The sequence below is a fragment of the Nyctibius grandis genome, chromosome 9 (genome assembly GCF_013368605.1).
Source record: "Nyctibius grandis isolate bNycGra1 chromosome 9, bNycGra1.pri, whole genome shotgun sequence".
NCBI lineage: Eukaryota > Metazoa > Chordata > Aves > Nyctibiiformes > Nyctibiidae > Nyctibius > Nyctibius grandis.
The window spans coordinates 3968-73586 of record NC_090666.1 but is presented as its reverse complement, the minus strand read 5'-3'; the positions used below and the strand labels follow the sequence as shown (position 1 = coordinate 73586).

The 69619-nt window shown below is 53.7% G+C and overlaps 1 protein-coding gene and 1 pseudogene across 1 annotated transcript; one reads left to right on the top strand and one right to left on the bottom strand.

The window, feature by feature from the left end:
- Positions 1-10742: 10742 nt before the first annotated feature.
- On the bottom strand, positions 10743-21013 carry LOC137667308 (ubiquitin carboxyl-terminal hydrolase 36-like; annotated as a pseudogene).
- Positions 21014-31316: 10303 nt separating this feature from the next.
- LOC137667306 (adenylate cyclase type 10-like) lies at positions 31317-52261 on the top strand. The gene is given in 25 exon segments (XM_068408007.1): positions 31317-31464; positions 31768-31836; positions 31839-31871; positions 33019-33057; positions 33705-33848; positions 34570-34775; positions 35226-35319; positions 35636-35724; positions 36292-36483; positions 36598-36719; positions 37361-37437; positions 37743-37932; positions 38867-38919; positions 40238-40391; positions 44368-44560; positions 45110-45196; positions 45600-45883; positions 46508-46644; positions 47504-47629; positions 48620-48874; positions 49561-49909; positions 50402-50573; positions 50968-51069; positions 51228-51406; positions 52084-52261. Coding segments are annotated over 25 exon segments (3672 nt in total).
- Positions 52262-69619: the final 17358 nt, after the last annotated feature.

The following is a 69619-nucleotide window of genomic DNA, read 5'->3' as shown; positions in this document are numbered from 1 at the left end:
TGTCTTCAAACCCAGCTGGGAGAGGCAGAGTGTGAACTGAAAGCCATGAGAGAAATGGCAGAAAGGAGTCAACAGCTGGAGAAGGAACATGAGGAGACAAAGTTGGTGCTCCAGAGGAAAGAAGAGGAAGGTGAGTGTTTGCAGAGGGCTCAGACAGAAGTACTCAGGGAACACAAAGAAACCCTGCAGCTGTTTCAAGCCCAGCAGATTGAATTCAATGATAGGTATCAGAAGCTCAATGAAAAATGCCAGCAGCTCCGTTAGGAACTTGAATGGCTGGAAAGAGAAAGATCCAACCGTACCATTTCCAGGCTGTGCCAGGCTAACCTGGCAGCAGACATGGAGTCCATTCTCCTGGAGGCTATGAGAAAACAACCAGCAGAACTTCGAGCATTCATAGCTCGGTACAGCTATGATCCTTTCGATGGTCCCAATGAACAGCCTGAACTAGAGCTTCCTCTAGTTGCTGGACAATATGTTTACATCTTTGGGGACGTGGATGAAGACGGTTGGTATGTGGGAGAGCTGACCGATGGCACAAGAGGATTCGTCCCCTCTAATCTTGTGGAAGAAGTTTCAGATGACGGACTACCTGATGACACCACAGTCTCTCCAGAGACAAGTGACTGGTAGCAGGACACAGATGGTGTCTGTCCTGTCTTCTTCTGTCTTCTTATTAAATCTTTTCTTAACAATCTCTCTGTGTCATCTCACTCTCCATCCTGTGTGTGTTGTGTGAACTGAAAGGACTATGAGCCAGCTACTGGGGGGCTGGCGTGGGTGGACTGGGTGCCAGGTCCTGGAGCCAACCAGGGGGCATGGGCACCCCTGGCTTGTGGTGCCAGCGACTGCAGTGGGTCCCAGTGCAGCTACTGGCATGAGTGGGTGGTCTCAGTGCATTTACTGGAGCGAATGGGGGTCTCAGTGCATCTACTGGAGTGAGTGGGGGGTCTCAGTGCATCTACTGGAGCGAGTGGGGGTCTCAGCCACCAGGCCCTGCGTGTGTGCGTTCTTGAAGGCCATCTCTCCGCAGGCCCAGTGTCCCGGCTGGCTGAGGAGCAGCTGCAGCCAGGGGTGAGGAGTGAGATGATGCGTCCGACGGGCTGGGCTGGGTGAGCGCAGCAGGACGAGGCCTGTACCCCGACAGGGCCCTTTCCAGGACGGCCTGTCTCCTCAGGAGAGGGCCTGGACAGAAGCCTCTGCCCTTTGGCTTTATTCCTCTGTAGATGCCTCAATAAAAACCCCAAAAGCTACAAGACAATAACAGGCAGCTCCTCCTGCCCAGGGCCGCGGCTGCCAGAAATCACCCCCATGGCCCAGCCCCAGCGCCGGGGTCTGCGGTGGTGCGGGGGGGGCAGCGGGCACAGGAGGTCTGTGAGGAGAGGCCCAGCTGCCGGTGCCTGCCCGGCAACAGCCGCGCCATTGGCCACGGCTGAGCCAATCAGCAGAGCCGGAGGTGGCGTGTCAGTCACAGTCTGGCTGGGGCAGGGCCGGAGGGGGCAGAGGGGCCTGAGGAGAAATGGGGGAGAGACGGGGAGGGCAGCCGGGGTGAGGGGGGAGCAGGGCCAGGGGGAGCAGGGCCAGGGGGGAGCAGGGCCGAGGGGACCAGGGCCAGGGGGGAGCAGGGCCAGGGCCAGGGGGGAGCAGGGCCGGGGGGGAGCAGGACCAGGGGGACCAGGGTCAGGGCCAGGGAGTTTTTACCTCCCTCTCTGTCTTTAGCCCATCACTATTTTCTTCTTTCTCTTTCTTTCTCTGTCCAGCTCCCTGATCTTGTTTTTTAAACCCCACTTCTTTAAATACAGCTCTGCTTGTCTTAATATTTCTTCTTGTTAGATTGTGTTGGCGGACACACTCTAAGCTCGTGATGAAACTGTTAAAAAATCAAGTTAACTAAGGATTATTTACTGTATTAAATGCTCTTACAAGCAGTGCTGCTTCTGCTGCTGCTTCTGCTTCTTGTGCTGCTTCTGCTTCTTCTTCTCCATCTTCTGCTGCTGCTTCTTCTGCTGCCACTTCTGCTGCTGCCACTTCTGCTGCTGCCGCTTCTTCTGCTGCTTCTTCTCTTTTTTCTTCTGCTGCTTCTTCTCTTTTTTCTTCTGCTGCTCCTTCTCTTTTTTCTTCTGCTGCTTCTTCTGCTTCTTCTGTTTCTGCTTCTCCTTCTGATGCTCCTTCTTCTGTTTCTTCTACTCCATCTTCTGCTGCTGCTTCTTCTGCTGCTTCTTCTGCTTCTGCTTCTTCTTCCTCTTCTTCTGCTTCTGCTGCTTCTACTTCTGCTTCTTCTGCTCCTTCTGCTTCTACTGCTGCTGGTTCTACTGCTGCTTCTTCTGCTTCTTCTTATTCTCCATCTTCTTCCTCTGCTGCTTCCTCTGCTGCTTCTTATGCTGCTGCTTCTCTTTTTTTCCTTTTGCTTTTTCTTCTGCTTTTTCTTCTGCTTTTTCTTCTGCTTTTTCACAGAATCACAGAATGTTAGGGATTGGAAGGGACCTCGAAAGATCGTCTAGTCCAATCCCCCTGCCGGAGCAGGATTACCTAGACCATATCACACAGGAATGCCTCCAGGCGGGTTTTGAATGTCTCCAGAGAAGGAGACTCCACAACCTCTCTGGGCAGCCTGTGCCAGTGTTCAGTTACCCTCACCGTAAAGAAGTTTTTCCTCATACTTATGTGGAACCTCCTGTGTTCCAGCTTGCACCCATTGCCCCTTGTCCTGTCAATGGATGTCACTGAGAAGAGCCTGGCTCCATCCTCATGACACTTGCCCTTTACATATTTATAAACATTAATGAGGTCACCCCTCAGTCTCCTCTTCTCCAAGCTAAAGAGACCCAGCTCCCTCAGCCTCTCCTCATAAGGGAGATGTTCCACTCCCTTAATCATCTTCGTGGCTCTGCGCTGAACTTTCTCTAGCAGTTCCTTGTCCTTCTTGAATTGAGGGGCCCAGAACTGGACACAATATTCCAGATGCGGCCTCACCAGGGCAGCGTAGAGGGGGAGGAGAACCTCTCTTGACCTGCTAACCACACCCCTTCTAATACACCCCAGGATGCCATTGGCCTTCTTGGCCACAAGGGCACACTGCTGGCTCATGGTCATCCTGCTGTCCACTAGGACCCCCAGGTCCCTTTCCCCTACGCTGCTCTCCAACAGGTCTGTCCCCAACTTGTACTCATACATGGGGTTGTTCTTGCCCAGGTGCAGGACTCTACACTTGCCCTTGTTATATTTCATTAAATTTCTCCCCGCCCAACTCTCCAGCCTGTCTAGGTCTCTCTGAATGGCTGTGCAGCCTTCCGGTGTGTCAGCCACTCCTCCCAGTTTGGTGGCATCAGCAAACTTGCTGACAGTGCACCCTATTCCCTCATCCAAGTCATTAATGAATATATTGAATAGTACTGGTCCCAGTACCGACCCTTGAGGGACTCCGCTAGACACTGGCCTCCAACTGGACTCTGTCCCATTGACCACCACTCTCTGGCTTCTTTCCTTCAGCCTGTTCACAATCCACCTCAGTACCCGATCATCCAGACCACACTTCCTCAGTTTAGCTGCGAGGATGCTGTGGGAGACTCTGTCAAATGCTTTACTGAAATCGAGATAGACCACATCCACAGCTTTACCATCATCTATCCACCGGGTTATGTCCTCATAAAAGGCTATCAAGTTGGTTAAGCATGACTTCCCCTTGGTGAAGCCATGTTGACTGCCCCTAATGATCCCCCTATCCTTGATGTGCCTAGAGACAGCACCGAGGACAAGTTGTTCCATTACTTTCCGGGGATGGAGGTGAGGCTGACTGGTCTATAGTTACCCGGGTCCTCCTTCTTGCCCTTTTTGAAGACTGGAGTGACATTCGCTTTCCTCCAGTCCTCAGGCACCTCTCCCGTTGCCCACGACTTAGCAAAGTCTGAATAAAGAGTCTGAATAAAGCCAGTTGAGGGATTTGTTGGCTGTTGTTAGAGTCATGGTGGGCCAGAAATTAGCCCATGCTTACTAATGAGTTACTGTATTTCAATTGTCCTACAGTATCTGAGAAGCAGGTAAGTGTCAGAGCACTTTCCCAGGGAATAAAGCTGCACAGCTGCAATTCCTTCAGAGGGTCCCCTATGCCAAATGCATCCTCCAGAACAATCTGCGTGCTTGGTATTCTCCAAGGGACCCAAATGGATGCAGTTCAGTCCTGCTGACTGCGTGGCAGCAGGAATGATGTCTCCAGCTGTGCTTCTGTGCTCTAAGAAGTTCTGTCAAGTGCGCAAGTTTCTGTTAGGTGTCACTAACCGTTTTTTATAGTACTTAATAAAAATGCTGCTTTTTTTTTTTTATACCATTCTTTGAAATACTAGGAATAAGTTTCTACACCTGAAGTTACATCTGAACCTAGAAGTTGAATAAAATATTCCACTACTCCAAAGCTACTCTGTGAAGTTAGAAATTAACTGTTACAGACCATTGTTGACTCCACTTCAAATAGTGTGTTTGCATCTCAGGAATAAATATATATCTTTTCTATCAGCCAATCTTATCATTCAGTTATTCACATATGTATGTTACACATCGTTTAGATTATTGAAAGTTGTTTGTGTCACTCCTTTCTGTGGAACAAAGAGGATGCTGTATGTCATCTCTTGTAGCTTGCACACAACTGTCTTTTTCTAGCTGAGAGCAGTCTGGGTGCCAATCCACAGGTAAAATTTGTGGGTTGTGAGTTTTGTTTTGTTTATTTCCTCAAGTTACAGCGTGCTCTGCAAATCCACAGCTTTCATTTTACCACTTTTATGCCAGAAATTCTTACCTAACTTCCGTTTCTCAAAATAGCCAGATTAAATTTTGTGTTATGTGAGCTTCTGTTATGGATCTGTGATGCATTTGCTATTCTATGGAACCAGAGTTTTCCAGCGAATCAAACTTTGAACGTGGTTTTGGAAGTTGTAGGTCTTGCATTTGAAAACTTTCATCTAGCCGGAAGGTGTGCATTGGTGCTTTTTTTTACTTGTTTCAATATTCACATTGTTTTGTCCAAGGTAGTTTGCAGTTGTCCTGTATAGTCAGTGATCTTGGACATTGGTGGTAAAATGTGGTAAAATGAAAGCTGTGGATTTGCAGAGCACACTGTAACTTGAGGAAATAAACAAAACAAAACTCACAACCCACAAATTTTACCTGTGGATTGGCACCCAGACTGCTCTCAGCTAGAAAAAGACAGTTGTGTGCAAGCTACAAGAGATGACATACAGCATCCTCTTTGTTCCACAGAAAGGAGTGACACAAACAACTTTCAATAATCTAAACGATGTGTAACATACATATGTGAATAACTGAATGATAAGATTGGCTGATAGAAAAGATATATATTTATTCCTGAGATGCAAACACACTATTTGAAGTGGAGTCAACAATGGTCTGTAACAGTTAATTTCTAACTTCACAGAGTAGCTTTGGAGTAGTGGAATATTTTATTCAACTTCTAGGTTCAGATGTAACTTCAGGTGTAGAAACTTATTCCTAGTATTTCAAAGAATGGTATAAAAAAAAAAAAGCAGCATTTTTATTAAGTACTATAAAAAACGGTTAGTGACACCTAACAGAAACTTGCGCACTTGACAGAACTTCTTAGAGCACAGAAGCACAGCTGGAGACATCATTCCTGCTGCCACGCAGTCAGCAGGACTGAACTGCATCCATTTGGGTCCCTTGGAGAATACCAAGCACGCAGATTGTTCTGGAGGATGCATTTGGCATAGGGGACCCTCTGAAGGAATTGCAGCTGTGCAGCTTTATTCCCTGGGAAAGTGCTCTGACACTTACCTGCTTCTCAGATACTGTAGGACAATTGAAATACAGTAACTCATTAGTAAGCATGGGCTAATTTCTGGCCCACCATGACTCTAACAACAGCCAACAAATCCCTCAACTGGCTTTATTCAGACTCTTTATTCAGACTTTGCTAAGTCGTGGGCAACGGGAGAGGTGCCTGAGGACTGGAGGAAAGCGAATGTCACTCCAGTCTTCAAAAAGGGCAAGAAGGAGGACCCGGGTAACTATAGACCAGTCAGCCTCACCTCCATCCCCGGAAAGTAATGGAACAACTTGTCCTCGGTGCTGTCTCTAGGCACATCAAGGATAGGGGGATCATTAGGGGCAGTCAACATGGCTTCACCAAGGGGAAGTCATGCTTAACCAACTTGATAGCCTTTTATGAGGACATAACCCGGTGGATAGATGATGGTAAAGCTGTGGATGTGGTCTATCTCGATTTCAGTAAAGCATTTGACAGAGTCTCCCACAGCATCCTCGCAGCTAAACTGAGGAAGTGTGGTCTGGATGATCGGGTACTGAGGTGGATTGTGAACAGGCTGAAGGAAAGAAGCCAGAGAGTGGTGGTCAATGGGACAGAGTCCAGTTGGAGGCCAGTGTCTAGCGGAGTCCCTCAAGGGTCGGTACTGGGACCAGTACTATTCAATATATTCATTAATGACTTGGATGAGGGAATAGGGTGCACTGTCAGCAAGTTTGCTGATGCCACCAAACTGGGAGGAGTGGCTGACACACCGGAAGGCTGCACAGCCATTCAGAGAGACCTAGACAGGCTGGAGAGTTGGGCGGGGAGAAATTTAATGAAATATAACAAGGGCAAGTGTAGAGTCCTGCACCTGGGCAAGAACAACCCCATGTATGAGTACAAGTTGGGGACAGACCTGTTGGAGAGCAGCGTAGGGGAAAGGGACCTGGGGGTCCTAGTGGACAGCAGGATGACCATGAGCCAGCAGTGTGCCCTTGTGGCCAAGAAGGCCAATGGCATCCTGGGGTGTATTAGAAGGGGTGTGGTTAGCAGGTCAAGAGAGGTTCTCCTCCCCCTCTACGCTGCCCTGGTGAGGCCGCATCTGGAATATTGTGTCCAGTTCTGGGCCCCTCAATTCAAGAAGGACAAGGAACTGCTAGAGAAAGTTCAGCGCAGAGCCACGAAGATGATTAAGGGAGTGGAACATCTCCCTTATGAGGAGAGGCTGAGGGAGCTGGGTCTCTTTAGCTTGGAGAAGAGGAGACTGAGGGGTGACCTCATTAATGTTTATAAATATGTAAAGGGCAAGTGTCATGAGGATGGAGCCAGGCTCTTCTCAGTGACATCCATTGACAGGACAAGGGGCAATGGGTGCAAGCTGGAACACAGGAGGTTCCACATAAGTATGAGGAAAAACTTCTTTACGGTGAGGGTAACTGAACACTGGCACAGGCTGCCCAGAGAGGTTGTGGAGTCTCCTTCTCTGGAGACATTCAAAACCCGCCTGGAGGCATTCCTGTGTGATATGGTCTAGGTAATCCTGCTCCGGCAGGGGGATTGGACTAGACGATCTTTCGAGGTCCCTTCCAATCCCTAACATTCTGTGATTCTGTGAAAAAGCAGAAGAAAAAGCAGAAGAAAAAGCAGAAGAAAAAGCAAAAGGAAAAAAAGAGAAGCAGCAGCATAAGAAGCAGCAGAGGAAGCAGCAGAGGAAGAAGATGGAGAATAAGAAGAAGCAGAAGAAGCAGCAGTAGAACCAGCAGCAGTAGAAGCAGAAGGAGCAGAAGAAGCAGAAGTAGAAGCAGCAGAAGCAGAAGAAGAGGAAGAAGAAGCAGAAGCAGAAGAAGCAGCAGAAGAAGCAGCAGCAGAAGATGGAGTAGAAGAAACAGAAGAAGGAGCATCAGAAGGAGAAGCAGAAACAGAAGAAGCAGAAGAAGCAGCAGAAGAAAAAAGAGAAGAAGCAGCAGAAGAAGCGGCAGCAGAAGAAGTGGCAGCAGCAGAAGTGGCAGCAGAAGAAAAAAAGAGAAGAAGCAGCAGAAGAAAAAAGAGAAGAAGCAGCAGAAGAAGCGGCAGCAGAAGTGGCAGCAGCAGAAGTGGCAGCAGAAGAAAAAAGAGAAGGAGCAGCAGAAGAAAAAAGAGAAGAAGCAGCAGAAGAAGCGGCAGCAGCAGAAGTGGCAGCAGCAGAAGTGGCAGCAGAAGAAGCAGCAGCAGAAGATGGAGAAGAAGAAGCAGAAGCAGCACAAGAAGCAGAAGCAGCAGCAGAAGCAGCACTGCTTGTAAGAGCATTTAATACAGTAAATAATCCTTAGTTAACTTGATTTTTTAACAGTTTCATCACGAGCTTAGAGTGTGTCCGCCAACACAATCTAACAAGAAGAAATATTAAGACAAGCAGAGCTGTATTTAAAGAAGTGGGGTTTAAAAAACAAGATCAGGGAGCTGGACAGAGAAAGAAAGAGAAAGAAGAAAATAGTGATGGGCTAAAGACAGAGAGGGAGGTAAAAACTCCCTGGCCCTGACCCTGGTCCCCCTGGTCCTGCTCCCCCCCGGCCCTGCTCCCCCCTGGCCCTGGCCCTGCTCCCCCCTGGCCCTGGTCCCCTCGGCCCTGCTCCCCCCTGGCCCTGCTCCCCCTGGCCCTGCTCCCCCCTCACCCCGGCTGCCCTCCCCGTCTCTCCCCCATTTCTCCTCAGGCCCCTCTGCCCCCTCCGGCCCTGCCCCAGCCAGACTGTGACTGACACGCCACCTCCGGCTCTGCTGATTGGCTCAGCCGTGGCCAATGGCGCGGCTGTTGCCGGGCAGGCACCGGCAGCTGGGCCTCTCCTCACAGACCTCCTGTGCCCGCTGCCCCCCCCGCACCACCGCAGACCCCGGCGCTGGGGCTGGGCCATGGGGGTGATTTCTGGCAGCCGTGGCCCTGGGCAGGAGGAGCTGCCTGCTATTGTCTTGTAGCTTTTGGGGTTTTTATTGAGGCATCTACAGAGGAATAAAGCCAAAGGGCAGAGGCTTCTGTCCAGGCCCTCTCCTGAGGAGACAGGCCGTCCTGGAAAGGGCCCTGTCGGGGTACAGGCCTCGTCCTGCTGCGCTCACCCAGCCCAGCCCGTCGGACGCATCATCTCACTCCTCACCCCTGGCTGCAGCTGCTCCTCAGCCAGCCGGGACACTGGGCCTGCGGAGAGATGGCCTTCAAGAACGCACACACGCAGGGCCTGGTGGCTGAGACCCCCACTCGCTCCAGTAGATGCACTGAGACCCCCCACTCACTCCAGTAGATGCACTGAGACCCCCATTCGCTCCAGTAAATGCACTGAGACCACCCACTCATGCCAGTAGCTGCACTGGGACCCACTGCAGTCGCTGGCACCACAAGCCAGGGGTGCCCATGCCCCCTGGTTGGCTCCAGGACCTGGCACCCAGTCCACCCACGCCAGCCCCCCAGTAGCTGGCTCATAGTCCTTTCAGTTCACACAACACACACAGGATGGAGAGTGAGATGACACAGAGAGATTGTTAAGAAAAGATTTAATAAGAAGACAGAAGAAGACAGGACAGACACCATCTGTGTCCTGCTACCAGTCACTTGTCTCTGGAGAGACTGTGGTGTCATCAGGTAGTCCGTCATCTGAAACTTCTTCCACAAGATTAGAGGGGACGAATCCTCTTGTGCCATCGGTCAGCTCTCCCACATACCAACCGTCTTCATCCATGTCCCCAAAGATGTAAACATATTGTCCAGCAACTAGAGGAAGCTCTAGTTCAGGCTGTTCATTGGGACCATCGAAAGGATCATAGCTGTACCGAGCTATGAATGCTCGAAGTTCTGCTGGTTGTTTTCTCATAGCCTCCAGGAGAATGGACTCCATGTCTGCTGCCAGGTTAGCCTGGCACAGCCTGGAAATGGTACGGTTGGATCTTTCTCTTTCCAGCCATTCAAGTTCCTAACGGAGCTGCTGGCATTTTTCATTGAGCTTCTGATACCTATCATTGAATTCAATCTGCTGGGCTTGAAACAGCTGCAGGGTTTCTTTGTGTTCCCTGAGTACTTCTGTCTGAGCCCTCTGCAAACACTCACCTTCCTCTTCTTTCCTCTGGAGCACCAACTTTGTCTCCTCATGTTCCTTCTCCAGCTGTTGACTCCTTTCTGCCATTTCTCTCATGGCTTTCAGTTCACACTCTGCCTCTCCCAGCTGGGTTTGAAGACAGACGTTCGTGTGGAGTGCCGAATCTTGCTCCTCTGCCACTCGCACTAGTTGCTGTTTCAGGTCAGCGTTGTCAGCTTGAACCTGTTCTGTCAAACCCATCTGCCCACGGAGGAGAGCATTTTCTTCAGCCAGGCGAGTGTTTTCATTTGTCATGTCCGTGAGCTGCAGCTGTAACTCTTCACAAGTTCAGCTGTAGTGCTCACATAATAGGAGCGCTCTTCATCTGCAGCCACTTGGGCCTGAAGCTCCTCAGCTGCCTTCTGTGAGAAGCCATCCTGCTCTTCCTGTGCCAGCCAAGCTCTAGCAGGCTCTCCCATTTCTCCATCCCCCTGCTGAGGAAACGGTGCCATGCACAGTTCCTCAGTGGAGATTTGGGTGGGCAGTGGCACTCAAGTATTGATCAGGCGATGGATGGTCGCCTGCAGTTGCCTGCGTCTTTCTTCCAGCTGCGAGGCGAGGGCAGCCAGTTGAACATTGTTCTGCTGCAGCCTCTGTGCGTCCTTGCATGCCCCTGGAGAGCCTTCCTTTTTCAGGAGGTGGCTCTCTGTCTCAAGGGTGCTCTGTTGCCTCTCCAGGTCTTCTGGAAGACACTTCAGGTGGGTTTTCTGCTCCAGGAGCCAGCTGCATGTGCTGCCAAGCAGCACCAAGCCTTCCCCCTCTGACACCTGAAGCTGAGCATCTGCCACAGCCTTGCCTGTTGTTTGCTGCCCAGCGCTGTGGCTTTCTGGCGGTCTTTCCTGTAGTGCCGCCAGGGCCTGGGGGCCCTTTCAGTGAGAGGAGCAGGAGCTCTGCATCTCCTGATGGCCCTGGTGCCCAGGAGGGCCTTTGGGCTGGGCTGTGCAGGGGAAGGCAAGAAGCTCGCCCTCGAACCGCTGCAGGATGTATTTGATGAAGAGTCTCCTCTCCAGCTGCAGCTGGTTCTGGAGGTGGCGGATGCAGGCGGGCTGGCAGCCATCAGTCTCCCAGCGTAGCTTGCCGAGGACAGCCTGGAGCTTGCTTTGGGCCTCCCTGCCGCTCCTGCTGGGCCTCACCATCTCCTGGGCCAGCTGCTGCTGCAGGTCCTGTGTCTGTTGAACGGCGGCGGCACACTCCCACCGCAGCAGCTCCTGTCCATCGCGGAGCTCAGCCTCTTTCAAGCGCAGCAGCCAGCGGGTCTCTGCCACCCCCTGCCACTGGGTCAGCTCCGGCAGCTGCTGCATCTCCTGAGCCAGCCGCTGGTCCCACTGGGACTGGAGCCGGTCTGCCAGGAGCTGCCGCTCCCTGCCCAAAGCCGCCTTCAGCCCCCGGAGTCTGGCAGCAAAGCAGCAGCGCAGCTCTTGGGTTTGGAGCTGCTCTGCCTCCAGCTCAGCCCGTAGCGCTTCCAGCTCCCGCCTCTGCTCCTCCTTCTGCCCGAGGCTGCCGAGGGCTTGTGCCGGGCCCCGGCAGAGCAAGGGGCAGCTGCGCGCCATGGGCCCCTGGCCCATAACACGCCATGCCGTGGCGTTGGCCACAAAACACTGCAGCCCAAGGTCACCAATGGCTGCGTTCCCTGGGTCTGCGAGGGGCAGGTGGTGGCTGCACTGGTGGTTGTTGGCTCCAACGGACCAATGTTCCCACCCCAACAGAACCTGGGGGCGCAGCTGGGAGCAGTGCCGGCATGGGGGTTCTCTCCAGTATGGCCATATCTATCTTGCACTGCGGAGCCCAGAGCTGGACACAGAAGAGGGGAAGGATCGCCTCCTTCCACCTGCTGCCAATGCTTTGCCTGCTGCAGCCCAGCATGCAGTCAGCCTTCTTTGCCCCAAGGGCACTTTGCTGGCTCCGCACTGGTCAGCCTGGGCTCCACCATGACCCCAGGTGCCTGCACACCTGCTTTCCATCTGGCGGTCCTCCAGCATATACTGGTGCAAGGGCTTGTTCCTGCCCAGGTGCAGGACTTTGCTCTTCCCCTTGTTGAACTGCATGTGGTTCCTGTCAGCCCCTTTCTCCAGCCTGTCAGCAGCTTGGCTGATGCAGGTGGCTGCTTGCTGTCCCAGGAGCTCTGCCGGGGCAGCTCGGCTTTGGCCCTGCTTGCATTGCCGGTGCCGCAGAAGCCCTGAACTGCTTTGGGCATGGGAGGCAGCTGCAGGAAGGTGAGCAGCTTCTTGGGATACCAGGCTGCATCACCAGGCAGTGCTGTGGCCGTGTGGGCGGCTTTGAGGGGCAGTTTGGGTGATGGGGACCCAGCAGGCAGCTTTGGTGGAGCAGTTCTGTTCGGCAGCTTTGGCCCCTTCCCAGAAGTGCTGCGGGCCACAGGGACTCCAACCTCCTCCATCCCTGGCAGCTTCTTCCCCGGCTGCGTGTCTGGTCTCTACATAAAGAGAAAGAGAGAAGTTCAGTGAGGAGAGAATTCAAGGAGCCAAGGACAGAGAGCGATACTGCCCTCCCCGTCCCTCCCCAGGAACACATAGAACCCTTGGCTCAGCAGGATCCCTCCTGCAAACCGCCCTCCCTCACGCCTGCCCATTCGGAGCAGTGCGCCTGCCTCCCGGCGAAGCTGCAGCCCCCCTGCCCTCGCAGAGCACACGGAGGGGCAGCAGCTCCAGGCTCGTGGAGCACCGGCCGAGAGCAGCCATCAGGACTCACACGGCCCATCAGTGGCAAAGACAGGAGCCTGTTGGTCACCATTCTCTTGACCTGATCGGAGAGGCCGCCCGTGCGGCCAGGCAGGCTGGAGACAGCTTTGGCAATGGGCCCCTCCGAGCTCTCCCTGGGGCTGGGGGTTCTGGTGAAGGCAGAGAAGCACATGCGTTAACTGAGAGGGTTTGAGCGACCGGAATGCTCTCATCAGAGATGCACACAAGGAACAGGAGCCAGAGGCTCCGAGGAGGTGAGGTGCTCTTGATCTACAGCAAAACCATGACAAGGGGCTGCACCTCTCCCTGCCACCCTCCTCCGAGCCAGCGCCTGCACATGGGCATTGGGAGCTACTTGGGCCAAGCTCCTTCCCACACCCAGGCACGTGCTCCCAGCCCTGTCCCAGATGCTGAGAGCGGGGGCAGAGGGGCCGGAGGCACAGGGCGCTCTCACCTCAGGTAGAACAGCACGTAGGCCTGCTGCTCGAGGACCACTTTGATGTTGCTAGAGCGCACCCGGTCATCGCTCATTTGGTACCACTGCCCATTGCTGGCCTGCGGAAGGAGAAGAGAGAATGGGGTCGGGCTGTGTCCAGGGACCCTCCTGGCCTGAAGAGCAGCAGGAACAGTGTCCGTTGGCAGAGTTCCTCTCCCCAAAACCCACAGGAGGCCCAGGGCAGGCCAGGGGATCTGCGAGAGTAGACCTTCATGATTCCTATGTGCAGAGCACAGCCTGTACCCCCCATCCAGTGCTCCACACCACGCACAGCTGCTGAGCATGTTCCTTTCTGCAGGCTACAGGGACCCACGAGCACCCACCAGCCCCCTGCCCAGAGGGGGTGCCAAGAGAGCGCCCTGGGCTAACCTTCACGTAGCAGTAGTAGCGCCCTGCATGGCAGCTGTACCCAGAGTGCACCAGCACTGCATAGAGTCCGTACATGACAGGATCCCTGTTCTTCTGAGACATGTACGGGCGGATGTTCAGCAGCTCAGGGTACCCCACGTCCTGCACAGAGAGGATGTCTCAGGAGCCTGCACAGCAGATGGCTTTCTTGCTAGAGCAAGAGCAGCTCAGCTGTCCTACGAGTCCCATGTCTCGAGAGAGAGTGACGTGCTCTCCACAGGCACAGGTCATGGTGAGGAAGACGCCAGGATGAGCCAAACTCCCACCGCACCGCGCAGCTGGGGAAGGGCTGTAGGACTGCGGCAGAGCTCGCGCTGTGCACAGGACCACCTCCCACCCTGCTCTGGGCAGCAGGGCCTCGGGCCAGAAGACAGCCCCAGCTCTGCATCGACGAGCACTCACCTTTGTGATTTTGCCTTCCCCAAAGATGGCAAAGCGCTTCAGCGAGAGGGTAAGAACACTGGGGGCTCGGTGGACGGTGAAGTGCTTGCTGGCCGTCGCTTTCTGCTTGCATCTGCACAGGAAAAGCTCCAGCTACTCAAGCTGGTCCACCACCCAGACGATTGCCAGCCCTGGCCAAATGGCAAACCCAACAGAAATGACCCTGCTGACACAGGCACCGCTCCAGGGCACCTGCTCACGGCCATGGCTGCTGGCCCAGGTTCTCCACACGAGAGGAGAGAGCTCAGGAGTGTCAGCCTTCCTCACAGGCTTCCATGGCCACATCCCTCATGGTTTAGCCGTGGAGCAGGCAGATAGAGAAGCCCTCCCATATGGCGGCAGGCTTTCTACCTTCTTCCCACCAGCACACCAGCGGCCCTTCCCACCCGCAGCCCCACACACTCACTGGGCACACATGTAGCCGTTCTCCCCGCCCAGCACGTCTGGCTTCACAAACAGCTCCAGCGCCTGCACTATGTTTGCGGCTTGCTGCAAGGACAGAGGAGAGGTCAGGGCTCGAGTGGCCTGTCCACGTGACAGCCCGGCTCCCTGCCCAGGCGCTGGCCCCAAGAGATAACACAGAGCATGAGCACAGGGCCACAGAGTACACCAAACCCGTGAGCCTGCCACCGGCTGGGCACTGGCCCCCAACACCATGGAGCCTCAACGGAGGAGTCGTGACTCATGCTCAGGCAATGGGCACTGCTTTGCCAGACAGAGAAGGCAGCGCAACAACGGAACCTGCTTCCCTCCTGCCTGCACCGTGCCTTGACACTGGCAGGTTAAGGAGCCTTGAGAGCAGTCATGGTGCAGTTGCAGGAACATTCCCCGCGAGAGCAGAGCTCCTCCCCATCCCTGACCCTGCTACAGTACCTCGATCTCCAGTGCCAGGTCCAGGTAAGGGTCATAGGTGTCCGAGATGCTCTTGCACACCGAGCACTTCACTGCAAAAGAAAGAGCAATGAGCACACCCTGGCACAACACCTGCACCCGCCACAACCCCAGCACAGCGCAGGCAGCTGCAGTATTGCCCCTCTCTGAGTTTGGGCTCTGGGATGTCAGCACCGGGATTCACAGCCTGGCAAGGAGGAAGGCTGGCAATTCCACTATGTGCTGGGACAACAAATATTGCTAGAGAGCTGCCAACACGGGTTCGTTTGCTGGTGGCCATGAGCTGGGACCCACAGCCAACAGCTTTTTCCATCGCCACAACAGTGGTCACGGCCCACAGGTACCGCAAGACTGACCAGCTGCAGCTCTGGATAATTTACACATGCTTAGCAATTTTCCCAAAATATTTTTACTGCAAGGCTCTCGGGGAAACAGCAGCCCTGAGAGTCACAGGCCCAGGACCTGGCAGCCAGCAGTCACCACGGGACCGCAGGTAACTGCCAAAGATCTGGTGAACCTTGACCTGTTGTTTGTGAACAGAGAAGGACTAGTGGGAGATGTGAGGGTCGGTGGCCCTCTTGGGAATAGTGACCATGAAATGTTAGAGTTTTCGATAGTGGGGGAAGTAAGGAGGGGCAAGAGCAGAACTTCTGCCTTAGATTTCCGGTGGGCAGACTTTAGCCTGTTTAAGAGGTTGTTGGACAGAGTCCCTTGGGAGTTGGTCCGGAAGGGCAAAGGAATCCAGGAAGGCTGGACGTGCTTTAAAAAGGAATTGCTAAACATTCAGGAACAGGCTGTCCCAGTCTGTAGGAAGACAAGCCGTCAGGGAAAAAGGCCGGCCTGGTTAAACAGAGAACTTAGGCTAGAACTTAAGGAAAAAAAGAGAGCCTATTTGCTCTGGAAGAAGGGTCGGGTAACTTGGGAGGTCTATAGGGATGTTACCAGGTCAGCTAGGGAGAAGATTAGAAGGGCCAAAGCTCAATTAGAGCTTGATTTGGCTGCTACGGTCAAAGATAACAAAAAAAGTTTCTACAAATACATTAACAGCAAAAGGAGGGACAAGGAGAGCCTCCATCACTTGCTGAACGAGGAGGGTAGTGTAGTGTCAGGGGATGAGGAAAAGGCAGAGGTGCTCAATGCCTTCTTTGCCTAGGTCTTTAATGTCAAGACCAGTTGTCCTCAGGAGACTCGGCCCCCAGAGCCTGAAGTTAGGGACGGGTGGCTGTGTGAACCCCCCGTAATCCAGGAGGAGACGGTTAGTGACCTGCTGTGCCAATTGGACACCCACAAGGCTATGGGCCCGGATGGGATTCTCCCCAGAGTAATGAAGGAACTGGCAAACAAACTTGCCAAACCACTCTCTATTATCTACCAGCAGTCCTGGTTAACTGGAGAAGTTCCAGCTGACTGGAAATTAGCAAATGTAACGCCCATCTACAAGAAGGGTCGGAAGGACGATCCAGGGAACTATAGGCCTGTCAGCCTGACCTCGGTGCCAGGCAAGGTGATGGAACCGATCATCCTGAGTGCCGTTACACGGCACATGCAGGACAATCGGGGCATCGGGGCCAGCCAACATGGATTCATGAAAGGCAGGTCCTGCTCAACCAACCTGGTCTCCTTCTATGACCAAGTGACCCGCTTAGTAGTTGAGGGCAGGGCTGTGGATGTAGTCTATGTAGACTTCAGTAAGGCATTCGACACTGTCTCCCACAGCATCCTCCTAGACAAACTGGCTGCCCGGGGCTTGGATGGGTGGACTCTTCAATGGGTTAAAAACTGGCGGGATGGCCGAGCCCAGAGAGTGGTGGTGAATGGGGCAAAGTCCAACTGGCGGCCGGTCACTAGCAGTGTTCCCCAGGGCTCAGTTCTGGGGCCGGTGCTGTTCAATATCTTTATAGATGATCTAGACGTAGGGATTGAGTGCACCCTCAGCAAATTTGCAGATGACACCAAGCTGGGTGGCAGCGTCGATCTGCTGGAGGGTAGGAAGGCCCTACAGAGGGATCTGGACAGGTTAGATAGATGGGCCGAGACCAACGGCATGAGGTTCAACAAGAACAAGTGCCGGGTCTTACACTTGGGCCACAACAACCCCATGCAGCTCTACAGGCTGGGGGAAGAGTGGTTAGAAAGCGGCCCAGCGGAAAGAGACCTGGGGCTGCTGCTCGACAGCCGGCTAAACATGAGCCAGCAGTGTGCCCAGGTGGCCAAGAAGGCCAGTGGCATCCTGGCCTCTATTAGGAGTAGTGTAGCCAGCCGGTCTGGGGAAGTGATCGTCCCTCTGTACTCGGCACTGGTGAGGCCGCACCTTGAGTACTGTGTCCAGTTCTGGGCCCTGCACTTCAAGAAAGATGTTGAGGTGTTGGAGCGAGTCCAGAGGAGGGCGACCAAGCTGGTGAAGGCTCTGGAGGGTCTGACCTACGAGGAAGTGCTGAGGGAGCTGGGGTTGTTTAGCCTGGAGAAGAGGAGGCTCAGAGGTGACCTTAGTGCAGTCTACAACTACCTGTAGGGAGGTTGTAGTGAAGTGGGTGTCGGCCTCTTCTCCCAGGCAACTAGCGATGGGACAAGAGGACACAGCCTCAAGCTTGGCCAGGGGAGGTTCAGGTTGGACATTAGGAAGAATTTCTTTTCAGAAAGGGTCATTTGTCACGGTTTAAAGCTGGGCCGGCTATTAAACCTGTGGCAGACGCTCTCTGTTAACCCTCCCCCCACCCGAAGGGAAAGGGAAAGGGAAAAGGGAGAGAGACTTATGGGTTGGAAAGTTAAAACAGTTTTAATACACTATAATAATCAAAAGGAGTATAATAGTAATAATAGAAATAATAAAATATATACAAATATATACAAACCCAAGATTGAGCTCCCCCGATGTCGGCCACGTCACCATTGGCACTGCAGGGCAGGCTCCGGGAAGGCCCAGGCTGGGCCCAGCGAGGGTCGAGAGCTGGATTCAGGGATGCACAGCTCAGGATCAGGGGCAGCAGGAAAACAGAGTCCTCCTCGGACACTGGCCAAAGGCTCAAGCTGCAGAAGCAGCCCGAAGCAGCAGAAACACCCAAACACAGCAGAAGCAGCAAGGGAAAGCGGAAGGGGCAAGAAGAAGGCAAGGGGCGAAGGGGCGAGACCCTCGTGATCCCCCCCGCTTTATACTGAGAATGACGTGTATGGGATGGAATACCTTCGTTGGTCAGTTTTGGGTCACCTGCCCTGTCCGCTCCTCCCTGCAGGTGCGACCCCCCCTTCGGCTCTTCACTCGTAAGCAGTGAGGAGTTTAGCAGTGACCTTGGTTTCTCTAAGACTAAGTACAGCAAGAGCCTTTCTACATAACATCCTTACCGCTGCCTCAGTGATAACTACAAACTTCGAGCGTTATCAGTCCTGGAAGCAGACACTGTCTGCAAAACATGCAGTTACTCTCAGAAAGTGCAGTTACTTAGAAGAGACTTAGCTGAAAGTAAAAATCACTGAAAGGAAAATTGGCCTGGTTTAGGCCAAACCAGGACCGTCATTAGACATTGGAAGGGGCTGCCCAGGGAGGTGGTGGAGTCACCATCTCTGGATGTGTTTAAGAAAAGACTGGACATGGCACTTAGTGCCATGGTCTAGTTGACATGGTGGTGTCAGGGCAACGGTTGGACTCGATGATCCCAGAGGTCTCTTCCAACCTGAGTGATTCTGTGAACCAGCATCGTGGCCTGGGTCTGGTGATCCAACCTAGAGACAGCAGCACCAGATCTCACACCGCCCCTCTGCAACAGCCACCCCTGCAGGCCACCGCTGTGTCCTCAGGACAGCTCCCCTACACGCTCTGGCCAGCAGACAGGCTGCAGAGCTCTGGGGGCAGAGGGAAGTCACAGCCTCTGCCAGTCTGCTCTCTCAGTGCCAGAGCTCAAGGGGTGGCACCAGGCTCCGATGCACACCTTCCTCTAGAAGGAGCAGAAACTCCTGGCCGGAGCTCAGAGCTGGGCACCGCAGATAGAGGCAACACAGGCTTCCCGGGATGGAGGGCCCAGGGGAAAGCTGCTCAGCCACAGGGCTGGGGCCGGACTAGCAAGCATGCCTGGAATCCTTGGCAATTGGGACAGGATCCAAACCCACCACAGCCTCAGGATTTGGGGACAGGACCACAGCTATGCTGGGGCGGAGGTGTCAGGAGAAGGGAGAAGGCAGACAATGGCCCAGAGCTGTGTCACAGAGGGATGGAGAGTTGGGCCATCCACCCCAGGCCCCTGGAGTCAGAACCTCCCTCTATGAGTCCGAGCCGGGGGACATGTTCACCCCATACTCCCCTCTCACAGCTACAGGGGACCAGTGAGGGAGCAGTGGAGAAGAGCAGTGACAGGCCATCAGAGGCCCCACATACTTGGTACAGCTCTTCAGGCAGGCCTTCTGCATGGCGTCAACAGTGTAATGCAGGAACTCGTGCGCATCCTCCTGCCTGCTGAAGCGGATGGGCTGGGCAATCTCTGCAGGAGAGGGAGGAATCAGCCTCAGCATGTGCTGCAACAGATGCAGCCCCTACCTCCCTGTCTTGGGGCAGGGACTCCGGGGCTTGAGCCCCCTCAACCCAAACCAGATGTCAGACTCCTGTTGGCCACGGGGGAAGCCCCACGCAGCCCATGAAGTCACCAGCCCCCAGCAGGCTCAGTGAGCCATCTCAGAAGAGCCGTCTGCCAAGACCTGCCCCGATCTCAAAGGTTCTGCTTCTGCATTAGTCACCGCTCTCCTGCACGACTATGGGAAGGGAGGGCAGCCAATCTTACTCTTGAGGTCTTGGATAAAGGACTCTGGCTTTATCGCTTTGCCGCTCTTGGCAAAAGCCTCGATTGTGTGCTTCTGCATAACGCACATCACGCAAAAGCCTTCTTGGTCATCTGAAGCAGGAGAGGAAAAGACAGAACGTTGGGGACAAACCCAGGAGACATGGAGGCAGTACAGGGGAAAGGGGATCTCCAGTGCAACACAGCTCAGCCACGCTCAGTTTGCCCTGTGAGCTCTGTGCTACGAGCTCTGGGGCATCCTAGGTACAGAGGGACCAGCACGCGCCACCTCGGCTGGCGCAGCCCCAGTCACAGCACCAGCCACTGCAACCTCCCCAGATGAGACAGCATCCACGTGGATGGAAAACAGGTCACAGTACTTGCTAGAGGAGCCCACAGGTCGGCCCTGAGGGGCAGACCCCGCAGGAGCCCTACGGACGGGGCTGCGAGCCCCACATGCTCCCCTTGGTCACAGCTCGAGCAGTGCCCACCGGACTCCCTTTCAAAGCCACCCGTAAACAGCTCCCGCTGCCTGTATGCAGCCTTCTGCCCTGTCCTCACGCAGTCCCCACAGGCAGGGGGGACTGCTCAGACCCCCAGGAAGCCAGCAGACCCATCTTAGTCCTGGCTGTGCCCAGCAGAGACAAAGCCTCCCCGCATGCAAGGATGCAGAGCTCGGGAACACTGCCACGTCCAGGAAACACGAGCCATATGCAGGAACGACCTCTCGATGGAGAAAGGGGCAGGAGGGAGCAGAGCAGGCGCATCCCGACACCCGCACACCCCTCAACAGAGCCACGTCCAGAGGTATTGAGCGCAGCACTGGGAGCAGGACAGGCGGGCGCTCCTCCCCAGCAGCGAGGCCGCCCCGGCCCTGCCACCTGCCCAGCCGGGCCTCCCCACTCACAGGTGCGGCTGTGCGCCTTGGAGAGCAGGTAGTTGGTGAGCGGCGGCGTGTAGGCCAGGCACTGCAGCGTGGAGTTGAGGAAGCAGGTCTTCCCCAGGTTGTGCAGCCCGGTGCCGATCTGGGAGATCCACTCTCACTTCATGGAGAGGCGCTCCATGGGGAAGAGCACCTTCTGGGGTGCGGGGATCCCGTCCCCCAGGCCCCTCGGGGCATGGTCGCCGCCTGCGGGGAGAGGGGCGGTGATCTGCGGGCCTGTGGGGCGTGGGGAGGGCCCCCCTCACCCTCTCTACCTACCCTGCTTGCCGGGCAGCCCCTCCTCAGCGCTGCGGTGGAGGCCGGTGCCCTCGGCCCGGGGGTTGAGCAGGAGGTACTTCCCCCGCAGCAGCTCCCGCTGGCCGGAGAAGCCGCGGCTGGCGGGCTGGAACTCGATCTTCTGCCGCAGTACCTTTTTGGCTGAGGCGGCCAGCAGCCAGCCCAGCTCCCCATCCTCACCCGCCTCCTGCCGGCCCCGCTTCCGCGCCTCCTTCACCATTGGCATGGTGGAGCCTGGTGGCCCCAGCTGCGGGGAGGGGGCGGCCGGTTGAGCAGGGGAGCCGGGCTCTTCCTTTCCGCTCCCAGCACAGGGCCGCGCGCTGCCAGGGCGACAGGCCGTGGCCTAGGCCCGCCGCAGGCCCAGACCTGTCACCGCGCACCCCAGAGGCCTCAGCAGGTCCCTGCCCACCGCCGCTACAGGCACCGCACCCTCCCGTCCGCCACCACCTGCAACCCTGAGTGCCTGGGCCTGCCTGTGAGGCGAGTGAGGCCCTTGGGAGGGCACAGGGGTGTCTCCTGGCTGATGGCCGCCTGGGGGTGGCGGGGGGAGCTCCAAAGCGCCCGGTGTGATGGGCAGGCCCAGGCTGGGGCTGGGCCCAGCCAGGGCAGCCCCGGCAGTGAGGCTTTGCAGAGGAGAAAATCCATTAATACAGCACCTCACTTGAATTGCTCTGGTTGGAAACCGATTAAAAGCTTATTGCTGCCTCGTCTCGCAAATGCATTCTGCTTCTCATTTGGTGGGCAGCCTGTTGGCTGGTCAAATGACTCCGCAGAACCTTTCAATTGCTCAAAGCAGTGATGCTGATACAAAGAGCTTACGTACTCCATTGGTAGCGATGTTGTGCTGTTCACTCTGCAGGCTGGAAACATGATTCCTGAGTGGGCTGTGGCTTTAACAGGGGAAGGCAAAGCTGCTTCTCTGTGTCCGCCTCTTCCCTTATCCCCTCCCCTTCCTTTCCCCCTGTGAGGCTGTTTTTGTGGTACCTTCACTGGGGAAATGAGCTCCCGCACCAAACTGAGGCAAAGAGGGGCAAGGTGAGAGGTGTCGCAGTCCTTACTTTGCCAATTTAATACATATGCCCTATTCAGAAAGCACAGCGTGTGCGGGGGCCAGCGGTCTCTGCAGATTTTTATTTTTCCAAGCCATTCCTATAAATACAGGACTTCAGACAGCGGGTTCACAGGGTGCTGTGCTGCTTGTAATCGGAATCGTTTTTATCCTTGCTGCAGTCTGGAGGTAGCAAGTGCCAACTGATAGATCAAGATGGAAATGACAGCAAGCAATACACGTGCGCTGGTGATCCTGCCGCAAGGGATGCTGTGTATTGACCTGGGAAAACACTGCAGTGGCCCTGTCTGAGGACAGGGTTTTCAGTGCTATTTCTGCATTTGATACCCAAGGGATTTTTTCCCTCTGCCTGTGTTTCTGTGCAGGCGTGTGCACGAAACAGAGGTGTTTCTCTGTGCTGTAACTATGGCTGATGACAGCTGGGTGGGTGGGAACACGTGCAGTCACAGAAGAAACTTCCTGCAGCTGCCCTGCCTTGTCCTACAGGATAAAACAGCTCTTCTTGTCGTTTGCTGCCATCCAGAGCTACCGAGTGCATAGGAACGTGTTGGGTTCCTCCTCCGCGCAGTCGGCACTGGTCCTTACTGGGCAGCCTCCCACAGCAGCCGGTGCTGTAGGCCCCTGTCGGTTGTTAGGCAAACATCTGCATCTGGAACGTGCGGCATGTTCCTCTGATTCATCCGTTCTCTACCTTGCATAGCAACACATTTAAAATATTGAAATGTGCTCTTTTTATTGCTGTTAATGTTCCAAACTCTTGTTTTGGTCTGGTCAGCAAGGTATTTGGAAAATGTCACTGTTGCATTTTGAGCATAAAACTGGTTCCCATCCTTTTCCTTACCCCCCAAACTGTGTAGGATCCAGAGCTTTTCCCCCTAACCCCCTGTGTGTAGCCTGGGGACTTCATTCATTTTGCTGCCTCTTACCAAGAACATAGCAAAAAACTGTGATGTGTGCTGTGTGCTCCAGGCCAAAGAAAGTTTTAAATGGTCCCAGTTTATTTTATGCAGCATGGTACACTTTGGAAGGAACTCTGGGATGAGGTATCAGCAGTTACTGAAAATGAGGGGATACTGGTAGTGGTTTATTTTCAGTGCCTTGTTTGGAAAAGAATATCCTCAAATATTCTAAACTACTGAACTATTAGAGAAAAATGAGTGCAAGGTAAGGAGCACGATGCTGCATTTATTGCTAAATGTATGTTTTCATTTCATTCAAAGTAGAAAGTAAGCAAAGATTGTACCTGCAAATAATTCAAATAGCTGTCTGTGTTTCCCAGAGTGAGCATACAAGCACGGGGGAGCAGTTTGCAGGATCAAAAATTCAGCCAGCTCTGGGTGACAAACGCTCAGGAGGGGAAAGAGAAACCCCACTTCTTTAAATACAGCTCTGCTTGTCTTAATACTTCTTCTTGTTAGATTGTGTTGGCGGTCAGACTCTCAGCACGTGATTAAACTGTTAACTGATCGATTTCAAGAGTCGAGTGTGTGGCGTATGTGGCAGATATGTGGCCTAACATAACCCATACCCCATTTGGGGTCGAGATTTGATTAATTTTTAATTCAGGCTTATCTGCTGTGAGAGATTTTAATTTTCTAGTCAAAAACAAAAATGCTGTTTGCATGCATTCTTGTTCTCTTTCATAGACTGTGGTACTATGTTTAGTAATTTGCTGTTTACAAAAATAACTTATAGGTGTCTATGAAACTGGAGGTGTTAACATTCTTGTGGATGAACGTGCCAGTGGGGCTAACTTTTTGTATTTAAATCAAGAGAAGCGTAATTAATTTCATTTAAAATGTACTCTTTTGCCCATTATACCTTGGAGGGGCGGATTCTGACCTTTTAAACCTTTAGAAATTCAAATAAATCAAATCCGTGAATAAGAGTAGGTGGAGCGCCTGAGCTGGTGAAAGGCGGATAATCTCTCCCTGGTATCCACAAATAGCAGAACTGGTGCACTCATGACCTTGGCATACAGAGACATTAATGTTAAAAACGGGCAGCTTAAGAACCTAAGAGTCAAGGTAGAAAATAGTTTTTACTCCAGCACCCTTTTTTCTTTATTTTCCTTTTTTTTTGTGTTTTAAAGTTTCTAATTTTATAAGTACTGATGTGTTTGAAACTTTGTCGTATCCTGCCTGGTTTATGACAAGCGTGCGGCAGATAGGACTTTCCGCTTAGAGCGATCGTGAGCTCGAGAGTGGAAAACGGTTTTATGGAACACGTATAAAGGATAAAAAGGCTTGTATACCTTTTTGTCAGTTTAGTGGTATGAAAATTCCTGCAATGAAATTTCTTCTCACTATGAAGGAACTGTGAAATGTGATCAAAAATACAGTTTTTCGTGCTCCATAGTTACGATATATGGGACACCAGTTCCAAAAATCTCAAGCCCCTTCATCCCATTCTGGTTTTGCTATGAGAGGTGTAACCTTTATGCTCCTTAAGGTTTATTGACTTAACAGAAAGAACAAGTAGTAGGTCTTGGTCTATCTGGCTGCTGTCCCCCACTGCTCCTGCTGGGATATCCAACTGTAGAGCTTCTGAGTACAGAGAGAGCTTGACTCAATGCCTGTCAAAGCAAAGGACAGAGAACTTAAGAAATAATGAGAAACTAATGTAATCCATTGTTTTATCTATAGAGCCATTCATTTCTGAAGGAGGCGCTCTTTTGTGCAATATGTGATTTTTAAAAAATTATTATTTCTTTGTTTATTGATTTTCTGCAGACTGAGTCAGTGAGCACAGTAATTCACAGGGGTCTCACTCCAGTCCTCATGCCAACGAAGGCTGGCTGTTTCATGAGTATAATAACAGCCCATAAAATAACAACAGCTTCTTACAGAGGTGTTAGCAGCATCTAAATCATGGCAAGTCTGCCATGCCAAATGGATTACTGTTCTGTCAACTATATACCAGTTTGTAGTAAATGTGTTTTGTTGTGTTCTTCTCCCCTCGACTTCACGTGGTAGTTCAGTTCAACTCTGACTCTCCTATCCAGTACAAGCTCTTTCAAAACCCAGGCTGCATGCTGACTGCTGAACTAAAATGTAGCTGAGCAACCGTAGAAAGGCCACTGACTGTCTTGCATCTTCAAGGCAGATAGCTTCCTTAGGACAGGGATTATATGATTCCAGAATAATTCCAGGAAATCTGTTTTACTTGATGGCAGTTGTTAGTCCTGTCTTGAATGCTTTTTACAGATTACATTTCATTTTGGAAAATGTAATCTAGAGAGAGTAAAATCTTCCTTTCTTTTTTTTAAGTCCCACACAAGCCATATCTCTTCTTTATTTTTGGCATTCCAACGGTAAACCACCCCACTTTCAAGTTTCTCATGTTGACCTGTCATTGTGTCAAGAACCTGAGGTGTGGCACCAGCATTGGGCTTCTGACCTACGGACCCACTAGTGGTGTCCTTGCTCATCCAGCTGGGAAATTGTAATTGAGCACGTTTTCCTCATGACATGGCTTCCCTGTGATATGTTAGGGCATGAGGCAAAGACAACTGCTGTTTGCAGGTGAATGCGAACATTGCAGCATCTACCCTTAGCTACAGGGTTAAGTGGGCAACAGCTTTCCTATATAGCTGTGCAAGCTTCCCAATACTTTCACATTTCTGCATCAGGAGAAAACCATCTGGGCCTAAAAGCTTTTTAGTGAAGGAAAGGGTGGAAAAAAGACACTTCCTAGAATAGCCAGTATCCTGATAAAGATGCAATTTTTGTTTTCAGATAGAAGCTTCATTCTGCACCCAGGTGAAAGTTGAAACTGATACCTGCTGGCCTTCTCTCTGCTTAGTTCTTCCTTAGTGCTTTCTTTCCTCTGATTGAAAAATTGCAGTGATGAACAAGCCAGCCTGATGAGTTTCCAAACAGACCAATACTAACAAAGAATGTCACTCCTAAAAAAGTGAGATGGTTGTAAGCTTCATCAATAGCAAAAGCTGTTGAGAAAGGCACGAATCATCTCCCATTCTGCAGGTCCAATTCTGGACTATTTTTCTCACTATTGTTGATTTAACTGTAAATGGCTTTAAATAGCACATAAAATTTGTAATTTTTCATACCAGTAAGTTCTTGGTGCCATAAGAGAAACGCTGTGCTGAGAAGGCACTATAAACATATGGCGATTTTTGTATATATACATTTTTTCTTCCCTCGGATGAGTTATTTTGTAATTTGAACTCTAGATTTTTGGCTTGATCGTCTAAGTGCCAGCCCTCTGCTACAGCCGAAGCATAAGTATTCAAGGTGTTTAAGCACCAAATTAAACTTTAACTTTCCACTTAGCTGTCATTTTTTCCTTCCTCTTAATTTTTATATTGAAATAAACAGGTTATAAGTATATACTTACTTGGGGAAAAACCAGTGCTATCCTTGTCCTGTTATGATAAGCTACTTACTTGAAGGGCAGAAAGCTGAGACACCAAGAAGATATTTAGGAGAGGGGGCAGAATTTAGAGCCATAAGCTGGATGTTCTTCAGCTGCCAAACTGAGGAGGGGGAAGAAGACCTACAGGTAGCTAAAGGGAAGCACAAGAGAGCAGCTGGGAGCCAACAGTGTGATGTGGGCATAAGAAAGTGCTACAACTGCAGTGTGTCAGGCAAAGTATTTTCAGGAAGTGTCGAGAAGAGTTGATGCCATCGAACAGAGCACAGATCATCTGACGTGGTTGCCTCTGCTGGTCCTTCATGTACAGAAAGATGAACTCCCCGGAATAACTGGAGAGAAGAGCTGCAGGGATTGCTGGGGCATGGGAGATGGAGATGTGTGATGACATCAGGAGTTCTTGATTGCTTAGGCTGGAAAAACAAGTGGAAGAAGAGCGGGGTGACTCTGTGAATGCAGAAGAGGGAAATACCATTTAGGGAGAACAGTTACTAAGCTTGAAGGTGTGGGTCCTGAGTAAATTTAAGGTGAAAACTGGAAGAAAACTCTTAATGCTTGGAAGATTTGGGTTCTGCAACAGCCTTCCAATGGAAATAAGGAAAAGAGAAAGCAACCAGCCAACCCCTTAGTGCTTAATATGGAGTTCGGTGAGTTTATGATGGGCCTGGAGATCTCTTCCAATCTCTCCTTCCTCCCAATGCCTCTTCAGGCATTGTCTTTCAAGATATGTGTTCCCTTTTCACTTCTGAATTGCTCTGATGTCCTCTTGTTGAAAGAGTGAACTGTTTGCTGAACAAGTATTTTGATGGCAGAAAGTGCCGTGCTCACAGGATCGCTTCACTCATGAATTGTGCTTAGGTACTTGCTGACCCTTCCCATTTTCTGTCTCCATTTCTTCAGTCACTTCTTGTTACTAGATTCTACACTTCTGATAGTGCCTTGTCCTCTTTGTAGGTGCTTGATAACCTTGTGTTCCCTTTTCATTTAAAAGTAAGAAGTTTAAAAACAAAAAACAAACAAAAAACCTCCCACACCTTCTACCTGTTCATCACAGTAAGGGAAAAAATTAATTCCAGTTGAACACTGGGTTTGAAGCCCGATGCACTTTGGGCTTTATCCTTAAGATAATGAGCCACTCTTCTATCCTTGAGATAGTGGACGAGCTTGGTGTATTCACATTGCTTTCCTCTGCTTCTGTTTACTGCTGTTCTAAGAGAGTATTGAAAAGCCTGCCCTGTGTATGTTGGCATGAGATGCTGTCTGAGGGAGAACTTTTCGCAGCATCTGTGGTATTGAATTAGACAGCACCAGTGAGCGTTCCCCTGAGCTGGACCTTGATCATCCGTAGTGCTAAATCTTTTGGAGGTTTACAGGTGCAGGTTTGGCCCATGTCAGCTGAAAAGCTCAACAAATTCCTCAGCACCGCTCACGAGTGGGAATGGGCCGGGAGATTTCCCAGTGGGCATTTTGGGTGCAGCCATTCTGCATCCAAATTTTACATAACAAAATGCAACCAAGTGGCCAAGGGTAATTGTGCCAGTTGGCCTCCATTCCAGGGAATAGTCCCGGCATGTGTAATCTATTGTTGTAGAGAGAGGGTTTGTGTAGTTTAGTGAAAGGGAACTGGAAAAGGTGAGTGCATGCTTAGTGAGAGCTGGGGAAAGTTACTTATCTTTGGTGTTTCATCATTACCGAAGTTGGTGTCTCAAAAATACAGCAAGGATAACGCTTGCCTTTCTCTCACAGTGTGGCTGTTGTGTGAGATATTTCGGCCACAGACTGTCTCCCTCTGTCTAGATGAAAATCTATTAAATTGGGCCCCTGCGTTGCTTCCAAGGCACTCCCCCAAAACCAGACAATTAGTCTTCGTGATGATGAAGAGCAACCACTGCTCTGAGGAGAAGAGCCACTCCATGAGTAATGCAGTGCCAGTGTTCGTTGCTTTCATTTCTTGTTGTCATTTTCCGAGCTCCTGAGGTGCAGGAAGGCTGGAGGCGAGAGGCTGCCAGCATCAAATACCTGGAGAAAGAACATTTCTATCTCCATTGTACTTTTCTTGATTATATATTGTATTGACAGGGCAACAAGTAGGCAGGCAGCTTGCCTGGCCAGTGCCTGTGCTGTTCTGGCACAGAGGATCAAGCACTTTGTGCTTCTGAGCTGTCAGGCTGGCACTTTTCACAACTAAATGCAGCTCAAAATTAAAGCTAAATGGAAATATAAATTTTGCTGCAGATCTTGATCATGTCATTTTGTTCCATCCTTTTACTTGTTCAGTGGCTATGGAAGGGAACCACTCCCTTGGTAGGAGCATTCGTTGAGCTATAGACATGTGTGATATTAGGGCATCTTTGTGTATATTTATGCATGAGATCATTACAGTTACAGTTTTAAAGATATTTATCTCTGTAGTATGTAAAACCTTTAGCAGTAAAGTTGTAAATCCATGCAATGGGTGTTAAGCCTGGCCATGGTTATCTCCACACCATTCCACCCTCCGTTCTCTCAGAGTTAGCACGCCAAGCTCCCTTGGTGTGCAAACATCTAAGAATGCAGGTCAGGCTGTCTGGGGAAACTGTCACGGTACATGCCGACCACGTCCCACCCTAGATGCTTTCTTAGTTCTGTAAAATGTGGATATAACTTTACTCTCAATAAGTGTGCCTCCAATAGTTTCAGTAAGTTGCCCCCCAATAGTTTATTCCGCAGGCTTTCTACCCTAAAAGAGGATTAAAACCCTAAAACTGCGTCTTTGGGCCTAAAAGTGAGGCTTTGGACGCCAAAAAGGAGGCTTTCAACCCTAGAATCAAATCTTTGGCCTCTAGAAATGAGGCTTTGGACCTTCGGAATCAGACTCGAGGCCTTAAAAAGGATGCTCTGGGCCCTTGAAATAAGTTTTTGAACCTTAAAGCGGGGTTTGGAATTTGTAAATGAGAGTTTGTAGCCAAAAAATGAGGCTTTGGGGCCTTCAAAAGAAGGCTTTCAATCCTAGGATCAAAGCTTTGGACACTAAAACTGGAGCTTTGGGACCTAAAAAAGAGGCATTGGGCCCTAAATCATAGGTTTGGAGCCACAAAAACGAGAGTTTGGACTCTCAAGGTATGGCTTGGAGCCTCAAAAACCACTGCCTGGAACCTAAAAATGCTGCTTTGGAGCGTGAAAATGAGGCTTTGGAAAACTAAAAATGCGTCTCTGGACTGTAAAAAGGAGAGTTTGCAAACTACAGCTCAAGCTTTGGAGGCTCAAAATGAGGCTTTGGAGCCTAAAATGAGGCTTTGGAGGGCAGAGCTAAGACTTTGGAAAGGAAAGATGAGGCTTTGGACACTGTAAATGTAGCTTTGGAACCTAAAAGAAGCTTTCTCTGCCCTAGCAATGAAAGTTAGGGCCTTTAAAATGAAACTGGGGCGTCCCTAAAGAAAGGCTCTGGGTAAAAGACAACATGTATTGATCCTAGAAATGAGGATTTCGGCCCTGAAAATGAGCCTTTGGGCACTAAATAGGGTGGGTGAGATGCTACAAATGACCCTTTGGACCCTGCAAAGGAGGGGAGCCTCTTGGTTCCTCTGTGGCCCCAAGAAATGAAACTTTGGTCCCGAATATAGGCTTTGGGCACTCCAAAGGAGGCTTAGAGGTGTAAAAGAGGAGTTTGGGCCCAATAAATCTCACTTTGGAGCCTCCAAATGAGAGTTTGGAGCCTTCCAAAGGAGGGTTTGGGCCTTAAGAACGGGTCTTTGAGCCCTCAAATGGGGCTTTGGAAATGAAAAAGAGGTTTGAACCCTGAAATTTGGTTTTGTTCCCTCAAATGCTGCTCTGCTACCAAAACCTAGGGCTTTGCACTCTAAAACTGGGGTTTTGGAGGCTCAAAATAAAGCTTTGGACATGAAAGAGATGAGGCTTTGTACCCTAAATGAGGAGTTTGGACCCTAAACTGAGGCTTTGGGCCCTCCAAATGAGGCTTTGAGCCCTCCAACTTGCAGACTGGATCCTAAAAAGGAGGCTATGGTTCCTGAAGATGAGGCTTTGGTCCCTGCAAAGGAGGCTTTGGAAGCTAAAAATGAGGGTTTGGGCCCGAAAATGAGCCTTTGGACCCTATAAAGCAAGTTTTGGAGCCGCAAAAATCAGACTTGGGGCCTTAACAATGATGCTGTGGGCCCTCAAAATGAGTCTTTGAACCTGAAGAGCGGGGCTTAGAACTTCTCAATGAGGCTTTGTACCCTAACGATGAGGGTCTGGACCCCTAGAAATGATGCTTCAATGCTAGAATCAAAGCTTTGGACTCTAAAAATGAGGCTTTGGGCCCTAAACCAGGGGCTTGGACCCTAAAAATGAGGCTTTGAACACTCAAGATGCGTCTTGGACCCTCCAAATGACTGGCCAGATCCTACAAATGCTGCATTGGAGCCTGAAAATGAGGCTTTGGAAGCTAAAACTACGGCTTTGGACTCTAAAAAGGAGACATTGCAAACTGAAATGGAGCCTTTGGAGCCTCAAAATGAGGCTTTGGAGCCTAAAATGCGTCTTTGGTGCCTAGAAGTGAGGCTTTGAGCCATCAAAATGTGGCAGCGGGCGCTGGGGAGGGAGCGAGGGAGCAAGAAAGGAACGAGCCTGCTGGAAAGATGGCGACAGGCTGTGGAGCTGCAGGGGGAAGGACCAGTGCTAGCAAACAGCTGGGTGTGCCGGAGGCAGCTGGTCCTTGGGACCGGGAGCAGCAGCTGCCGATTCATCAACAGGTCGCTGCACGAGCCTCCTTTCGGCACTGTCCTCAAGGGAGCGGGGTGGTGCGAGCCGCCTCGGAGTAAGGGGCTCAGCGTCAAGGAGGGAGCCTGGGTCCCGGTGGCAGCTGCTCAGCAGGCGATGACATACGGATGATGTCACAATTAGCTGATGATGTCACTTGACGACAGCTACGGAGGAGGTCACCGGTGGGGGCAGAGGGCCAGTTGTGCCGCACAGAGGCCCCGGGCTCACTGTGCAACTCGCACTGTGCAGTGAGGGCCTCGTCCTCCCCTGAGCTGGGCACGGCGGTCTTCTCCTGAGCTACCCCGCGTGCCACAGGGCACTGACGATGGCTTCTGCCTGGGAGAGGAAACGTCAGAACTCAGACGTGGAGAAACCAGTAGCTTTCCTCCCCCGTCTCCTTGCTAATGTCTCCCCCAAGTCCAACATTGACAGTCAGGTTGTCCACGGAGTGCTGCTCTTGGTGGATATTTCAGGTAAGGTGAGCATGGAGGAGCAACCACGGACGTGAGCCATTTTGGGACACACCAGGCCCTTTGGAGCCCTGCCCCTGCCCCTCAGACAGAGAGGCCATCTTGTCACTGCTGAGGTCTTCTGCTGGGATGGCCAAAGGGAGCGGGATGGGTTATCTTGGGCAGTCAACCACTGCTGCCAGCGGCACTGAGCCGGGTCAGGGGAAGGTGTGACCTAGAAGCTCTCAGGCTGGGCAGCGTGGAACTGGCTGCCAGGTCCTTTGGCTCACATGGGCGTTTCCTGATTTCTGGGTGTCCCTGTTACAGGTTTCACTGCTTTGACAGAGAAATTCATCCAGAGGAGCAGCACAGACAGAGGCGCTGACGAGCTGGCACAAATCTCAATTCCTACCTGTGTGACATTTTGGAGGGTAAGAGCCGTGCTGCGGGACTGTCTGGCATGTGGCCGTGAGGCTGCTCATGGTGGGGTGGAGGCGGAGCTGCTGGGCAGCCTGGTCCTGCCTCCTTGGAAGGGCTGGGCTTTCCGTGTCCAGGAGGTACAGGGAGTGCAGTCAGGGTCTCCTGGCGAGTCAGGACCAGCGCTGGTCCTTTCTGCTCCCCAATGTGGCCGAGGAGGCACTCGCTTTCTCAGCAGCCACCTGCCTGCCTCTGGCATGAACACCCGGATCAGTGATGGAGCAAGGCTTTGCTGCCGTTAGGGCCCAGAGCAGGCTGGGGCCATCCAGCAAGTGCCAGCGTGCCAGTGACCTGAGGATGCTGGCACTGACGCGTGTGTGTGAGAGAGACCCTCACGAGCCCCTTTTCACAGGGGACAGCTTGACACTTCCGAGGCAACTGTGAGCACTTTGTGGCCACCCCTTTGGCAGCACTTGCAGAGCAAGGCAAGAGAGTCCTTGAAGATGACGAAGGGTCTAGAGCATCTTTCCTATGAGGAAAGGCTGAGAGAGCTGGGACTGTTTAGCCTAGAGAAGAGAAGGCTCAGGGGGATCCTAGTAATGTGTCTAAAACCTGAAGGAGGATGCAAAGAGGACAGAAACAGGCTCCTTCCGGTGGTGCCCAGTGCGAGGACCAGAGGCCACGCCACGGGCACGCGCTGAGACACCGGAGGTTCCCTCTGTACCTCAGAGGGAACCTGACGTACTTTTGACGTACTACGTCCACTTTTGGACTGAGCACTGGCACAGGTTGCCCTGGAGGTTGTGGAGTTTCCCTCCTTAGAGCTATTCAAAAATGGTCTAGCCACCATCCTGGGCAGCTGGCGCCGTGTGGCCCTGTTTGAGCAGGGCGGTTGGACCAGATGGGACCACAGAGGCCCCTTCCAGCCTCCACTGTTGCGAGCTGTGGTGGCATCTCGAGGCCCTGCCTCCCTGCCTGCTGTGCGGGTACCAGGGCTGTGGCCACTGTGAGCCTGGGAGAGGGGCCGGAGCGGTGCTTTCCTGAGCTCTGCCCCATGGTACACCCTCGCCTGGGTGCTCCTCTCCGGGCAGAGGGGCTCGCTCTGTGGCTTTTGGAAGAAGGTGTGCACATGACTCTTCCTTTCCTTCCCTCTGTTCGCAGAGATGCTGATTTTTGGAGGAGACATCTTGAAGTTTGCCGGTACGTACTCAGGACGACAATGCCTACGGGTACTGATCTGCAGCATTTAGCTGTTGTGGTGGCCATTTGCTCTGCTCTCCCTCTCAAGAGGCTCTGTGCAGCACCTTGAGCCACCTTTCTGGCCGTGCACGCACCCCGCCCCTGCAGTGCCCTTTCTCCTGGCTTCTCCTTCCCCCTGGGCCTGCCTGCGGTTTGGCTGTGGCAAGGGCTGAGGCTCCCCTCGCTCTGCCCCGCTTGTAGGGCCCTGGGCTGGGGTGGGGGCAAGGGAGCACCGACAGGAGGAGAACCCCCTAGAAAGCGCAGCCAAAGGTGTGTGTTGGAGTGGCGGTGAGGGGCAGGGAGGCCCTGGTGATGGTGGGGCTCGGGCTGCCGGGCTGCGAGGGGAGGAGGAATCCCTGGGGTGCTGCAGCTGCAGAGGAGCACTCGGGGCAGGGGGTGCTACCACCGCCGGCTGGCTGCTGCTGGGGCTGGCCCGAGAGAGGAGAGGTGGTCCCGGTGCCCAGGCTGTGGTCCTCCGGGACGATGCCCTCCCACACGCCCATCTTCCCCAGCACGCCGGCCGGTTTTCTGCTGTCCCCTGCCACTGAGCGTAGGTCGGGCAGAGTCAAGTCTCAGCAGAGCCTTGACCTTCCCCTTGCTTTCCCCAGGGGATGCTGTGCTGGTGCTGTGGAGAACACGAGCCCAGGAGCTGGCTAAGACCATCAGACTGGTGCTGCAATGTAGCCAGCAGATCCAGAAGAAGTACGGCACTCGTGACACACGCGTGGGTCAGAAGCTCCGACTGAAGATAGGTACGAGCGCTGTGCCAGGTGCAGATCCGTGGCACTCTCCCGTGCCACAGGGAATGCAGGGATCCCTGCTGGGGCTGGTGCCAAAGGAAAGCATCTCTGTGACTGAGCAGCCAAGGGGCCAGCTGCAGCTGGAGCGGGGATGGGAGGCCAGCACTGCTGGCTTTGTGTGTGTTTGCAGAGGCGCAGCGGGGGTCAGATCAAGTATTAGGGTCTCTGAATGGCTGCCTTAGCCCAGATATCTGCGGGAGGTAGTTATCCTTTTGTTTGGTCAGGTGGGGGCAGCTTTGCATCCTTTCCCCTGCTGGATTCTCCCCTGCCTTTCCCAAAGTGCAAAGGGGAACTGCTTTGCTTAGGGCCGCCGGACGGGCTTTTTCAGGCTTTTCTGTTTTCTCGGGCAGACAGCTACAACCTGCCTGCATGTAAACGGAGCAGGCGGTGAGCACGCCCGCTGGTTTGCTGGGCTTCTGGGGCCGGCAGCTGGGCGTGACAGCCATCACTCTCAACACATAGTCAATGTCGACTTTGTCTTGTCCATTTCTAGACACCCGTTTCAGGGACCTGTGTCAGCATCCCCACGAGTAGGACGGAGGATGTCCTCCCCCTCCTCAATGCCCGTCTTGCCACTGGGCTTCAGATGAGCTTCTGAGCAGCTGAGATGCTGGGGGCTGTAGAGCTCAAAATGTTCCCTGTGTCAGTTCTGCTTCTCTTTCTCTCTCACCAGGGATCTCTGCAGGGTTCATGGACTTCATGATTTTTGGAGACAGGAGGTGGCGGTACTTCGTGATCTGTGGCCAGGCCCTGAATGAAGTTCGTGAGGCTGAAGGGCTTGCAAATGCAGGTGAAGTTATCCTCTCAGCCACCTCCTGGGAGCTCTGTGAGCAGCACCGCCTCGGGACCGAGCATGTTGCAGGCAAAGGAGCTGTGAAGGTAGGTGGATGGGATGGCCTTGAGAGCCATTTTGAGGACCCAGACCTGGTCATGAAGGAGGGAGGTGCGCGACGGTGGAGGAGCAGAGTGTGGAGAGAGTTGTAGCTGTGAAAGTGGGCAGGCAGCTGAAGCTCTTGTCCTTCCATCTCAGGGGTAACTGTGGGCTGGGCTTGCTTGCTTGGAGGGCTCGGGAGGCACTGGAAGGGTTTTGGCCTCACCAGCAATGTCCTCTGTGGGTCCCGGAGCTGCTGTTGACAGCTGGGGATGCTTGGATGATGCCTGCCCAGCTCCGGTGCTTCTGAGGGAGAACTGCTGTCCCATCCAGCCACGTGGGCTTGTTGCACAAAGCTGCTCTACTCTTTCTGGACAGTGTCGTTGGAGGGCAGGCTCTATCCCCTGGGACTCCTGGGGAGAGGCCAGTGGCCGTGCTTTCATTCCGTGTGTCTTCAGGTTACAGACATGGATGAGATGTCTTCATCAGAACGCCAAGATGCTTTACACAAGCTTCTGCAACGGCCAAGGAGCCACCACTTCGTAGGGGAAGGTGAGTGCCAACTCCACCTTGTTCTGTGATTGCCTGGAAAGGTGGGGTCTGGCTGCTTCAGGGGCCAGAGAGGAACCACCCCCACCTCTTCCCCCTTTCAGTTAGGATCCATGCTTTTGGCCCTCCTGTGCGTCAGCTGGGGCAATCACTGCTGCTGCCTCCTCCTTCTGGGGGACAGCTCTGCCCTGAGCATCTGCAGGTGGGAACATGAGCAAACGCAGAAGACTCTTTCTCCCCTGTTTCCAGCGCCAGACCCTGCTTTCCAACTCCACGTAGTCCCATCCTCCCACTGACCACCTGCATTTTCTCTCCTCAGGTGCCATGGGTCCTGCTCTTCTCTTGCCCAACGATCCTAACTCGGATGCGGTGCTGAGGCAGTTCATACCAGAGGCTGCTCTCAGGAAGGTAGGGCCAGGTCACCACTGCTGGGGGCTGCAGTTTGGGAGGGCAGAAGAAGTGGTGCATTGCAGAGATGGAGTTCTCACGAGAATAGAAGAAGAAAAGCAAATGCACCCTGAGAGGACAACGGAGGGAAAATGAGCCAAGGGGCACGGGTGCCGCACCATTGCGTGCGTTGTCCTCAGAGAGTCACGGGTGGCGGGAGGAGGACTTTTGTCTCTCTGTCCTTTCAGTGGGTATGGTTCTGGCTGTGCTGTGGACGTGACGGTGGGATAAAGGGGAGATTCCACTGAAGTCCTAGAGCATCCCTGAGGGTCACCCCTCAGTCTGTACCTGTCCCAAGTTGAGGTGCTACCAGAGCACCTTTCTCGCCTTTGTCGTTTGTCTTATGATTCGGTAGCTGCCTGCCGCAGGCCGGGCAGCCCGCCCACCATTTGCACTGACAGGAGGATTTCTCCCTTCCTCCAGTAGTACCTGCTATTGCCAGTACGCCTGCTCTCCCTCGGTATCTGGTGTGGGCAGTGAGCCCCCAGGGGAGCAGGCTGGTGAAGCCGTCGTGCTCTTGTCTTCCAGCTCGATGACAGCGTGCCGCTGGACTTCTTCCCCGAGCTACGGCCAGTCACCAGCCTCTTCATCCGACTGCATTTATGTGCGGATGTCAGCAAAAGGGATCTCTACGTGCTCCTCTGCAATGCCAGCACGATGATGCTAGACATCATCTCTCCTCACAAGGGCAAAATCCACAAAGTCACCCTGTTTGATAAAGTGAGTGGGGGGGAGGAATCACCTCCCCCCAGCCCGAGAGGGTGGGCAGTGAGCAAGAGGCAGTGACTCCCTCTTAGGGATTCTAGCAAGATGTGCTGCCTCTGTCCTTGGCAGGGCTGCACATTCCTCTGTGTGTTTGGGCTCCCTGGAGAAAAGCAGCCCTACGAGAGCCTTCTCGCCTTGCAGAGCGCTATTCAGATCTTCAACTCGTGCTCCAGAGTGCTCCGGAAAATACAGTGAGTGTGTGGCGGAGATGGGGGGGGTGCATGACGCCTTGATGGTGCAAGGGAGCTTACCGGAAAGAGACGTGCCCTCTAGCTTGCCCTGCCTTGTCCCTGGCAGGAAGGAGGCAGTGCCCTGAGAAGTGGCAGGTGACCCCTGGGCTTAGCCCACGGCCGCCAGGAGTCCCCCCTCCAAGCACGCCCTGCCAGCCACCGCGCTGGAATGAGCCCTCGCAAGGGCCAGAGGCTCCTTGGTGCCAGAGGCAGCCCCTTCTGGGCAACTGGCCCGTGAGCGGGGATGGGGCCCAGCCACCCTGCAAGTTTCTGTCCTCGCAGGCGGTGACATTGTGGGCGCCTTCTTCCCTCCCTCGCAGCTCACGAGAGGGCTGTGGCTTTCTGCAGGTCGCAGCTCAGGGAATGAGGCCTCGGGGGAAGCGTACAAAGCTTCCTGCGTGCGCTCTATCCCTGTCCCTTGTCCCTTGCAAGCCGGGTATGTTGCGCCCCTGAGTTCTCCACGCCCCCGAGACCCGTGCTGGCAGGGCAGGACGGCAGGCAGTCCAGGCTAGCGCCGAGGGGAGGTGCAGGAAGGGATGAAGCCGGGAGGCAGGACTGCGCCTGGGGCGCTGCTGAAGCCACACTCTTTTCCTGTGTGCCAGGGCAGTGTCCATTGCAGTTACCAGTGGGACGGTGTTCTGCGGAGTCATTGGCCACCCCGTGAGGCACGAATACACAGGTACGAGGCGCCAGTCTGAGGCACGGGAGGCTGGTGTGGGCCTGCTTAGGCATGGCAGTCTGGAAGAGGAAGGCGGGCTGGGCGAGGGCTTGCCTGGCAGACGGTCAGGAATGGCCCAGGCAGCGCCGCTCCTGGGCTGGGGTGGGAGAATGGGCTCCACGGCCGATCATCCCCCTGGGTTCTGCTGACCCCACTGTGGGGCTGGCCTGTGCCGGAGGTGAGGCAGCCGTTGGCCTGGAAGGGTGCCACGGGGCTGGTGGCACAGGTACATCAACGCGTGCTCTCTCTCTCTCTCTCTCTGGCAGTCATTGGCCAGAAGGTGAATTTGGCAGCCCGGATGATGATGCACTACCCTGGGCTGGTGTCCTGTGATGCAAGGACCTATGCTGCCTCCCGGCTTCCCCCATACTTCTTCAAGGAGCTGCCGGAGCAAAAGATGAAAGGCATTAGCAATCCTGGCAGTGTCTATCAATACCTGGGGATCAACGAGGAGATGTGAGTGTCCTCTGAGAGGGCTGGATGAGGGGATGGTGGCAGCAAGGATGCAGCCTTGGCCAGCAAAGAGGAGTTCTGTAGAGAGAGACCAAGCTGGTCCCTCTTTACTTTGGCTGAGAAGGTTAGAAGCCCTGGTGTGGGAATCCTTTTGCCTCTCTTCCCTGCTGTCTCCTCCTGCTGAGAGAGTGGGATTGAAGCCACAGGGACGGGGAAAGTTTGTCTGTCTTGGTAGACACAAGCTGGCCTTGCAGGCTCTGTCCAAATGGCTTTCGACTGTCCTTTCCCTGCTGTGCTTGCTCCACCACGTGCCCTGATGATGCTGACCCAAGGAGGTTTTCGTCCCAGTTGCTTCCGAGCAGGAAGTTTCGGCCCAGTCTTTTTCCCATGGCAAAACGTGGACCATCGGGACACTCTTCCTCATGTCTTCCTGCTGAAGTCTCAGCTCTTCCTCTGGGCCATGATTTGACCTTTTCTTTGGATGACGGTTTGAACGTTAACATTGCCATCTCTTTGAAACTACAGGAAGACTTGAGGCAGAGGTGCCAGGTGCTTGGCATCCCAACCCGTTCAGTGACATGTCCTCCTTTAAAAGACACTTGCTTTTCTTGGCCAGCCTGGTAAAGCTGTCTGCTAGCCAACCACACACCCTGACTTCTTTTGCATGTCTCGGATTTCTTTGGGTTTGGCCTCTGGTGATGGACTCTTGATACGTTCTCCTGTCTCGCCGTGGCCGTTGGGCTTCTTTATGCTTGAAGCTGTGCTAGCGCGTCAGCTTGAACTTTGGCTGGGCGAGGGTGCAGGGGATAACATGCTGCTCGAAAGAAAAGCAGGCACCCGATGAGCACGTCCTGCCCCTCCACGCCAGGCTGCTTCTCTATGTCCCCTGGTTTCTCACCAACTAATTCACTTGTGTTTTCTTTTCCCCTGCTTTTAGCGTATTTGGCATGGGTCTCACCAAGACGAGCTCAGAGTACAGATCCTTGCTGGGTAGGTGGAGAAGGCCTTGCTCTTCTGAACGCCAGTTTCTTCCCTTTGGTAACTTTTAGTGCCGTGCTGGGAAGGGAGAAGCTTTTGCCAGGGTTGGTGTTGCCTGTAGTGGCCCTAAGGAGATGTTGCCTATCTTGGCCCCTACTTGTTTGATACCTCTGGGGTGGAAAGCAGGGTGAGGTGCCTGGTTCTCCCTGCCGTGTTCCAGACCTGGTACGAAGGTGCCTTTCAACTCTGGAGCTGCTCATACCCTGGAGGCTAAACTGATCCCCGTCTTTGGGATCAGGAAAGAGATTTCCTTCTGCCAGACTGACAGAGAGTTTTGGTGGTGGGTTCTCCCCCTTGTACGCCTCAGAGTTCCTTTCTGGGCAGCATCTGGGCGTAGACATGGAGATGCCAGGACACACGGGATGCCTTTGATCATTTGTTGTCTTGCCGGATGCTTTGGACCCTGATATGGGTTAACCCCGGTAGGCAGCTCAGCCCCACAGAGCCGCTTGCTCACTCCCCGCCCACAGTGGGACAGGGAAGAGAATCAGAAGGGTAAAAGTGAGAACGCTGGTGGGCTGAGATAAAGACGGCTTAATAGGTAAAGCAAAAGCTGCGCACGTGCGCAAGGCAGAGTCAGGCATTCACCCACCGCTTCCCATCGGCAGGCAGGTGTCTAGCCATTTCCAGGAAAGCAGGGCTTCATCACGCAGAACGGTGACTTGGGAAGACAAACGGCGTCACTCCAAAGATCCCCCTTTCCTCCTTCCTTCCCCCAGCTTTTCTTTTTCTCCTGCCATAACAAAAACATTGGTGTGTTACCAACACTGATGTTTGGTCACAAATCCCAGTCATAGCACCCTATGAACTGTTACTGAAGAAAATTAACTGTAGCCCAGCCAAAACCAGGACAGGCCTGAAGATGCTGCCTCAGCTACTGGGAAGTGCTCTGTGGCTCCTGGTACAGCGAGGAGATGCTTTGAGTCTCTTTGGGACGTAGCTGCCTGCAGCGACTCAGATCAGCCCTTCCAGTCGTGTGCTGGATCACCGTGGGGAGTTGCACGGGGCCGGGTGAATGTCTGTGCCTGTGGGAGGGGAGGGGAGCAGGGAAGAGAGCATGGGGGCTGCGCTGTGGGGCAGGTGGGCCTGCTACCGCTCTGAGGAAGGTGGAGGTGGAAAAGCTGGGCAGGAAGGAGGCCTGGGTGTAGGCTGGCGGATGTGGTGGCGGGAGGGAAGGTGCAGTGGAGGCCCCCAGCGAAAGGGGAGGCTGCCCACAGCTCTTTGCCTTTCAGCACGCCCCAGCAGCTCGTCTTCTTGTTTGTCTTCTCAGGTCGGGACAAGGAGATTGAACTCTTTTGCCGCTGCTTGAAAGCCTATGGGGAGTCAGGACAAAGGCACATCCTGGCATTTGAGGGCACGACGGTCTCCGGGAAGAGCCGCTTACTGGCTGAACTGGCCTATTTAGGCCAGGCTGCTGGCCACAGGTACGGGTGTTTGACCTGTAGCTTTGGGACACTGCCCCTGCCCATCCCCTGACAGCCCCGGAACACTCCAGCCCCTCTGCCGGTGTGCCTGGCCCTGGGACTGCAGCCTCCCAAAAAAGCCTCCTGGAGACACTCCCTAGGAGCACCTGCACACGTGCTCTGCTCCTGCCTCTGCCTCTTTGGGGAGCTGGAGGTGGCTGCTTCAGCCATGGCCTTTCCTCCTTCACCTCTGGGCCAGGTACGGATGGAAGGAAAGAGCTCGAGCTCAGTGCTTTTCACCTGGCTCCAGACCTGCCAGGCAGCAGGGTGGCCTGTCTCAGAAGGCCCGCTTGCCCTCTGACTGTTTCCCAGAAGAAGCACTGGGGCAGAAAAGCCTTCCTGTGCCCTGGGAGGCAGACTGCTGAGGTCTGGAGACCAAAGGCAAACTCACCACTGAACTCCATCCTTCAGTCCTGTGAGTTCCTCTGCAGAGGGACATAGCGGGGACCTAGGCCTGCGCTGCGGAGACACGGGGTCTGGACCCGGCTCTCCCAGTGGCTTGGCAGCAACTGCCCCTCTGTGCCCTTTCTCGTATGAGGAGTGAAATGCTTGGCCTTCTCTGGGAAGCACTTGGAGACGGGTGGCTGAAGAGCCCCCTCAAGGGCCGTACACCCCAAATGCCTTTGCACTAAGAACTAGACTACGTGCATCTTTACGTTTGGTAAAGGGGGTAGGTGCGCAGGTGATATTCTCTTCAATTCCTTCGGTGTTTGGTGAAAATAGGGAAAAGACTATGAAAGTACAACAGATTAATATGTGGCTAAGAGACTGGTGCCGTAGGTGGGATTTTGGGTTTGTTGACCACGGGGCGGCTTTCATGGCACCGGGCCTGCTTATGCCGGATGAGGAACAGATGAATCAGAAGGGGAAAAGGGTTATGGCCCAGAAGTTGGCAGGGCTGATCAAGAGGTCTTTAAACTAGGTTCGATGGGGGAGGGGGATAAGACCAGGGCAGCCACAAATGAACCTAGGGGTGACAGGCCTGCGTCGGGGGCAAGGCCGCTAGCCCAGCTGAAGTGTGTTTACACCAATGCACGCAGTACGGGCAACAAACAGGAAGAGCTAGAAGCCACTGTACAGCAGGAAGGTTATGATGTGGTTGCCATCACAGAAACGTGGTGGGATGACTCTCATGACTGGAGTGCAGCTATGGATGGCTATAGGCTCTTTAAGAGGGACAGGCGAAGCAGGAGAGGCGGTGGGGTAGCGCTGTATGTTAGGGAGTGCTTGGACTGTGTTGAAATTGAGGAAGATGGTGAGGATGACAAGGTTGAATGTTTACGGGTGAAGATCGGGGGAAGGTCGGCAGGGCGGACATTACGGTGGGAGTCTGTTATAGACCACCCAACCAGGATGAGCAGGCGGACGAGGCGTTTTACAAGCGGCTGTCAGAAGCCGCCCGGTCGCCGGCCCTTGTACTCGTGGGCGACTTCAACTTGCCGGATGTCTGCTGGAAATACAACATGGCAAAGAGGAAGCTATCTAGGAGATTCCTCGAATGTGTGGAGGACAACTTCCTCATGCAAGTGGTAAATGAGCCCACTAGAGGAGGGGCCCTGCTTGACCTGTTGTTTGTGAACAGAGAAGGACTAGTGGGAGATGTGAGGGTCGGTGGCCCTCTTGGGAGTAGCGACCACGAAATGTTAGAGTTTTCGATAGTGGGGGAAGTAAGGAGGGGCAAGAGTAGAACTTCTGCCTTAGATTTCCGGTGCGCTGACTTTAGCCTGTTTAAGAGGCTGGTGGACCGAGTCCCTTGGCATTCGGTCCTGAAGGGCAAAGGAGTCCAGGAAGGCTGGACATGCTTCAAAAGGGAATTGCTAAATATTCAGGAGCAGGCTGTCCCAGTCTGTAGGAAGACAAGCCGTCGGGGAAAAAGACCGGCCTGGTTAAACAGAGAACTCGGCTACAACTTAAGGAAAAAAAGAGAACCTACTTGCTCTGGAAGAAGGGTCGGGTAACTTGGGAGGTCTATAGGGATGTTACCAGGTCAGCTAGGGAGAAGATTAGAAGGGCCAAAGCTCAATTAGAGCTTGATTTGGCTGCTACGGTCAAAGATAACAAAAAAAGCTTTTACAAATACATCAACAGCAAAAGGAGGGTCAAGGAGAGCCTCCACCACTTGCTGAATGAGGAGGGTAGTGTAGTGTCAGGGGATGAGGAAAAGGCAGAGGTGCTCAATGCCTTCTTTGCCTCGGTCTTTGATGTCAAGACCAGTTGTCCTCAGGAGACTCGGCCCCCAGAGCCTGAAGTTAGGGACGGGGGGCTGTGTGAACCCCCCGTAATCCAGGAGGAGATGGTTAGTGACCTGCTGTGCCAGTTGGACACCCACAAGGCTATGGACCCGGATGGGATTCTCCCCAGAGTAATGAAGGAACTGGCAAACAAACTTGCCAAACCACTCTCTATTATCTACCAGCAGTCCTGGTTAACTGGAGAAGTTCCAGCTGACTGGAAATTAGCAAATGTAACACCCATCTACAAGAAGGGTCGGAAGGACGATCCAGGGAACTATAGGCCTGTCAGCCTGACCTCGGTGCCAGGCAAGGTGATGGAACCGATCATCCTGAGTGCCATTACACGGCACATGCAGGACAATCGGGGCATCGGGGCCAGCCAACATGGATTCATGAAAGGCAGGTCCTGCTCAACCAACCTGGTCTCCTTCTATGACCAAGTGACCCGCTTAGTAGATGAGGGCAGGGCTGTGGATGTAGTCTATGTAGACTTCAGTAAGGCATTCGACACTGTCTCCCACAGCATCCTCCTAGACAAACTGGCTGCCCCGGGCTTGGATGGGTAGACTCTTCAATGGGTTAAAAACTGGCGGGATGGCCGAGCCCAGAGAGTGGTGGTGAATGGGGCAAAGTCCAACTGGCGGCCGGTCACTAGCAGTGTTCCCCAGGGCTCAGTTCTGGGGCCGGTGCTGTTCAATATCTTTATAGATGATCTAGATATAGGGATTGAGTGCACCCTCAGCAAATTTGCAGATGACACCAAGCTGGGTGGGAGTATCGATCTGCTGGAGGGTAGGAAGGCCCTACAGAGGGATCTGGACAGGTTAGATAGATGGGCCGAGACCAACGGCATGAGGTTCAACAAGAACAAGTGCCGGGTCTTACACTTGGGCCACAACAACCCCATGCAGCTCTACAGGCTGGGGGAAGAGTGGTTAGAAAGCGGCCCAGCGGAAAGAGACCTGGGGGTGCTGCTCGACAGCCGGCTAAACATGAGCCAGCAGTGTGCCCAGGTGGCCAAGAAGGCCACTGGCATCCTGGCCTCATTAGGAATAGTGTAGCCAGCCGGTCTGGGGAAGTGATCGTCCCTCTGTACTCGGCACTGGTGAGGCCGCACATTGAGTACTGTGTCCAGTTCTGGGCCCCGCACTTCAAGAAAGATGTTGAGGTGTTGGAGCGAGCCCAGAGGAGGGCGACCAATCTGGTGAAGGGTCTGGAGGGTCTGACCTATGAGGAACAGCTGAGGGAGCTGGGGGTGTTTATCCTGGAGGAGAGGAGGCTCAGAGGTGACCTTAGTGCAGTCTACAGCTACCTGAAGGGCGGTTGTAGTGAAGTGGGAGTTGGCCTCTTCTCCCAGGCAACTAGCGATAGGACAAGAGGACACAGCCTCAAGCTTCGCCAGGGGAGGTTCAGGTTGGACATTAGGAAGAATTTCTTTACAGAAAGGGTTATTAGACATTGGAATGGGCTGCCCAGGGAGGTGGTGGAGTCACCATCTCTGGATGTCTTTAAGAAAAGCCTGGACATGGCACTTAATGCCATGGTCTAGTTGACAGGGTGGTGTCAGGGCAACGGTTGGACTCGATGATCCCCTGAGGTCTCTTACAACCTGGTTGATTCTGTGATTCTGTGATCTCCACCCCTTTTGTCTTAGAAGACTTGGGCCGCTGGGGATCTCAGTCTCTTTTGCTTTTGCACGGCAGGGTCGTTGCTGTGGAGCTGCTAGAGACCAACGTGAGGAATCCCTTCTCTGCCATCCGTATACTGATGGACAGGGCCCTGGACCTCCAGGACTGTGAATCGTGCAGTGCCAGGGAGCACGTGCTGCAGACAAAGCTGCGAGGGACAATCGAAGAGAGCAGCTATTCCCTCCTCAATGGGCTTTTCCTCGTTGGGGTGAGAGTGAGAGGCCTCTCTGGCCCTGGAGAAGGCCTTCTTGTCAGCTTTTCCCAGTCTGATGTTGCGTGGGCACGCTTCTGGGAGTGCCTTAGCGCAGAGGTGGGAATTGCAGGGGTCACAGCACATGTTCCCCTTTCCTGGGCCCGGGGGGCTCCCTGTCTGTGGTGAGTTCATGTCCCGGGCTGCATCCGGCAGTGGCCCGGTGCCTTGTGCAGCCCCCCTGGAAGTGGCATAGGAGAGAGGCTGGTGCTGACCTCGTGCTGAGGTCACCGCTGTGTGAGTGGTCTGCTCCAGGCAGCCCAACATTCCCACAGCCAGAGAACCAGCTCTTCAGCCCACCCCAAGGCCCAGCTCTGCCAGAGCCCCTCAGCAGAGGGCCTCTGCTTTAGGCTCCAGGTGAAGCCCCCACTGTGGCTCCTTGCACCTGTGTTGGGGAGAGGTCAGCTGCTGAGGCCAGCAGAGGTGGTTTGCTCTCCGTCTTCCTTGGTGAGTAGGTGTGCCTGGCCCCAGAGTGACGTTTCTCCCTGACTCTGCTTTTCTGGACAGTTTCCTGACTCGGACACGGTTTGCGAGATGCATGAAACTCAAAGGAAAACAGAAACGCGCTCAACTTGGACAAAAGTGCTAGAGAAGGTGAGCATTTCTCCTTCCTTCCTCCTGGGTCAGAGGAGGAAAACAACCCTGCCACCTGCAGGCTCTGCACCAGAGCAATGGGAGAGCGCAGCAGGACCACGTGCCTGGGTTCAGGTCCTGAAGGGCCTGAGAAACCCCCACCCCTCCCTCTCCCCCACAGCCCAACAAACACACCCAGTAACTTTCCTCCTGTCAAGTGTGCCCTGGAGGAGGAACAATGTTTTCTGCAATCCCTTGTGACCTTAAAGTCTCAAAGAAGTTAAGAGCCAGTAAGCTTCTGAGCAGGGAAGTGGGTGGGGAGAGATTTCAGAGCATCCTCTCAAGAGAAGGAGGCTAAGTCTCCTCCTCTGGAAGACACTTGAGAATCCACCGGATTCCCCTCAGAACAACCTGCTTTTTTCAGGTCGTTGGAGGAGAATTTGGCATATTTATCATCGACAATGCCCATTTCATCGACCCTGCCTCCTGGAGCATCATGTCATCCGTGTTCCAAAACGCCTCCCTCTTCATGGTCATAAGCTTAGCTCCGGGCTACACAGGAACGGAGAGCTTTTTCAGAGCCATAGCAGACAGCACAACGTCCCAGAATATCACCTGTGTTCATCTGGACGAGCTGAAACCTTCAGCTGTGGTGCAGAAAGTCTGCCAGGACCTTGGAGTAGTCAGCATCCCCAGGGAACTAGTGAGGTAAGTCCCGAGGCAGGGGAGCTCTTTCTGAGGGCTTGAACATGTGTAGATCACAGAAGGGAATCGACCCCCCACAAAGGGAGCACAGGGCCGCTAGAAGCATCACTGACTCTAGCGGGTACTGGCCCCGGGTGGCTCGTTACGCCTTGCCATGGCAGGTGTGAGCTGAGAGTGGGCAACTCCCTAGACACCGAGTGTGGGAGGTGTCAGCCTGTCGCTGTTGCACAGGAAGGGAGGGAGGAAGAGTCCTGAGCCCAAGCATGCCTGAGGTGTGGTGAAAAGGCCTTGGTCTAGGTGGCCAGGCTGTGGCAGAGAGTCCCTGGGGCAGAGGTCTGCCCTGCTGCCAGAGAGGATCTAGGGTCCTGAGGACAGGAAGGGCAGGGCTGGCTGTTCGGTGCTTTGGGCATTGTCCCCAGTTCTTTTCCCATGGACTTGAGCGAAGGCTGGAGGTTCAGGGGGCCCAAAAGCCCAAGGCAGTGGGAGGCCCATCCCTTTCAAAAGGGACATGTAGCTGTGACGAAGATGCTGGCTACCCTCTTATGGGCGAGTGACGCGCCACCCACCTGAACTGTGTTTCACCTTACTTTCCTTGTGCCGGTCACTGCCGGCTCTGCTCCTGTCCAGGTTCCTGATCCAAAGAAGCTCGGGGATCCCATATCACTGCGAGGAACTGCTGCGCTGCCTTCGTCGCAACAACGTGCTCTTGCTCCATAGCCAGAGGTGGGGTGAAAAGGCAGAGGACAACTGGGAGAGCCTGATCGGTAAGCACCTTTGTGGCTGCCTAGCAAGTTGCTGTGGCACATTCTCCGCAAGCACAGTCTTGCCCCGTTGTTCCCCCGTGGATCTGGGCAGCCTGATCTTGCAGTGGTGCAGAACTTGGTGTGGCGGAGGTGCGGGTTCCTGCCTGCCTTGCTGTAGGGACAGCCGAAGTAGGTGCTAGCGAGTTCTGGTGGCTTGGAGGGGCCTAAATTCTTGGGGCGGGGCTTGTGGAGCTAAAACACAGGGGAAATTGTTCTGGAGCACGTGTGTTCCCAGTGCTTCTTAGGCATTCTAACGGGCACGTAATTTACCTTGGCCAAACACCAGCTCACTTGAGAACAAACCCCAGCTTGAGGTGAGGGACAGGCCCAGGAAACTTGAATCCTAAAACTTAAATCCCCACAAGGGTGCTGGTAACGGAAGAAAACGGTGGCAATGCCACCGAGAGCGCTATGCCAGCAGCCAGCGTGCCGTGGCCTTGGGAACAGCCAGGACTGACGCTCCGCTTCGCGTTATCACCGGCAATTTCCCTGGCTGTGGTGGTTGTGCTGTTGAAGGCAGCAATGCTGCTGCTTTCTGTCCCAGGGCATTCAGTCACCCCGGGAGGTCTGGAGTCTTTGCCTGGGGGACTGTTTGGGAAAGCCGGTCTGAAGGCAGAACACGTTTGGGAGGGCTACGCAAAAAACCGCTTGCAGCGGAAACTTGCTCTGCTTAATGACCACGTTCAGCACAGGTGGGTCAGTGCGCCCGCACTGGACCGTGAAAGGTGGGACTTGTCCCGCCTCAGGTGAGTTTTGAAACATTTGTGAGCTGCAAGTCACTTTGCAAATTGCCTTATTCCTGCTCTCTCGCTCCACCCAGCTTCTGCGCTCAAGGACTCATCCCTTGCAGCCACATCAAGCTCCAGCGCGGGGAAGGATGGCAGGGTCTGCGTCATCAGAGCGGACATGAACCTGGAGAACACCGTGCTGCCCACCACCTTGAAAGGTGAGGGGCTGAGTGCCGCTCTGCCGGCTCACGGCTGTGCTGGGGCCCCTTCCCGGGACATTGGCTAGAGGGAGGCTGGGCATCTGTGTGCTACGGAGTCACCCTCTCAGCTCGGGGGCTCTGCTGGGAAGGGGGCTCGGTCCAACCAGAAACAGGCCTGGGGTTGTGGGCAGCCGTTTTCCCCTCCTGGGGGTGGACCAGCTGTGAGCTTACTGGCTGCTTTCCAGCAGCAGGTAGGAGAGAAAAGGTTATTGGTGCAACGCTCAGATGGCTCCCTTTTCTCACAGAAACAAACCCTTTGCTGGGAAAAATCTTTGACTTGCCTCTGGCTCAACTTTGAATACGGCTTCTGCCTTCCTTTTTTTATCTTCCCCAGCTAACGCTGGTCTCGTGGCACTTATTCTAAACCAAACCCATTTTTTTTTTTTTTCTGTCGATTGGCTGGATGGGGAAGGCTGTCAATGCGTGTCCCTCCTCTCTAGCCATAGCCATCTGCATGAACCTTGAAGGAAGGTCATGCTAAAGCATTCCTGCTATTAAGTTGTTTTGTCCAAAATAAAAGGGAAGAAAACTAAAAGAGAGGATTAGTATTGTGTGGCCAAGTTAAGACAACCGTTGTGGGGAGCTCTGAGTCCACCTCTGAGGTGGGGAAAGTGCTCTCTGCTCTCTGTGTGTACTGTTGGGCAAAACCCCACTCCAGATCTGGGAGGGTGCACCGTGGGACGCATGTACCTGCTGGATCCTGCCCTCCTCACCCTTGGTGGGGGAGCGTTTGAGTGCCTCGCTTTTCCCCAGGCCTTGTGGCCTGCGATTCCAAGAGGAGCAGAGCCATCTTGAAGACGCCTACCCTGGGTTGCAATTGCCCAGCAGGCGCAGTCGCGAGGAGAAGAGGCCAAAGTCTACCCTGTTTCATGCGCTGCAACTTTCCAGCCTCTCCAGCCTCAGCACGGGGAACGGGCAAGAGAGAGACGTGTTGCTTCTTTTTGACAGAGATTGCGCTGGCTCAGCTGGACCGGATCGAGTCGCTGGAGCAGACGGCTTTGAAGTTTGCAGCTGTCATCGGGCCAGTGTTTACCACCCAGCTGCTGTCACACATCCTTCCCGCTGGCATCAGGCACAACATGAACTGCTTGTTAAACAGGCTGGTGCACAACAACATCCTTAAGTGGCTGAAAAAACCAGAGGTGCCACAAGACGCCCAAGACGCTACCAAGGGGCCGGCCACCGCTCCACAGGCAGAGAGCGGTAAGTGGTAGCAGTAAGGCGGACAAGGGAGCCACCAGCTGTGTCCCAGGGGTGCTCCCCAGGGCATGGTGCACTTCCCCCCGGTGATGGGTGGGTGGAGCTCAGACAGGCACGGCTGTTTGGGATGGGTTGTTCAAAGATCTTGCAAGTCAATCTCAAAGCAAACTAGCCTTGTGCTGGAGGTAATTTCCCACCAGCCGTGCCGAGTGCCTCTGCTGCCTGGCCTCCAAGCTCTGCTCGTAGCGCAGGCATGGGAAGGCTCGTACAGCCCCTGACATCCTCTCCCAGCTGCCTGCAGCATCCAGGTCCAGATGCCCTCCAGAGTGCCTCAGGGCCTTTGATGGGCTTTTCTTCAGCTTTGATTCCCCTGTGGTGCAGGGGGAAGCTCAGGAGGCTGGGGACTGCCTTGCCAAGAGCAGGAAGAAAGCGCTGACCGGGGCTTGCTTCGGCTGGCGGCAGCATCCCCAGCTCCTGCCGGGAGCGCAGCTGAGCACCGTGTCCCCAGGGCTGTGCTAGCATCAGCAAGGCGAGCCGGGCCCTTTCGCCCCATGCTGCGAGGCTCGGTGTGCGGCAGCACTGGTTCGCTGCCAAGGATGCGCACCAAGGCATGGCTTTCGTGCCCCGGCTGGGACGGCCCAGAGCCCTGGCCCCAGCTCGGGCTGATACAAACGCCCTTTGCCTTGCAGGTGTGGAGAGGCCCTCTCGAAGCCAGACCATGGCGCTTCCGTCTGACGTCCTGGCCTTCTGTGTCCCACTGCTGCGGGAGGCTGCCTACGAGCTGTGGCCTGAGAGACAGCGGGTCGCCTTGCACCGCAAGTGTGCCGCCTTCCTGGAGCAGCACGCGCACAAATGCGAGAGCTGCAGCCAAGGCGACTTCGTTGCCTTCCACCGCTTCACTGTCACCGGCACCCAGGGTCGAGGGAGCTCTCAGGACTCTGCTGACAAGGGCGACTCACGCAGCTGGGAGGCCTTGGTGCTCGCAGGAGAGCAGATGACGAGGGACAGGACACAAGCTTTCCTGGAGGGGGATTTTGGGTGAGCAGACAAGGCTTTGACTATTTTGGAAGGCGTTGAGCTCAGGGTCTTGAGAGGAGACAAAGGAAGCGCCGGCATTTGGCTGCCGGTTGTGACTCTAGCTTAGAGAAGAGGCTTTGTGTGGGGTGGGAGCTGGGAGGAGATGCCCATGGAGATGAGAGAGAGCTTGAGGAAGGCCATGTGCTCAGAGCGATTGCCACACTACACTAGAGCAACCCTTGCTTTCCAGTTCCTACGGAGTAGTGCTGTAAAATCTGCAGGGGAAAAGCCACCACAGGGACTCGGGTGGTTTGCCTGTGGGAGGTGACAGAAAGCCCAGCTTGTCTTTTTCTCCCTACCTACAAAGCACCTGTGTGAGGCACGCCTGCCCGTGGCCTCGTGCCGTGCTGTGAACAAAGGGCTTTTGATGCTGTCTCTGAGAAAGACCAGTATAGGTGATGCCGTGTATTCTTTGCTCTCTCTTTCCCCTGGCACTAGCAAAGAGCTGCCCAGCAGGACCGGTGGGAAGCACAAAGGCGCCTGCTCGTGTGAGTGCAAAGCCATCGTGGAAGTGGTGCTTGTGCCTTTGGTTCGCCACTACAAGGCAATGGGCGACACTGCCAGGGCCTTTTACTACCTTCTGGAGTGTGTGGCTGCCTACCTACACGTCTCCAACAGCTACATGGTGAGTTGCCCTGCTTGCCCGCACACACTGCGCACGGAGTCCTCTCAGTCGCCTGGCTCTGGGCGGGACAAGTTCCCCGTTGCAATAGGGCATGCCTTCGCGGGGCCTTGGAAGGGAAATACTAGGGTCAGAGCCTGACTGTTTCCTCCGGTTTGCCTCTTCTGCAGCAAGAGACACAGGGCACTGTGCCCTTAGCAGGAGGGGCATTAGCAGGGAGGCGGTCTGAGGGATCACTGGTGCCTGTGCTCTGAGCCAGTGTGACGGTGTTTGGGCGGGCATCACCAGGGGCAGAAACAGGCCCTCTTAAGACAGATGCCAGAGGCCATGGGGGAGGACAAGGCTGGCCATGGGCTCTGCACCCACGCTCATCTGCTCTCTGTGTGCTTGCACAAAGGCCCTCATGAAGCTGAATGAAGCGGAGGTCCTGAGGAAGTCGGCAGAGAAGAAAGCGATAGCCCGCTTTGAAGACGCCACCTTCTTCAGCCTCAAAGGGGAGGTAAGGAGACGGGGAGGTCTGGAGGGATCTCCTGGAGGATGGAGCTGCATGCCTTCCCCAGTTGCAGGGGCCGTCCCTGGCATCTCCAGCCACTGGCAGATTCCTGCTGTCTCTTGGGCAGCTAGTCCATATTGGAATGTTTCCCTTTTCCTCTGCAGGTCTGCTGTCAGTGGGGACGCATGAAGCTGTCAGAGAAAATGACCAGGGAGGCTTTGAGGCTGCTTAAAAGGCAGTTCCCCCGGACCTCCGTTGGAGCCTTTGTCAAGTCCAAGGTGGAAAAGTTTCTGGGTGCCGCTTATGTTCCTAAAAGAGCATCCTCCCTTCCGGAGGAAGCCCGGTAAGAGGCAGAACTGAGAACGCAGGGGAGGAACAGCCATTTCCTACCTGGTCCCAGGCATCCAGGCACAGACCTGCCTAGGCTTGAGGCCACACCTAACCTGACGTGTGGGCCTTAGGAGGACTGAGGCATTAAGGAGCGATGCGCGGGTAGAACAGGGAGCGGCAGAGCCCCACACTCCCTCCCCCAGGCGCAGTCATGGGAACAAAGCACGCCTGTGGGTGAAAAGCAGCTCACAGCCAGGGATGTGTCTGCTGGCACATGTTGGCTGCAGTGGGGGGTTGGTGGTGGCTGGGAACAGCTGTAAACAGGGAGTAGAGGCTGAAGAGGGGCAGGGGGTCTGGAAGAAGGATCAGGACACGGGGAAGCAGCAGTAGGTGGAGGTGAGGCAAGAGAATGAGGAAACTCGGAGGGCAATACCCCTTTTCCTGCTGGTTCCTGGCTTTTCTTGACCCCCACCGGTGCTGTAGCACCAACACACCCTCTCGAGTGGGCAGCTTCCCCCGGCGGAACTTCTTTGTTTGCCCCCTTCCACTCCAGCAGCCCTCCCTGCATTAGCTCCCTTCCTCCGAGGAGGTGTAACGGTCTCGTCCGCTGCCCTGCTTTCCCCCCACCCTCTCTGATTTAGCACTGTGCAGCCAGTGCCTCTGGGCTCAGCAGTTTCTCTTGTGTGGCAGGAGGAAGAGGCAGGCCTGGCTGCTGCGGCAGAGCTGCTGCCTTTCCTTGCTGGAGCACCTCTGCAGCCAGGAGGGCACTTCCAGCGCACGGAGGTTCTCCCGCCTGGCGGCGCGCATGAAGGCCAACACGGACAGGGCAGCCCACTCCTATCAGGCAGGGGACTTCTGCCACGCATAACTCCGCTTCCACCCTCCTCTTTTCAGTCTGTCTCATTAAACATCTCCTTTCTTATGACCTTTGTTGTCGGGCCGTTCTTTCTGGGGCACGCAAAGATACCCTGTCTTATCATTCCTGTTGAGGGCTCCTGTTGCTCCATCAGCGGTGGCTACAGCTCTCTCGCAGGCCTTGGTGCAGACTCATGATTGAAGACGCTTCTGATTTGAGGTCACATTAAACCAGAGACCCTCTAAAACCCTAGCCCTCTCTGTTGCTCTTCTTCCTCACCATCCACGGATGGTCAGCGGGGCACTGCTGCTCCCTATCTTTCCCCACCTAGAGGGGAGGAGAAGCCTGTTTAAAAAGGCCAGGGTGACAGGAAAAGCCCCAGACGCCGAAGGGACTTTGCACGGGTATCTCTGAAGGTTTTGCCTTGTCTGAACCTGTTGGGGGACTTGAAATAACACGCCCTTCTGCCTAGCCTTGCCCCCGAGTCAGCATCTGCAGCAAAACTCCACGAACAATTACCGTGTATAAGCAGTGCCGCACACACTGGGGAAAGATGTGGGGACACAGCACGCAGGTAGGTCATACGTCCGCTCCTCCTTCCCTTCCAGCTGGCAGCACTCCTTCTAGCGGCAGAATGCCTTAGGCTGGTCCCCTCCAGCTGCCTACCAATGGCTTTGGCATGAGAAGGGTTTGCATCTGGAGGTGATCTTCTGCGCTTCACACTGAGGCACCTGTGAGGTCGTGGCAGAGTTCCAAATTGTGGGCATCGCTACAGGTGTGCTCATGGAGATGGGCAGGAGCTCACTGGTGAGCTGCAGCTTGGTTGGGGAACTGCAGAATGGCAGGGGCTTCATTCAAGGAGCTTCCAGTCACCTGCAGGAGGAGCTCTGCATATGCAGCTTTGCCTCTGGTACCGTCTTAGCACAGCATTTCCATGGCCACCACAGAAACATCAGGCGTGCTGAGCTTACAGCTGTGCCACACCTTCTGGTCCGAAAGCTTCCGTTCCTTCACACAGGCGTTAAGCAGGCCGTGGATTTAGATATCCAGTCGGCTCTTTGGACGTTGTAGATTTTCACTGGCACTGGCATGCACTGCCATCCTCAGATGAGCTCCTTGCAAACTCCACCATCTTTTCCAGCCTTTCAACACGACATATATATTGCAAATGGACACCTGCAAATACCCGAGAGTGACATGAAGGTTTGGTGGAAAAAGTAAAATAAGATAAAATAAGATAAGATAAAATAAAATAAAATAAAATAAATAAAACAAAATAAAAAACAAACGTAAACACATTTATTTATCCATAGACCCTTCTTCTCCTTCCTCCCTCTTTTTCCTCTCACCTATTCTTTCTTCTTTAATTTCTACTTGGCATCTCTTCCCAGCTACACTATGTCTGGTCTCTCTCTGAAGACCACCCTTGCAAACCATCCACCTCAGAGCAGTTTTCAAATTTTTTGTGTTGATCTTTGTCTGCATCAGTAGCTGGAAACGAAACTAACTGCAAAGCTTCTGTGAAACTCCGGGTGCGTGGCTGCATGGATGTGAAGAGACTGAGAGGTGGTACTGTGTCAAACCCGAGCCAGGAGGAGCGTTCTGTGGAGATTTAGTGGTGGGCACGCAGAGAACGCAGCGCGAGGCAGATGCGCTTCTGGACAGGCTCCCCCTTGCCATGTGAGCCCTCACACACGGGAAGCGAACCTTTGTAGTCCAGCTGCTGTTCTTGTAAGGTTTCAGTTCAGCAGAGGCGGTGGGGCTCTCTGCCTTTGTGCTGGTGGTGGATCCTCCGCTCGCTGGTGCTGGGCAACAGAAAATCCGGAGGTGAGCAAGAGGTGGCAACGCTGTCACGGACTCAGACTGGCAGCAGGCAGCTGTCTCTTCTCCGTACGAGCGGCTTAGCTTAACCGCGACGGCGGGCCGGCTGGATTGCCACCTGTGGTGATTCCGTTTGGTTTTGTTGTATTTTTTTGTGGGGAAAAAAAGGCGAGGGCGACAGTCCCCAGGCTGAGCCCATGGCGCTGCCCGTGCTGCAGGCCCTGCCGTGTCTTTGTCTGTCTTTGCCTTTTCTCTTGGTGCCCATTGAACGTAATGGGAAAATAATACCATAAAAGCCTCCTTTGTCTTGCTGTGCCACTCCGGTGTCTTTTGAAGGGTAGAGAGGAGTTGGAGACATCTCTGGAGCTTTTCAAGGTGAGTTTTGGAGGTGATGGGGGAGTGGGCAGTGCTGACTTGGGGGAAAATCCATCTCCCTGGGGTTTGGGTGAGAAATCAGCTGGTTGCGAAAAGATTTGAAATGAGTGGGTCATGGGTTTTATGTTTTTTAACTTTTAAGTTATTTTGTTTTAAAAGATCTTGGTTTAAAATTATTTATTTTTATTTTTTTTTAATTTTATTTTTTACATTCTATTTTTTCAATTTTATTTGTTTCTCTGTGCAAGTAATTGCAATGAGCTCTGTGTTGCAGGAGGGAAGGGACAGCAGTGTCTCACATGTCGCCTCTGCCAGACCCTGGGGTGTGCAGGGAGTTCAGAAATGGAACTTGGGAGATGAAGGTGCTGGCACAACATAGAAATCGCCCCATCCAGAGCGAGCCGTTCCTCCTCCCTGGTCTTTTGTGGTTTTTTTCTTCTCTTTTTTGGACCCTTTGCTATACAATTAACTAGGATTAAATTAAACCCAGTGACGTTCTAGTTATATATAGTATTTTTAAAAAAATCTTTCAAAATCCCCTCTGGCACAGGTCTCCGGGTTCAGGCAGGTGCATCCTGATTGCCCTTTGACCTAAAACTTGAGGAATTGAGAGAAAAACAGGGCACCTGAGCCAAGCCGGGGGTCGGAGCTGTAGAAGGATATAGATAAATTGCTTTGCTTTGTGTTCAGATCAAAGAGTTTAGACCTAGATAGGAAAATTAATAAAAAATACAATAGATAGATTATAAGAATAGTGAATAGAGTTAAGGAAGCAATAGCTACAGGTGCTCAGAAATTCCGAGAACCACATCGCAACCATAATGCTGCTTGCTGGTCCCTTGTACAGCCCCATCCAGGGCTGTTTTAAAACCCAGTCGAGTTAATCAGTAGTTTCTTAGAAGTCTTAGACCTAGAAATAACAAAAGATAATCAATTAAGTTTTCTTAGAATTGTAAGGTAAAAACATCTGTGTGTATGGAAGAAGATGCATGAAAAGATAAGTGACCAAGATGACCCTGAAGACTTCAAGGCCAGGAGGAGGGATTAGAACAGAATGACAAGAATCAGCTGGGACAGGGGATTGCGATGGACTTTTGACAAACGACAACATTCAGGAAAGGAGAATTCGTGGAAAACTACTAAAGCCTTTGTATCTTACGTACTTTTTTGCTGTTAGTTGCCATTCACTGAGGTGGTGGCCCAACTCTGAGTTCTCAGTAAAGCAACAGATTTGGTGACCCAGAAAAGGGATTTAAAAAGCCAGACATACCCTGGACAAACTCGTTACCAATACTCTCTTGCCAGCACAAACGTTGGAGGCTCCAGCCCTCTGAGCATCTCCGTGGCCTCCTCTGGACTCGCTCCAACAGCTCCGTGTCCTTCTTATGTTGGGGGCCCCAGAGCTGGATGCAGCACTGCAGGGGGGGTCTCATGAGAGCGGAGTAAAGGGGCAGAATCCCTTCCCTCACCCCGCTGGCCGCGCTGCTGGGGATGCAGGCTTGCTGGTTGGCTTTCTGGGCTGCCAGTGCACATGGCCGGCTCATGGTGAGCTTCTCGTCACCCATCACCCCCAAGTCCTTCTCCTCAGGGCTGCTCTCAATCAATTCTCCGCCCAGCCTGTATTTGTGCTTGGGATTGCCCCGACTCACATGCAGGACCTTGCACTTGGCCTTGTTGAACTTCATGTGGTTTGCATGGGCCCACCTCTCAAGCCTGTCAAGGTCCCTCTGGATGGCAACACGACATCATATATAACGACATCGCTGAATTAAATTTGTGGAAGAACGGAATGAGCAAGGAGCATGATGTACTTTGAGGATTTAGTGGTCAGCCGGTGTAGGACGTGTTCAATTTGACAAATGAATCTTTGTATAGTTTCCTCTCAAACCCTGTTTTTCCTGCACTAAGAATCTCATTAGCCTTAAAACCCAGGACGTTTTATCCTTTCCTGACGTTTAAGTCCTTCAGTATTGTTGCTTCAGTTCCTTTATGTGTTTTTGAAAGGCTGACCGTATTCCGTTCTGCGTAGGGCATCTTATGCCCTTTTATGCTGAAACTGTGGAGATTTAAGATAAAGCAGATCAAAACAATAGCTCAAGTGTGACTTCTCCTCTGGCCGTTGGTAAGTGGGTGCACTCTAGTCCATGTTTGTTTGAAACAGCCAAGGTAAAGATATTCATAGAACCATGGAATTGTTTTGGTTGGAAAGGACCTTCAAGATAATTGAGTCCAACCATTAACCTAACACTACCAAGTCCACCACTAAACCATGTTCCTCAGCACCACATCTACACAGCTTTTAAATACCTCCAGGGATGGTGACTCCACCACTTCCCCGGGCAGCCTGTTCCAATGCTTGATAACCCTTTTGGTGAAGAAATTTCTCCTGATATCCAATCCAAACCTCCCCTGGCGCAACTTGAGGCCGTTTCCTCTCGTCCTATGTTGTCATTGCTGAAGTCTATGTCTTCCATCCCTACCGAGTAACCTAGGGAACGCTAGCGTTTTGCGGCTTGGTCCAGTCGCCGTCTTCATCTTCTGCTCTGTTAGTTGCCTCACGGTCACATTGATAGTCAAAAGAGCTCTCCTTAGGCTCGATCAACTTGGATGTTTACTGTACTCATTTTCTCTTCCGGGATGATTCCAGCTGCTAGTAAATCCTTCTTCTTGACTGATCTGGTTGCAGGACATGCGCACGACCTCTGTGTTCTTGCCATCTGTGATGATGGATTGACATCTTTGACCGCAACCAGAGTGATCGGATGCGTGCAGTTCACAACCCAGGAAGAATACAGACAGTGTCGATCCCTTTGTGCGCAGTTTCTCAGAGGAACCGTGATCATTATTGGGGGTATCATTGTGGCTTCAGTTCTTGCTTTCATCTTCATCCTCCTCATGAAATATAGTCTACAACAACCACCACATAACAAAGCCACTAAAGTTAATAACGTCTGCTCTCAAACCAACGGAAGCCAAAGTGGCGCGATGGCTCGACCCACTTCTAAACATTCAGAGAGGCGGGAAAGTTTGCACCAGGAATGCTCGGGCTCTTCCATCAAAGGAAAAACTGTTGTAGATTTGGATTGTGAAAAAGTGACTCCAACCAACACAACCTTTTGAACAACTGATGCGTTAACGGCCATTTGATGGAACAGGACATGCCACGGTGGTATTGTTTGAAACATTTTAATGCGAGTGGTTGTATTTTAAGCTTCACTACTATTGTCTATTTTTAAGATCAGATGGTTGAAAAAATATTTTTTTAATCTGTATGCAGTTCTCGCGTTCTTAACTTTTGTTTCAATATATTAAATATAAGTGTGTGATTTACAAGATTTTTTTACTGGTTCTTTTATGGCATACACCTCTGGTACCAAGGCAGCAGCATAGCTAAATTCTACTAGGTTTGTCTTTGGTGAAATGCACTATTTGGTTACCAACCAGCAGCAAAATTGTACTCTCAGGATCCTCAGACTTACTCTCTCACGGCAGAGTCAGCAGCTTGAACTACTCATCTCTTCAAGGAATGATTTGTTATAAAAAGTTATTATCTTGTTATATAAAGTTACTAGCTTCTCAATACTGAGTTATTTTTTGCCATGGGTGTGTCGTCTACATGTTGCCCACAGAAGGCGCACAATTAGTAGAGATTCCCCACAGGAGAAAAAAAAAAAAAGTACTGTTAAAAGTACTTTCAATTTTCTTTCTCCTGTTTTTAAGTACTTTATTCTTTCAATTATTCAGTGGCACAGAAATCCGAACTGGTATTGTTTGCTTTATAATCAGCTGTTATCTGTTGAGCCTGTGCCTTTGAGAAACCTCTGCTTGTTCCGGGTAATCAGATTTCCCTTTGTTTGGGCAGGAAGGAGACCTGGGTTTGTTCTTTCTAAATTGTAAAATCTTCACAAACCGGTTGAAATGAGGATGTGTTTCCCTGCGTGTGTTTTTGCTGTGCTGAAGACCATGCCATAGTCTTCCCCCTCTGAAAGCGTATTGCTGCAGGGTATTTTTTTTCTTTTTTTTTTTTTTTTTTTGTTGGTAAATTTGTTGCTCGAGGACCCACAGATTAAAGCTTCTGTGTCCTGAGGCACGTGGCACTATCACTGTGACACTGCATCTTCAGATGGCTTTGGTATCAGTCTCTTATTTCTGTAATGCTGCATGAAGTGTAATGTAAGTAAGTGGCCGATGGATGAATTACGTGAATGTGTCTGGTTGAGTCATTTTAAATAATATTGAATAACAAAATGTTCCTTTTGTTTCGAGGGATACGGTCAGAGCGAGATGGGCCCAAGGTGTAGGTTTTGAAATAGCCTTTACAAAGCCTGCCAGGAGCTGGTGACCTCAACTCAACAACGTCCCCTCTGCCAACCTCATTGGTTGGGTGATTTTTTTGTGTATGTCTTGTTTTGATACTTGGCTTCAAAATAAAAACAAAGAGAAAACACTAATATCTTTTATTTATTAAGCCTCAAGAAATGGAATGGAAAGCAATTGACAGGAGAGGCTTGCAAGCTGAGTGACTGGCTTGTGTCTTTTACGGTGATTGTGTCACAACTTAACGATTAACGGAAGGAAAAGTCTATTATTTCCTAAGATCATCCCATTAAGAGACTCGAGATGTTTCTCCCGTTTGGAGAAGAAAGAATGGACCAAGAAGAGTTACCTGGCAGACAGCTAAGAGGTGTTTAACTACACCGCAGTTAAGCACTATGTTTTGATTTAGTCCTACTAACTGCCAAAGTACGTGGAGATTTTTTGATGTTTCTGTGAGGTGCAAATTTGCCGAGGCCTTTGTTCTGGTTTTGAGTCTCAAATGCAAATGGAGGAAAAAGTAATTGGAAGGGATTCTGCTGTCACATGTGTTTGTGACAGTGAGGTAAGAGTATGCAGCTACGCACATGTGAGTTTTCTTTAAAAAAAAAAATATGTGGTACTGTGCAAATGGATGTTTCTGGTTACGTAGATGATGGTGATGGTGCCTCTGCTTCCCAGGATTTTCCTCTGGCTTCTCTCTGCCTTCCAAGGACGCAGTCTCGTCACTGGCACTCCTAATGTACAACAACCACCTGAACCTGCCTACGGTCACTGATTTGAAATCCTCTGGTAATCCCCACCTCTTCCAGGGTGCCAAATTCGTTCCTCTTTGGCCAGACACAAAATTTGATGCTGGAGTTTGAACGTGTTTTTTCTTAATTACTGCAGCCTGGTTACTATGAGTATCATGAGTGGCTCAAGCCACCTGTACATTAAATCTGTTTTTTGGTAATAGCCTGACATTTCCTTGCCTGCCGGACACTGCGGGCTGGGGGCCACAGCCGTGCTGACCACGTGCAGCACCGGGGGGTGCCACCAAGTGAGGTCACAAAGGGCCCCACTGTGACCCATTGCCTGGGCAGGGAGGGGCTGGGCATCCCCTGTGGGGGCCATGGGGCTGGCTCAGCCCTGGGCACCTGGGTGCTCTTGGGGTTCCTCCAGGCCCCCCTTTGTCCTCATGTCCCCTAAGACCTCCCTGTTGCCCTACGGTGTGTTCCAGAGCCCCGTGTTCAGACACCCCAGCGTGCCCCTAGGACGTCCCTTTCCTTTCGGCGCACTGCAGAGCCCTGCCTTTCCACCCTGACATTAAATGTGTAAGATTCACTCAAGGTTCACAGAAATCCTAGTTTTTGTCACTTCAACTCTTTTCCTCCTCCCAGCAAACAGGAAGAGCTCGTGCAGAAAAGAGGAAAAAGAACATGAAACTTCTTCCATTGAGTTTGCCCTTTTAGGATTTGGAAGCTCCCAGAAATGGTGATTCCTGGCTCACCGGTTGTCTTCTCGGTCTGGTTTGTGACCATGATGGAGAACACCCTCTTACAATGACAGCCTTTCCCCCACTCTGAAACAACCTCTTCCAGCACTGGCAATAAAAAAGGTCTTTGCACCTGCTTCTCTCATCTGATCATCGTTTGGTGTTACAATTGTAGACAGGACTTTATGTATTTCTTACCACATGCCATTGCAATAAGAAACTTGAACAAAATTGTCTCTGTTTTCCTCTCTGTGTTAACATCTTTAATTGTTCCCAACGTTTGCACTGTTTAGGGTTTTGTTTTGGCTTTGCCTGGTGCATATGATTGGACTTGATGATCTTAAAGGTCCTTTCCAACCAAAATGATTCAATGAGTCTATGATATTATTCCCTGAACTGAAATGGTCCTTGACCTACGTGGTGGGCTGACCCTGACCAGCAGCTAAGCTCCTGACCAGCAGCTAAGCTCCCAGCCAGCCGCTCGCTCGCTCCTCTGCTGCGGGGATGAGCGGGAGAATCAGATGGGCAAAAGGGGAGGTAACCCCGTGGATCAGGAGAAAGACAGTTTAACAAGGGAAGCAAAGCTGTGTGTGCGAGCAAAGCCAAACGAGGAGCTCATTCACCACTTGCCTGGCAGGCGGATGTCCAGCTGCTTGCTGGGAAGCAGGGCTCCCCCAGACGTAGCGGTGCCCTTGGAAGACAAGCCCCATCACCCAAGGGTTCCTCCTTCTTCCTGTGTGACAGTCAAGTGGATACTGCTGAGCACGATGTCCCACGGTGTGGGCTATGTCCCATCTCATCTGTCCCGGCCAAGTCCCCTCCCGGCTTCTTGCTCTCCTGAGCCAAATGCCTTGGACAGGCAAATGCTTCGCTCGGTAAAAAACTGGCTGGATGGCTGGGCCCAAAGAGTTGTGAATGGAGTTAACTCCAGTTGGCGGCCGGTCACTTGTGCAGATCATTGATAAAGATATTGAACAGAATTGGTCCCAGTGATCTGGATGAGGGGATCAAGTGCAGCCTCAGTAAGTTTGCAGATGACACCACGTTGGGTGGGAGTGTTGATCTGCTGCAGGGTAGGAAAGCTCTGCAGAGGGATCTTGACAGGGTGGATCAATGGGCCAAGGCCAACAGTATGAGGTTCAACAAGGCCAAGTGTCAGGTCCTGCTCTTGGGGCACAACAACCACATGCACCGCTACAGGCTGGGGGGGGAAGAGTGGCTGGAAAAGGACCTGGGGGTGTTGGTCGATGGCCAGCTGGATATGAGCCAGCATTGTGCCCAGGAGGCCAAGAAGGCCACCAGCATCCTGGCTTGTGTCAGAATTAGTGTGGCCAGCGGGACTAGGGCAGAGATCGTCCCCCTGTACTCGGCACTGGTGAGGCCGCACCTTGAATCCTGTGTTCAGTTTTGGGCCCCTCACTACAAGAAAGACACTGAGGTGCTGGAGCAAGTCCAGAGAAGGGCAACGAAGCTGGTGAAGGGTCTAGAGCACAAGTGTGATGAGGAGCAGCTGAGGGAACAGGGGGTGTTTAGTGTGGAGAAAAGGAGGCTCAGGGGAGACCTCGCTCTCTACAACTACCTGAAAGGAGGTTTTAGGGAGGTGGGTGTTAGTCTCTTCTCCCAGGTAACAAGCAATAGGATGAGGGGAAATGGCCCCAAGTTGCACCAGGGGAGGCTTAGATTGGAGATCAGAAGCAGTGTCTTCATGGAAAGGGTTGTCAAGCACTGGAACAGGCTGCCCAGGGAAGTGGTGGAGTCACCATCCCTGGAGGGATTTAAAAGATGAGTAGATGTCATGCTGAGTGATATGGTTTCTTGGCGGACATGATGATCTTAAAGGTCCTTTCCAACTGAAACAATTCTATGATTTGATGAAATCTCTGGGGGCAGCGTGGGAAAAGGAAAAGGCCTCGAGGCTGTGCAAGCCCTGCTGACCTACCACCAAACACAGCCGGCATCATCAACTTGGGCGAGTATTGCCTTAAATATCGTGTCCCGTGCACAGCGTGATGAGGCGGGGTTGGCGTTGCCATGGATAGTATGGCCATGCCTGTGCACGCAAAGGTCACAATGGGGCCCTTTGTGACCTCACTTTGTGACGCCCCCAGGCGCTGCACGTGGTCAGCACGGCTGCGGCCCCCAGCCCGCAGTGTCCGGCAGGATGACGACGGGACAGGGCAGGAGCGAGGAGCTAGCGAGGAGCCTCCGAGCGCAGCCCACGTCTTTCCCTGCCACCCCCCCCAGAGCTGAGGCATTTCACTGAAGCTTCCCCCTTCCCTACTCTTACCCCTTAACTCCATCCATCAGGATGGCAGAGAGACAGGGCAGGAGCGAGGAGCTGGAGAAGAGCCCCCAAGCACAGCCCTGTCCTCCATCCCGTGGGATGGCGGAGAGACAGGGCAAGAACAAGGAGCTGCCAAGGAGCCCCCAAGCACAGCCCACTCCTCCGTCCCATGGGATGGCGGAGAGATGGGGCACAAAAATGGAGTTGCTGAGGACCCTCCAAGCACAGCCCACTCCTCTGTCCTGTGGGATGGCGCAGAGACGGTGCACGAGCAAGGAGCTGAAGAGGAGCTCCCAAGCACAGCCCACTCCTCCGTCCCACGGGATGGCGAAGAGACGGCGCACGAGCAAGGAACTGCCGAGGAGCCCCCAAGCACAGCCCACTCCTCCGTCCTCCAGGATGGGGAAGAGACGGGGCACGAGCAAGGAGCTGAAGAGGACCCTCCAAGCACAGCGCACTACTCCATCCCATGGGATGGTGAAGAGACGGCGCACGAGCAAGGAGCTGAAGAGGACCCTCCAAGCACAGTGCACTACTCCATCCCATGGGATGATGAAGAGACGGGGCACGAACAAGGATTTGGAGAGGAGCCCCCAAGTGCAGCCCACTCCTCCATCCCAAAAGATGGAGAGGAGACCCCCCAGGTACCCCAGGGTGGCCTGGGAGAAGGTCAGGGCTCCCCAAAAGAGCAGATCTCCTTCACAGCCCTACGAGGTGACCATGGTGCAGCCACTGCAGATTGGTGAGTGAGGGGCCCCGTCGGTCTGGGCAGGGCTGGGGCCAGCGAGCACACTCTGCTTGACGCCAGCGTCACGACTCCCCGGCTCGCTGGCAGCGGGGGTCCAGCGGGTGGTGGGTGTGATGCTGCCTGAATGCTGGGGCTGCTCAGGGCTGGCAGCTGGCCCCAGCACAGCCTCTCCCAAGGAGGGAGAGAGCAGAGGGGACCCAGCTCCTGCTCCAGGGCACAGCTGGGCTGGCAGGAGGCAGCGATGCTGGGGGACGGGGACCTTTCCTGCCCGTCTGTGAGCGAGTTCCTCAGCCCGGGGCACAGGGGCCTTTCCCCGTTGCCGTGCTCCAGCACCACGGCCCGTCTGCTGGGCACCCTCCAGCCCTGACACACACAGGAAGGCTGTTCCAGGGCAGCGGACACGGGGCTGGACAGAGGGCAGGGTTCTTTCCTCTGGTCTCCTGCCACCGGACCCTCTCTACAGCCCTCCCTTCTCTCCCCCTTTGGTAGATGCCAGCTGGCTGCCTGTGTACAGAGAGGAGCGGGGCGCCGTGGACTTCATTGTGGCCTTTGTTAGCAGCCCAGGAAAGGTAACCGTGGCCGTATCGAGCGCGGCTGTGCCGGCCTCTGCTGCCTGCTGCCGGGTTGCTGGAGGTGTGCTGGCTGGGCAGAGCTGCTTCTCCCACACGGCACTGCACCCTCAGTGGTCCGGTCCCACTGGCCATGCGTCCCCCCCTCTCACACTCCCCGTTTGTCTCTCTGTCCCCGGGCTGCCAGGAGGAGAAACAGAAGAGGAAGTTTCTTGTAAGCGTCTGCATCTTGTGTGGAACTGCCATGCACCTTGGCTTGTCAGAGGGCCTGGATGTCTTCTGCCACAGGTACAAGCTGGCAGACAATATCAAGGTGAGGGGACACCCAACAGCTCTGGGGAATGGGGGCAAGGCCCCACAGCACCCTATGAGGACAGGGCTTGGACAGGGTGAGGGTCTGGTGGCACTGGGTGATGGCAGCTGGAGGTCCCATCCCAGCTGTGCTCTGCAGGTGCTGCTGGAAGAGGAGCCCAGGGACAAACTGTGCACGGCATTGCAGGAGCAAGCCATGCTTGCCATCGCCAAACTGAGGTGCCTTCCCATCCCTCCTGGAGACCCCTGCCCCACAGCTCCACGTCCACCAGCACAAGGCCTTGGGGCACTGCTCCCAGCACCAGTGGCCAACTGGCCCCTCTCTCTCTTTGCAGCTTGGTGGAGACGGTGCTGGAGGGTAAAGTGAAAAGCCTCCTAGAAGCCTGCTTCTCAAGTGTCTTCGTGCCTCCTTCAGAAGACCAAATGCAGGACCTGGACAGTTACTTCCACTGCAAGGTAAGTGCTGGGTGAGCTACAGGAAGCCCCCGTCCCTCTGGGCTGCTCCCTGGCCACCCCGTGCTGCCGTATCACCAGAGATCCAAGGCAGGGCAGGGGCTCGGCTTTGCTTTCCCACCCTCATCCCTCTCCCCACTTCCCATGAGTCTGGCCATGGCCAGGGCTGCAGGCTGCTCTGCACGCAGCAGATTGTCCGCCCCTGGATCTCTCCCAGGCACCACAAGGCAGCGCGGGAGTCCTCCCTTGGCTCTGGGAGTTCAGATCAGTCTCCTGGGGGCGGGAGGGACAGCAGGAAACACTGTCACAACTCTTTGTCCTCCTTGCAGACCCTGAGAGACATGGACATGATGCTGGAGACGATGGTGCTCAACTGTCATCCCTCAAGAGTCAGCGAGGAGCTGCAGATTATGTTCCAGGTCTGCCATATGCCTTGAGTGGGGCTGTTGCTCACCCTGGAGGAAAGGGATTGTCCACTCCTGAGTGGATGGTCCCCACCCAGGGCCATGTAGAGACAGCATACAGCAGGGAGGGTGCCCACCTGCCTTGGGGAACCAGGGACTGCCCACCAGGCTCTTCTGGAGCTCAGTGGCTGCAGGGGGTGGCATCTGCCTTCCTGCCTGGCCACAGGGTTGGCCCGGGGGATTTCTCCCAAGCCTGCGAGGGACCTTAAGGACAGGAACCCCACTACAGGCTTTGCTCGAGAGGAGAGGAAGCCTCGATGGCCTGTGCTGAGCAGTGCTGCTTCTGCTGGAGTGGGTGTCTGCTCCCAGGGTACACCAGCAGCTTCTCTCTTCCCAGCTACTGATCAACTTCACCAACTCTGACAGTGAGGATGTACGGGTGAGAGCCCTGCACAGGATTAAGATGCTGAGCACTTTGCTGGCCAATAATCCCACACTGGAGGTAAGGAGCCAGGCACCCTCCAGCCAGGCCATCTCCCCCTCCCTGCACACCAGAGCAGCCTGCAGCTGCTCTTGGGTTCAGGGCTTTGGCCCCCGCTGCCTGCCCTCAACCCTTCTGCTCTTCTGCCTCCCTCACCCAGGCCTGGCGCCACCTTGGAAGAGACACGCACGGTCCTGTCTGCTATGGAGACATCCAGATCCCAGTCCTGGGGCAGCTGCTGGGACGTATCCTCCTTTTTGCATTTTCCAAGGAAACAACAAGTGGTCCAGCTTTGGGTGCTCTAATTCAGCTTCAAATATTCCTCCACAAGCAAAAACGTAAGAGAAGTTGTGGTGGGCTTCATCCCTCTGCAAACAGCCATCTCCTGATCATTCTGCTTCTCTTCCTGGGCTCCTTTGGCCCTCACAGCTGCTTGCCGTAGCATCCCAGCTGTCATTTTGCTGCAGAAGCCCAGGATCTTTTCTCTGCTGCTCTCCTTTCTCCCTCCTTTCAGCATCTTGGACCCCGCTGATATGTGGATCCCACAGCCAAAGCTACCATTGATTACCATGTCCCAAAGCCACGTCTTCCCTGTTAGCGAAGAGCAGACCCATCTGTGCATCACCCCGCCTGGCCCTCCGGTGCTTGCAGCAAGGAGCTATTCCTGATGCCCTCCAGAAATCTCCTTGACCGCTTATGTCCTGCCTTCTTGCAAGCAGATCTCGGGGCGCTTTGGTAAGCTTGCTGGCAGAGCTGCCGTGTCTTAATGCCTCTTCTGTGCTTCCTCCACTGTTTAGGGAGGTCATTGCCAAAGGATGAATCACAACAGCTGCACTGGAAACCTGAGACCACCTCCTTGCTGTGTGTGGCCACCACCATAGACATGGTAATGAGCTCTCTCCTTGCTGGGACTCTTCTCCATCGCATCAGCAGGGCACTTGTGTGAGCAAAGGCTTTCAGAATCAGTGATGCTGGCATGGCCTGGCTGTCCCTGGTGAGAGGGTTCCTGCTGTACCCAAGCAGGGACATGCGAGGGCTGCGCTCCAGTGTCCCAGCAGCAGCTCCAGCCCTCCTGGCCACCAGCAAGCCCCGGTTCACTGTACACCAGTACTCAGTGCCCATGAACCCAACCTCCCTCCCTCACCCTGGGGCCCTTCTCTTCTCATCCTCCCCCGTGCAGTGGCAGCAGCCCCTGCTGCCAGCTCTCCTGTGGGCACTGCCGCCAGCACTGCTGGGCATCTCTCGCCAGGGCTGCTCGCACTGCCCAGCTAAGCAGCACTGTGAGGGCACTCGGTGTGACATGTCTTCTCTCCCTTCCTTCCTCCCATAGAGATTTGCAAATTACCTCAAACCTCCTGAGAGGATGGACATCGTCCTTGTGACTATCGAGGCGCTGAGAGACTCCAGCGTCTTTGAGAAGGATGCAGTAAGAAGGATGCTGGATGTGCTCATGAGAGACCCACCCTTCTGGCTGAGTGATGTAAGTGGCCTGTGGCTGGACTGCCCTGTTCCTCCCCCCACCCCTCCCTCCCAACCCAGGTGTCTCGGGCACCTGAAGCCACCTGAAGGCAGCAGAGAGGGATGGGAAGGGCAGCTGAGGAAACGGCTGCACTCCAGGGGCAGCACCATCCTCACCCGTGTCCCCTCCAGGTGCCAAAGGTCATGGGCTGCATCTGCAAAACCGTGGAAGGAACCACCATGACACCAGCCCAGCAGAGCATGGGGTCGCTGCTTCTCCTGCTGACCAATCATTACCCCATGCAAGTGGTCACCAGCCTGCTGAAGATTGTGCCACCAGGAGACAGGTACTGGCCCCAAAAGCCATGAGGCCTTCTTCCCTGTGGGGAGAGGGGTTGCCAGACCCAAGGAATACTGCAGGACACCCCTGAGGAGCAGGGCCCTCCTTCCCACCACACTTTCCAGCCAAAGCCAACCCACAGCCCCACCACCACGCTCCTCCCAGCCCCACAGGGACCACCACCTCAGCCCTCTCCTGCTGCCCAGGGCATCCTGACCGAGGGGCAGGCTCTGCATCCTGCAGGGCTGTCCCAGGCCATGCCGCTGTGGCCGAGGCAGCCCTGCTGACAGAGCGCTCTGATTGCAGCGCTGCCCTGGCCACGTGGGAGGTGATGTTCTCCATGCCCAAGACGCTGGAGAACGTTTTGAAGGAGCTCCTCAGGCAACTCAAGTCACGCGGCCCGATCACCTCGGCCACGAAGGACGCCTGCACCACTCCCTTGGCTGTGAGTTACCAGAAAAGGCCTTGGTCATTCTCCATGAGCCCTGCAGGCTCTGCCAGTATCTCACTGCTGTGTTTGCTTCAGCCAACGGCCTCCAGGGAGCCTCAGGCAGAGGATTCTGGTGGCAAGTCCCACAAGAGAGATCAGAGGCATCCAACCCTGGTGACAGTCTCCCTGTTCCTCGAAGGCCTCATCGTGCTGTCAGAGAGACCTGACATGGTGAGCAGGATGTTGTCAAGGGAGCCATGGGGCAGGGGGCAAGGTGGTGCCTTGGCCTTGGCTGGGAGCCGGGCGGTGGGGTGAGTGCTCCAAATGCCCTCCCTGCCACGGTGGGGTCTGGGGGCTGCCTGGGGAGATTTCCAGGCACGGAGCGTGTGACAAAAATTAAACTCTGTCTTTCATACAGGCGAGAAAAATGCTGGTGGACCTGCCACTCATGGAAGTGCTCCGCGGTGGTGACACTGATATCAAGATGAAGGTCCTGGTGGTCTTCCAAAACATCACGGGTCACCCGGAGAGGAAGGCCAGCACCATCGCTGTGCAGCTGGTGAAGGAGCTCCTGCCCCTCTTTGACAACGTAAGGCTGATGTGGGAGCCTGAGCCCCGCAGATGGGCACTGGGAAAGGACACACTGCTCTTCAGCCCAGCCCTGCGAGCAGCACTTGGCGCAGGGTCTGCTCCCCAGGGCTCTCATGGCATGGCTTCTGGGCTTTGGTGCCCAGCATGGCTTCTCCCTGCTGCAGAATCTGAGCCCAGAGCATCTCCCCTCACATCAGCCACAATGACGCCCCTGCTCATCATGGGCAGGGAGTTGCTGTTTCTCAAGTCCACCTTTCCTCCTTCCTACCAGGAGTCCAGCCAGCTGCGAGAGCTCTCCATCGGCCTCTTCAGAGACGTGGTGAAGTCAGTGGAGGGGAGTGACAAGAAGAAGATGAAGAAGAACGTGCAAAGGGTCCTGCTCCCGCTCTTCTTCCGCATGAGTGACCAGACCAGCAGCGTGGCCGAGGTACAGATTTCAAAGCTGGCCAGTGACACGGGGAAGGGCGTCCTGACACCACACGGGTGGCTTGGGCATCAGGGGTGAGGGCTGGTGGCAGCTGGCAGCCCTCCTCCAGCGCAGCCCAGAGGAGGGGTCCCTGCAGAACCAGTGCGAGCAGGGGCAGAGAAGCTGCCATGGACATTCCCAACATGTGCCCTACCCTGGTCCAAGCAGGGCTCAGCAGCAGCCCGTGGCCACTGAGGCCTGACCACACGTGTCCCTACAGGCTTCTCAGGTGTTGGAGGCCAGGGCTTTGAGCCTCAATCCCTGTCCCCCAGGGCTATGCCTAAGAGACACCCAGATGTCCAAAGAATAGTGCAAAGAAGGGCAACAAAGATGGTGAAGGGTCTGGAGAACAAGTCTGATGAGGCGCGGCTGAGGAAATTGGGGGTGTTTAGTGTGGAGAGAAGGAGGCTGAGAGGAGACCTTATTGCTCGCTCTCCACAACTACCTGAAAGGAGGTTTTAGCGAGGTGGGGGGTCAGTCTCTTCTCCCAAGTAACAAGCGACAGGACAAGAGGAAACGGCCTCAAGTTGCGCCAGGGAAGGTTTAAACTGGATATCAGGAACAACGTCTTCATGGAAAGGGTTGTCAAGCATTGGAACAGGCTGCCCAGGGCAGTGGTGGAGTCACCATCCGTGGAGAGATTTAAAAGCCATGTAGATGTGGTGCTGAGGGACATGGTTTAGTGGTGGACTTGGCAGTGTTGGGTTGACGGTTGGACTCAAGAATCTTAAAGGTCCTTTCCAACCAAATGGATTCTGTGATTCTATGATTCTATGTTAGGGCCAGGGCATGTCCCAGCTTCCTAAGGGCAGGATCACCCCAGGAACAAAGCCAAAGGAGGGGGATA